This window comes from Paroedura picta, chromosome 17 (genome assembly GCF_049243985.1).
Source record: "Paroedura picta isolate Pp20150507F chromosome 17, Ppicta_v3.0, whole genome shotgun sequence".
Taxonomy (NCBI): domain Eukaryota; kingdom Metazoa; phylum Chordata; class Lepidosauria; order Squamata; family Gekkonidae; genus Paroedura; species Paroedura picta.
This window is the reverse complement of record NC_135385.1, coordinates 10660111-10728975: the sequence shown is the minus strand read 5'-3', so window position 1 is coordinate 10728975 and position 68865 is coordinate 10660111. Positions and strand designations below refer to the sequence as shown.

Genomic DNA, 68865 nt, shown 5'->3' with positions numbered 1-68865 from the left:
TCCTGATCTCTAGCCAATATCGTTGTACTTGTAGTTTAAGCCCATTACTGCGTGTCCTCTCCTCTGCAGCCAACAGAAACAGCCTCCTGCCCTCCTCCAAGTGACACCCTTTCAAATACTTAAAGAGGGCTATCATGTCCCCTCTCAACCTCCTTTTCTCCAGGCTGAACCTTCCCAAGTCCCTCAACCTATCTTCATAGGGCTTGGTCCCTTGGCCCAAGATCATCTTCGTCGCTCTCCTCTGTACACTTTCAATTTTATCCATGTCCTTCTTGAAGTGAGGCCTCCAGAACTGCACACAGTACTCCAGGTGTGGTCTGACCAGTGCCACATACAATGGGACTATGACATCTTGTGATTTTGATGTGATGCCCCTGTTGATACAGCCCAAAATGGCATTCGCCTTTTTTCCTCCCTGCCACAGCGTGAGACTGGCGTTCTGTAAAAAAAAAAGATGCCCAAACATGGGAGCCCCACCAACTTTTTAAATCTATCGGTCGCTGGAAAGGTGGCAGTTGGGTTTGTGGTGTCCACGGGACGCCATGTTGGGGACCTCTGATATAATGGCGGAACCAATTCCAAAGACTTCCATCTGATGTAGGGGTTGTGAGTGTCCTGCCTAGTGCAGGGGGTTGGATTAGATGACCCGTGAGGTCCCTTCCAGCTCTGTCATTCTACGATTCTATGAAAGAGTCCGCAGCTACGGAAATCTCTAGCTGCGGCCCTGTCTGTCTTCTCTTTCCCCGACACAGGATCACCCAGTCCTGACAAGAAAGACAGCCTTCGTCAGAGGAAGGATTAATTGTTGTTCGCAGGAGACTTAAAACTTGCCCGAGGGCAGATCAGTTTTTACATTATCTCTGCACCGGAGTGAAATTCGGGGCTCGGCCGCTAATAGCAAGAGACACCCATGACAGCAGATTGATCCCTTTAGCATTTCATGCATGCGCGGCCTGATGTACGTTTGGGGCGGAGGATGCACAGAAGGTAAACAGCTGTACAAATCCAGAAGAAGCGAACGTTGTCAAACCCAAATGTATTTTCTATCCCGTGAAGTGACAAGTTGATGGCCCGTAATACACCTTTTAAAAAAACCCAAAACGGCAGGTATGGACCATGGAGATAATGCTCTTTGTCATTTCGGAATGTTGCTTTCCATTAACCTTTGGGATCAAATTTGTCTTACAGGTGTTTGCTTTCATCCGAAAATGTTAACGTTTAGGGCGGGGTGTATTGGGGTGGGGGCATGTTTGCTTTGTGGCATTACCCCACCAGCATAGTTTTTTAGGTTCTCTTGGCAACTTTGTTGGGTATGCTTTTGTTAGAGTTCTTTTCACCCTGCAGCTTTCTGGACCCCCCTTTGCCTCGCAGGGGGTCTGCTGTGGGGAGAGGAAGGGAAGGCAATTGGAAGATGCTTTGAGTCTCCTTTGGACAGTGAAAAGCAGGGTATAAAAGTCTCCCGTTCAACTGGTTTGACCTAAAACAAAGTTTGAGTCCAGAATTAAACAAAGTTTATGTAAATTAAACAAAGTTTAATTCTAGGTATAAGCATTCACGTGCATGTGTCTCACAGACTGGCCAACCAGTTCCTGTGCAGCTCCAACAACAAGGCATAGAAGCCAGAATTTCATAAGAATATCAGAAGAGCCCTGCTAGATCAGACAAGGGTCCATCTAGTCCAGCATCCTGTCTCACACAGGGGCCAACCAGTTCTTCTGAAAGTCCTGCTGGGTGAGAGAGACCCATGGTCCATCTAGTCCAGCATCTTGTCACGCACAATGGCCAACCAGTTCTTCTGAAAGGCCATCAAACACAGCATGGAGGCCTCATGAGAACATCAGAACCGCCCTGCTGGTTGAGAGACCCATGGTCCATCTAGTCCAGCATCTTGTCGCACACACTGAGCAACCAATTCCTCTGCACATATAACAACCGGGCCTGGAGGCAGAGGCCATCATAAGACATGGAGTCCTGCTGTATCAGAGTTATGGTCCATCTAGCCAACCAGTGTCTTTAGAGGGACAACAACGAGGCACAGAGAGAGCCTGAGGCCTTACCCTGATGTTGCCTCCTAGCACTGGTATTCAGAGATTGACTGCCTCAATACGAATACGGAGGGCTCACTTTGGTCACAATGAACCTCTTCACCTTTTAATCATTCATGGTGGAAAGTACTTCCTTTTGTTTGTTTCCCAGGATCAGATGGTTATGGGTCCCTGTCTTCAAGAAGAGGGAGCTGCTAGAGAACAGCTGAGTCTTGGGCTCCAAACTTCCATGAAACCTGTCCTCAGTTAGGAACTGCAGTGATTTTCGAAGGTAGGCCATGAAGTTTTGCATCCCTGAAGGATACAGGTGATGTCCTTTGAGCCCCATCCAACAACCAACCATGGCATAGACTCAGACTCATACCTATTCCTTCCCACATCTGGACCGGAATACCATTTTTCTTAGAATGGAACAAAATTCAGTCTCCCAACTTAATGACAATTAGGCCATAAAAGGGGGGTGGGATTTGAGGACTTGTAGGACCCCGGCTGCCTGTGCTTTTTCCTCTGGACCTAGGACAATCATCGTGTGTTGCCTAGGCAACCCCAAAGGGCAGTGAGATCTCGGAGAGTAGCCTCATGAATTTTGGTTCACTCTCATGGTTGCCTAGGCAACCCCAAACGGCAGTGAGATCTCGGGAGATCTCGGTTCACTTCCGTGGTTGCCTAGGCAACCCCAAATGGCTGTGAGATCTCGGGAGATCTCGGTTCACTTCCGTGGTTGCCTAGGCAGGTGAGATCTCATGGGGTAGCTTCAGCTCACTTTCTCGGTTGCCTAGCAACCCGAAATAGCCACTCTGGGCCTTTTTCGTTGCAGAACTTCGATTTTATTTTACCCTTCTCATAACTGCGGGTTAGATTTGGGTTGCTCCCTGTTGTGGATTTTTGGTGGTTTTAAGAGCAGGTTTTTGGCTGCTAGAGATCCTCGTGGAAGGGAGGGGCGAAAGAATCGAGATGTTTAAAAACGAGGCCGGCTGTAGCGCAGCTCGCTTTGTGGGCTGTAGCTGCAGTTTTGTGCGTTTCATAAAACCCAGGAAGGGGAGATTAGATTTTAATTTGCCCAGAGCAGCAACAGACTTTGGCTTGGGATTTTTTGACGGAGCATCTCCGATTCTTTAGAAGGCTGACCTTTCCTCTTTGAAGGCGGTCTCACCCCGGGGACTTCCAGGCAGCGCTTCATCCAGGGCCTGTGGAGACCAGCCGGACGGTGGCTTGGACATGAAACCATCTGCAAGATGCTTGAACCTGATGGGCTTGCCTTGACACCCAATCTCCCAGCCGGTTTCCTTCTGTACATGGGAGAGAGACGGGCCTCATTTCGGAGGGGAGTTTAGGGATGCCAGCCTCCAGTTTAGGGATGCCAGCCTGCTCTAGGTTGAGAAATACCTGAAGATTTTGGGGTGGCGGCTGGGTGGAGCCTGAGCAGGGCGGGGTTTGGGGGGCTGGTTAAAAGGGTCCGCTGGTGGGGCAAACCAGTATGCTGGGGTCAGCCCAGTTATAAAGGTTTAAAGAATTTCTGCCCAATTATTCGGCAGTTCCCTGAGTTTTGAAGAAGAAGAAGAGTTGGTTCTTAGATGCCACTTTTCTCTACCTGAAGGAGTCTCAGAGTGGCTTACATTCGCCTTCCCTTCCTCTTCCCACAACAGACACCCTGTGAGGGAGGTGGGGCTGAGAGAGCTCTGACAGAACTGCTCTGTGAGAACAGCCCTAACAGGGCTGTGACTGGCCCAAGGTCACCTAGCTGGCTGCATGGGGAGGAAGAGCAGGGAATCAAACCCGGCTCGCCAGATTAGAAGTCGGCACTCCTAACCACCCCACCAAGCCAGATTTACAGAAAGCTGGTAGCTCAGGAAGGTGCAAATACCTTGTTCGCCTTCGTCTTTAGCAGCCTTCATATCCTCTGTCCCAGGGCAAAATCAGGGGGGAAAGTGTCCGTTGACACGGAAAACTTCCCCCTGTGTGTTTTCTACGAGGATTCTCTGTCATTCTGCCAGAGCTGCCCTGGCCTTAGACACCTTTATTTATTTATTTTTTAAATTTATTTTTATTTATTTATATTAATACACCTTGCTGCTTTTCCACTCGTGAACCCCCGTTCCCACCCCCTTCATCTCGCTCCGTGTTTGATTTCACCAGATCTGAAAACTGACACTTCGGACAGCCCTGGAAAATCAGGGGCTTGGCAACCCTCTGCAGGCGTCAGCTCTGAATCACGGTGAAAAAATGAACTTGCTTGGGGTTATAAATGTCCCTGCGCTCATGTGGGTGGCCAGGCTAACCTGATCTCATTAGATCTTGGAAGCGGGGCAAGGTCAGCCAAGGTGACGCGTTGACTGGGAGATCACCGAGGGAGTCAAAAGGTCACTGTATAGAGGTAGATCCCATTCAGGGGAGGCCAAACCGTGACTCTCCAGATGTCCATGGACTACAATTCTCATGAGCCCCTGCAAAGTGGCTCATGAGTGCCACAGTTTGTCCACCCCTGCATTAGACCTTGGAAGCTAAGCAGCGTTGACCTTGGCGTTTGTACCAAGGACGTCCAAGGTCACCATGCAGAGAAGGGCAATGCAAGCCAACTGGGGATGTCTTGCCAATTAAATAAAAGTCACGTCCCGTTTTGGACGCTGCAGTTCAGGAAGGAGACTGACAAAGCTGGAAGGTGGTCAGAGATGGGTGACGAGGACGGTTGAGTCGCTGGGATCTATTGGGCACGTGGACATCTTACAGGATCCAGGCCTTACGAGGAGAGGAGGAGAAAACTGGATCTTTGACACTTAGAGAAGAGGGAGGCAAGAGGTGATAGGATAGCCCTATATCCTATGGCTTTCCTCCTTGTGGGTCTTGTGACCCCCCCAACGTTGCCCCCTCACATTCTGGATTGGATCTAACCCTGGACAGAAAACAGACCCCTACCACTTCCGCAATGAGATCTGCTTTGCTAGAACCTGAGAGCAATGCAGTGTTTTGTTTGGGGACATTACGAAGCTTTGAATATCATTTGCTTGATAAATGGTACACAGGGAAGTCCATTGCCGGGTAGGGTTTCCACTTAATAGATAATTGTGTGTAAATACAGAGGAAAAAGTAAATTGCGGATCACTGTGAGGGAAGCATAATCAAGATCTCTGGTTTCAAGCCCTTTCAGTGAGTGGTTATGTAACGGACCTGGGTGTCCTTTTCCCCTTTCAAACCGTATTTATTACAACGGGGGAGCAAAACAAATAACAAAAACACCCCAAAAGGGAACAGCCACTCCCTGTTGGGAAATTCCTGGGGGTTACAGCTTGAGGAAGGTGCAGAAGAAGAAGAGTTGCTTTTCACCACCCAAATGCAGTTTATATTCGCCTCCCCTTCCTCTCCCCACAACAGACACCCTGTGAGGTAGGTGGGACTGAGAGAGCTCTCAAAGAACTGCTCTGTGAGAACAGCTCTAAATGGACTGTGGGAGGCCCAGAATCACCCTGCTGGCTGCATGAAGAGTGGAGAATTGAACCTGGCCCTCCAAATTAGAGGGCTCCGCTCTTAGTCACAACATGAAGCTGGGTTGCCAGATTTGTGTTGATTGATTGATTGCATTTCGTTCCTAAGGCTCAGGAACGAAAACAAGAACAGTGCATCAAACTCAGTGACTGTTATCGAATGAAAGGCCAATAAAAGTACTCTGTATTCTGTATTCCTCTCCCCAACAAACACCCTGGAATGCAAGAGAGGCTGAGAAATACCTGGACACGGCGGCTAAAGAAATTGGGGTTTAGGGAGGGGAGGGGCTTGAGTGGCATCGAGTCCATCTTGCAAAGTGGTCATTGTCTCCAGGTAAAATGATCTCTTGTCACCTGGGGATCAGGTGTCATCCCTGGGGATCTCCTGCCACCACCTGGAGGTTGGCAACACAAGGAGAGTGGGGTTTGGTAAGGGGGTAAGGACTTCGGCCGGGCTCAATGCCAACTCTGAATGCGTAATTTTGTGGGGTTCCAGGGGGAGTCAAACGACGGCCCTCCAGATGTCCATGGACTACAATTCCCATGAGCCCCTGCCATCTGGCAGGGGCACATGGGAATTGTAGTCCATGGACATCTGGAGGGCCGCCGTTTGACTCCCCCTCGACCATTAAACCCTCCCCAAAACCTTGGCGGAATGATTAAATCTATTGCTTCCTTGTTATAAGGCAGGCGTTCGATTCTCTCCGCCATCCTCTGCTCTGGCCTGGCTCGGCGCTCTCCCGACGCCGGAACCCGGAAGTGGCGCCGCTTCCGGTTCTCTGGCGGCCGCGGCCGAGCGGGGGGGTCTCCGTTGCCATGTCGACGGCGATGAACTTCGGGAGCAAGAGCTTCAAGCCGAGGCCGCCGGACAAGGGCTCCTTTCCCCTCGACCACTTCGGTGAGCCCCGCGGCCGACCGGGCCGGTCTTCGGGGCGAGCAAAGAAGCGGGGAGGGGGGGGTCGAGGACGAACTGAGTGCGCATGCGCGAGTGAGGAATGGCCGAGTGCGCATGCGCGAGCTCGGCGCTTGTGGTGCTCCTGTTTTTATTACACTAATAACTATTGACTATATTTAGACTATATTTAGAAATGCAATAAAGACATTGCAATAAGCGAAAGAGGTACTCATGCCCCTGCCCTGACGTCGTTGTTTAATTGCAATCAGCAAAAAAAAAACATCAAAAAAAACAGGTCATTGCTTTTATTACAATATCGAATTGCTATTATTATAATAATTGCTTTTATTACAACATCGAATTGTAATCGGCAGAAGAAATGCAGCCTACCAGTTTTATTGGTTTTTCATAGCGATATGAGAAAGGAATACTCGCTCTGCTGCTGTTGCTTCGGCGTTTGATTGCAATAAATTAAAAAAAAGACTGCTTTTATTTATATTTAATTTAATTGCAATAAGGAAAACCAAGACTTGCGTTACTGCTTTTGTTTCATTGGTCTGAGACGGCAATAAGCAAAAGGAATACATCTTACTTCTTTTATTTTACTGCTCTTTAATTGCTATAATTGCCGCTTTTCTCTACCCGAAGGAGTCTCTAAGCAGCTTCCAGTCACCTTCCCTTCCTCTCCCCACAACAGACACCCTGTGAGGGAGGGGAGGCTGAGAGAGCCCTGATATGACTGAAGAAGAAGAAGAAGAGTTGGTTCTTATATGCCGCTTTTCCCTACTTGAAGGAGTCTCAAAGCGGCTTCCAGTCACCTTCCCTTTCCTCTCCCCACAACAGACACCCTGTGAGGTGGGTGAGGCTGAGAGAGCCCTGAAATTACTGAAGAAGAAGAGTTGGTCCTTATAGGCCACTTTTCTCTACCCGAAGGATTCTCAAAGTGGCTTACATTCGTCTTCCCTTTCCTCTCCCCACAACAGACACCCTGTGAGGGAGGGGAGGCTGAGAGAGCCCGCAGCTCTCTCAGACCAGTTCTGCTTGGTCAGAACTGCTTTATCAGTGTTGTGACTGGCCCAAGGTCACCCAGCTGGCTGCATGTGGGAGAGGAGCGTGGAATCAAACCCGGCTGGCCAGATTACAAATCCGCTCCTAACCACCACACTGAACTGGCTCTCCAGTAGGGCTGCCAATCTCCAGGAGGAGAAGCACACAAAGGATGCAAATAAAGAAAAAAAAACCCCACATACTCATTCTTTTAAAATATACTGTGATATTGTGAATTAAGATGCCCAGGGTATAAACGGGCTAAGTTTCCTGACTTGCTGATTTAAAGTCTGCCGCAGAATGTCTCCCCACCCGTCGGCCTTACCCCGAGCACGGTCTGTTTTGTTCTGGAGGTGATCCTGTATCTAACCGTTCCCCTGCATGTCCCTGTTGCAGGTGAATGCAAAGCTTTCAAGGAGAAATACATGAAGTGTCTGCGGGAGAACGGCTCGGACAACAGCTTGTGCAGGCATGAATCAAAGGAATACTTAGAGTGCAGGATGGACAGGCGAGTGCATTCCCACTTTCCCCCAAAACCTCCTGTATGCTCATCTGTGCATGTCTGCTCTTGTGTTGTGGCTGCTGGATCAGCTTCCACTGGGATGTCATCTGTGCCTGGCACTGACCAGAGCCAAGTCATAGAATCATAGAGTTGGAAGGGGCCACACAGGCCATCTAGTCATAGAATCATAGAGTTGGAAGGGGCCATACAGGCCATCTAGTCCAACCCCCTGCTCAACACAGGATTGGCCATAAGCATCCTAAAGCATCCAAGAAAAGTCCCTTCTGAAGAAGAAGAATTCTTTTTTATCACCCGCTTTTCACTACCTGAAGGAGTCTTCAAGCAGCTTCCCTTTCCTCTCCCCGCAAGAGACACTCTGGGAGGTAGATTGGGCTGAAAGAGCTATGACAGTACAATCAAGACTGTGAGTAGCCCAAGGTCAGCCAGCTGACTGCATGTGGAGGAGCAGGGAATCAAACCCAGCTGGCCAGACTAGAAGCTGCTGCTCTTAACCATTACACCACGCTGCTCCACCTGCTGGCAGAGGGCACCACTAGAGGGAGGAAGCCAAATCTCCTTGGGGAAGGGTATCCAGAGTGCGTCTGTATTTTCTGATTATATTTTTGTTTGTTTATTACTCAGGCAGCTGATGGCTAGAGAACCACTGGAAAAACTAGGCTTTAAAGACCTCATGGAAGAGAAGGTGGAAAGCGAGAACCAGAAGGTATAATGAAAGAAAGACAATTCTTGACTGTAACATCTGCAGCGGATCCTATAGGGGGAAAATATTTTGGGGTGGGCCGTTACTTACAAACGAAAATCCCCAGCCACCACCCCGGTGGAGCGTTGCCTAAGAAGGAGGTGGAGCGCAAACCCCCAGATTTCTGCTTTGTGTTCCAGCACTCATTTCACAAATACGGTGCGGGGAGGTGCTGGGCCAGCAGTGCTGTATCCTCTTGCACTAGTTGAACATGGGAAGGTCAGGCTGCCGGCTTACAAGACCCCTCGCGATTGTGCCTTCGGTGGTAATACACAAAAATCAAAATCTGCCCGTCTTCTCAGTGGCGAAGCTTAGTCCCCAAAATGGCAACATGAATCTTAAGCATAGGGGCTTAGAACTTGACGCCCGGGAGAACTCCTGTTCAAATGGAAGCGTTTGGAGATGGTATTATATATAGCTGCCATGTGTGTTGTGTTTCGGGAAAAATAAACCCCTTTCTTTTCACTACTGAATCTTTGCTCTCTTCTCTTCTGTCTGTAGCCCTTCCAGATTTGTGGGGAGGGGAGTGTTTCTTGTTCGAAACAAGACTTTCGGGGCCGGCCCTTAATCCCAGCGATCTGTCCTTCACAAAACCGGCCTGTATCCAACACGATGCAATGGCACCGGGCATTCCACATTTCACACCGCGTCTGGCTATATCCCTTAGCTGGAGATGCTGTAGTTGTGAATGTAGTTATCACGACATGGTGTAGTTGTGAGTTTCCTGCATTCTGCAGGGGGTCGGGCCTGATGGCCTTGGAGGTCCCTTCAAACTCTGTGATTCTATGGTTTTGCAGTGTTCGCGTGGAGGGTTTTCTCCATGCAAGGCTGCTGCTAACACACCAGCTTGGTTTGAAACGGGCCATGATCTGGAACAGAGTTGGGCACGTGGGCTCAGCTCCCATGGCAGGGAAGGGGTTTGTTGATTTGTGAAGACCACTCTTGGTGGGGCTGGATTCTTGAGCAACCGGGCTGTCCTCGTGGGATTAATGGCGTCTGGACAAGCACACGTAGCTGCAAGGGAAGGGCCGGAGATATCTGCTTAGAGTATCTGCCTGGCGCCCAGAAGGTCCCAGGTTCAATCCCCGGGTTCCGTCCCGAGCCGTACGTGATGTGAAAGACCTCCGCCAGAGACCCCGGCGAGCCAGAGAACATGAGACCGACCTCCACGGGCCAAGTTTCGGATTCAGTAGAAGGCACCTGTTTCCCGTGACGTTAAACCAGAAAAGCCGGGTCCTTTCCCCCGAGCGGTGCGAAGCAAACGTGAGAAGAATGACATTTTTTTCCGGTGCTTCTGCGAGGGGAGGCTGCTGTGGAGCCTACTGCTCCTGGTAGGACAACCACGGCATTTTTTCGACAGGGCGCCTGGGAGATCTTATCCTGCATAATGAATGGAAAGGGGGGAGGATGCCGGCATTCCCCTCCCCAAAATGGCAAGTATCCATGATACTTATGGAATTTGTGTCATCTGAAGATCGTGCACGAGGACAAGCGTGTGAACCTCTGTGGATCGCAACTTAATGGGCCTTGCCTTGGCCTCTCGGGCTTTGTACTTATAAGGCGCTTCACCAGGAGTCGCCTGTCCGTAGCCTTTGTTAAGCTGCATTACGGCCACGTGCTTAACCCAGGGTTTTCGAGCCCTGTTGGAATTCTGACCCGGAGTGTTTGAGGCAGTCACAGAATGGTTGCCACAAAATCGCTGTCTCAGGAGGAAGAGCCAGCCACAGAATGGCGACAGCACGTTGCAGGACCTTCAGCCGCACAGTGAAGACGAAGAAGCAGCGTTGGTTTCGATGCCCTGCTTTTCAAGGGAGTCTCCCAAGTGGCTGACAATCTCCTTGCCTTCCTTTCCCCACAATAGACACCCTGTGAAGTAGGTGGGGCGGAGAGAGCTCCGAGAGAACTGCTCTGTGGGGAAAAACTCTTTAACAGGACTGTGACTAGCCAAAGGCAACCCAGCTCGCTGCGTGCGGAGAAGCGAAGAATCAAACCCGGATTGCCAGATTACAAGCCATTGCTCTTAACCATTGCACCAAGCTGGCTCCCAAAGCAACATTTTAAAAAACCTGCACAGCAACTGCCTGGCCTTAACCTCTGTTAAGAAGAAGAAGAAGGGTTGGTTCTTATATGGTGCTTTTCTCTAACTGAAGGAGGCTCAAAGCGGCTTACAGTCGCCTTCCCTTTCCTTTCCTCACAACAGACACCCTGTGGGGTGGGTGAGGCTGAGAGAGCCCTGATATCACTGCCCGGTCAGAACAGTTTTATCAGTGCTGTGACTAGCCCAAGGTCACCCAGCTGGCTGCATGTGGGGGAGCGCAGAATCGAACCCGGCATGCCAGATTAGAAGTCCGCACTCCTGACCACTCCACCAAAAGGATGGGTTGAGCCACTTTATTTATTGTTTAAAAATGAAGACGGCGTTAAGCTGGGTCTGAGGCCTGCTGGTGAGAAGAAAAGCCAGGAACAGAGAGATCTAGTTTCAATAAATCAAGCAGGGCGTAAACGGTGAGTTTGAATCTTGCGCAGAGAGGAGCAGGAGGTGGCCAGAAAGCACACCTCTGGAGCATTTCCCCAAACTGGTGTCTTTAACAGTAATTGAACTAGATTGTGCTGTACTACACAATTCGTGTTCTTTGTAAACTGCCCGGATCTGCAAGGCAGCATATAAATCTAAAGAAACAAACAAAGATGCGTTGCACGTTCATCGTCTATAAAACCAGTTAAAAACATTATTAAAACTCACGGTGCTCCATTACATCTGCTTGACTTATTGACCTGCCTCCTGGTCCCTGGATTTCATTGGGTGCCAGTTTGTTCTGGCCTCAGCCAAAGGCCTGGTGGGAGAGCGCCATTTTGCAGGCCCGGTCTCGCCAGCTTGGTGTGGTTAAGAGCGGCAGCTTCTAATCCCGAGAGTCAGGTTTGATTCCCCGCTCCTCCACATGCAGCCAGCTGGGCGACCTTGGGCTAGTCCCAGTCCTGTGATAGCGGTTCTCATAGAGCAGTTCTCTCAGAGCTCTGTCAGTCCCACCTACCTCTCTGGGAGAGGAGGGGAAGGCGATTTTGAGCTTTGCATCAGCAAACGTGAAATTCATGTGGTTCCTTCCCCAAGAAGCACAAATCCAGACTTTTGAACGAACCCCTCAGATCATCTTCAGTCAGGGCAGATTCCAAAGGGCCTTTGGTTTGTTTCTTTCCTGTCCTTTCCCTGTTGCACTGACTCCAGTTAGGAGACCAAATCAACTTCAAGGGTCTGGTTCATTTATTCGTTCATTCATTCGTTCATTCATTTGGTTCATGGTGGTTAACATCAAATTCTGAATACAAGTTTTAAAAAAACAAAACATAATACAATAAAGCAATCAAATTGAAAGCCCTAGGGGTCTGGGGCCCCTGTATCAGCAGGACTCAATTTCCCACTATATCCCCAAAAGATGATTAAGATAGAGCAACTAAAATCTTTAAAAAAAATTTTTTTTTATTAATACAGAAAAAAGTTACATAGAAATTACAGAACAAATCCAAATGAGAAAAACAGTAAGAGAAAAAAAGAAAAGAAAAATAAGTATAATATCATTTTAAAAAGACTTCCAACTGTACTTACAAAGAACAAATAATTCTTAACCCTTTTTGCCTGTATCCAAACTTTTGTTGTCTTACAATATCAAATACCTCAATGACTCTATGAAATACAGAGCCTTCCTTAATATTTTATAATCGTATCTTTGTTTTGAATTTGTCCGGTACTGTGTTCAATTGTCCGGTCCTGTGTTTTTATCTGAGGTGACCTGCTCTGAGTCTGCTGAGAAGGCTAAATGCATTATTTATGGCAAGGATACATTTCTTCTTCCTTTTCTCTCAAACTGCCCACCCCAATCTCTTCCTTGCTTTGCTAGAAACTGTGGACTCGTAAAAAAAAATGCAAGGCCTTTAAAAAGACTAAAAGAGAACAGTTCTCTTGGAAGAAGTGGTGCTAGACCAGAGTGAAAATTTTATATCTTAAAAACCAGCGTTGCTGATTCCATGTCTGGGGTTTCTTGAGCGTCCTAATGAAAAAACGGGCTTTGTCAACACAAGCAGGGAAAAGTTGGGCTAGAAGCTGCTTGCGTGGATGTCCCTTCGTTTCCGTGAACTGGTAGATGGCAGGTTTGTGGTTCTGGGGCAAGGATAGCACAGTCCTGTTCCATAGAATCGTGGCTAGAATCATCGAGTCAGAAGGGACCTCCAGGGTCATCTAGTCCAACCCCCTGCACAATGCAGGACACTCACAACCCGCAGTGCCCCCAATTTCATGCTTTCTTCTGGGTACAGCTCACTGGAGGCAGGGATTAGCTCAGGACAAGGCCTTCTTGACGGTGGCCTCTTGAATACGGAACACCGTCTCCCAAGAGCTATGCTTTGGACAACCTATCAGGCTGTGTTCTTTTTATTGTGCTGTGTTAAGGTTTGCTTGCTTACTCGTTGTGTTTCTTTTAAAGAAAACCACTGTTGCTGTTTCTTTTTTTTTTAACATGGATTTAGTACTGCGCTGCTAATTGTATGCATTGTGTTACAAAGTTGTGTATTATTTGTGAACTGAACTTTGGGGTGGTGGAGAGGTGTGATAGAAATCTCTATAAAGCCACCTTGCTAGCATGTATGCCTGGTTATAGAGATTTTGGTCGCATAGGTAAATTTGGGAGTCGTTTGTGGTTTTCCCCTATGAAGAGCTCTCTTTGCTTTTGGGAATCCCTGTCGCTGGTGAAAATCGTTTCGGAACACGAAGTTTATTATTATTTTTATTGTTATTATTATTTTTATATACTCCCCAATGGCTCGAGATGGTTCACATAAGACAGAAACAATACAGGTAACCTATTTTTTACAATAATAAACTGATAACAACACACACAACACAGAACAGTAGAAAAATATAGGGAACATTAAATGAGCACTTACTGATGGCACATGGGTGGCTTGTCTGATATTGTATCAGTGTATCAGGATTCATGTTTAAACACGCAGTATTGTTTGCTAAACAAAATCGCATTGTTCTGAAACACATCGTTATACGAAAAAATGGAAGCAAGTATCCAGTGTGTAACATAGGGTTAGGAAAGGTATACACCGTAGCTGCATTTTGCTTGTAATTCACTGCAGATGGCGAAATTGATTCTCAGCTGCGGCTGAGATTTTCTAGAAGGAAAATGTCTACCTGTTTGTCCCCGATTATAACGGGGAAACTTGCAAGGCCACGCCCCCTTCACGCTAACCTGCAGCAAAGCAAATGAAATCGCTAACCGGTATTGGTTAGAGCAGGGGTCCCCCCCGTGGCGCCCTCTGTCACTTTCTCCAGTGCCCTCCGAGTGGTTTTAGAAACTGTGTGGGGCCAGGTGCGGGTTTTGCCCAGTGAACTTTCTGATTGGCTGTCGGAGATTTGATTGGCGGTGCCGTTGCTTCCAGAGTGGAGTGCAAGGACCTCTCTGGTGTGACTGAAGGGAAGCTGCAGCAGCCATTCGACAATCAGTGGCCATTTTGTGGCTGCTGTTTCGTGGCTGTGCCCGTCAAGCCATGTCAAACTTCCAGAGGGGCCACAGGCTCCGAAACCCCTGGGTTAGGGTGTTGGGTAAGACTAACCTTTCTCAACTTTTTTACCGTTGACAAACCCCTGAAACTTCCTTCAGGCTTCAAGAAACCCCAGAAGTGGTGAGATGGTGCACAATTTGGTTGGGATGCCAGCTGTGGACACGCCCAGCCACGGCCCCACCCCAGACCCTCCAGACCCACCCTTGGCCATTTTGGGACGGGGGGGCAGGTTGACATGGCCTTATATGGTCTTATCACCCAATAAATGTTTTGAGACTAATTTTTTATAGGAAAACGGCATTTAAGAACCAACTCTTCTTCTTACGGGCCGAGCATTTGCACTGGCACACAGAACCGTCCGGAATTGTTCAGGCTGACGGGTCTCGCGTTCGGCTCCTTGGTGCGGTTTTCCTCTTCCAGGCTGCCGCCCGGTTTTCATGGGATTAACCTTCTCCTCCGAGAGACGTTCTCGTTGAAGGCGTGAGTCGGACAAGAGTGAAGGATGAACGTATCTTCCTGGCACGTCCCGCTCTCGTGGGCAAATGACATACCCAAGAGAGCCCAGTTGGCAGCTAGCCGGTCAGGCCAGGCTGCCTGGATTTCCAGGACATCTCTTCTTCTTGGGGAGGGGGGGCATGCCCCGTGACTTCTGCCACCCTGGCACGGACTTGGCCCCCCCGCCTGCTCCAGCTGCAACCAGCCAGTCAGAGGAGCTCAGATATGTCACGCACCCAGATGTCCCGCCTGTAAGAGGGGATGGAGTCTGCAATCAGCTCGGAAAGTTTGGCAGGCAGAACAGAGAGAGGGAGAGAGCAAGAGAGAGCCGTGTGGTAGCGGCATTCTGGGAAGGAGAAAGAGTGGGTAAAAAAGCCAGGAAAACCAGGAAGGAGAAGGGGAAAACTGCATAAATGACAGCCAAGGACTGAGGTCAGCATAAATCAGTATCTAGTCCCCTGGACACCTGTATCTGCCTTCCACTGAAGCAGACTCTGTTCCTCATTGGTAGAGCTCTTTCCCATCCCTTCCTGCCTGGTCCCTTGAACTGGAGATGGCCGGGATTGAACCGGGGGCCTTCTGCGTGCCAAGCAGTGGCTCTTTTACTGTGCCGTTGGCCCTCTCTGTAGCTCTCCAGGGTCTCAAGCAGAGCTCTTTTCCCTCCTCTCCTGCCTCGTCCTCTTAGCTGGAGATGCTGGTGGGGATCGAACCGGGGATCTTGCACAAGCCAAGCAGAGGCTCTGCCACTGAGCCACAGCCCCAACTGGGAGATAGATCTGGGAAGCGACAGGGAAGTGAGCAGAGGAGGTGCCACCGGACACGGACATCTTTCAGCTCAAAGTTGACTTTTCTGGCCAATCTGGCATTCTTTGCCACCTGCCAAGGAGCTGGTGGTTCTTTTGCACCCCTCCCCTGTTACGAGGCCCCCCCCCCCCATTGTGACCCTGCTCGGCCTGGTAACGGGGCGTTGGCTGGGGGGTTTTGGGGCATAGGCTGGCTGAGAACCTGCCCCAGAAAAACAGCACTGTAGGAAACTTGGAAAGGCTAAAAGCTGGGGTTGCCACCCTCCAGGCGTGACCTGGAAATCTTCTGGAATTAAAGCGGATCGCCAGGTGACAGCGATCAATTCCCCTGGAGAACATTTCTGCTTTGGAGACAGGGGATCATGGGTATTGTAGTCCGTGGCTGTCCAGTCAGCCACAGTTTGGCCGCCCCTCCCTGAATCCCAAAACCTCCAGGCATCTTGCAGCCCGAATGTGGCAACCTGATAAAGAACATAGACCCAGCTGATTTGGGAGCTGGGTTTCAGTCACCGAGTCCTGGCTTCTGTGAAAATTTCCAACGCCAGCCATGTTCTGTCCGGGCCGTTTTTTGCTCGAGAAAGGCACTGGGGATGGCTTGCCGGTAGTTGCCAACTTCTGGGCGGGACCTGGAGATCTGAAATGACGGCTGATTTCATCCTGCAGGGATCTACTCCCCAGGAAGAAAGGCTGCTTTGGAGGGGGGGGCGATAGGACATCCTGCCCCACTGAGGTCCCTTCTCGAGCCCCACCCCTAGACCTCCAGGAATCTCCCAGCCTGGAGTTGGCAAGCCATGCCACCTTCCCTTCCCATGCTGTATGGAGCATCACTCCAACCTCTCCCGGCTGCTCAAGGATCGTTGTTTTCAGTTTTTGGCTCAGCTCTCCGGAGACGCTGTGCAGGAGACATCGATTGGCTCCCATGTGCCCGGGAGCCGTTCCTGGAAGGAAGCGCCTTGGAGCAAGAAGAGATCAGGTTACTGGCAGGGAGCAGAAGGGAAGAAGCTGTTTCTACCACCAAGAGCTCTCTCTCTCTCTCTCTGGCGCTGGGCGCTTTTTGACGCTCGCCTCCTTGGGGAGACCACGACAGTAAAAACATTGCAAAGCAGGGAGGTGGGTTTTGCAATCCAGGTTTTGCGGGCGGACAGATCGGTGCTTCAGATCCAAGAAGCAAAGATCAGGACGTTTTCCAAAAATGCAGACGTGGAGGCAACAGGATCTAGATTTAAATAAAAATGGGTTTCCCCCCCATTTCAGCTCATGCCTGCTTCGTTTGAAACACCTTTAAGCAAGCTGGCATCTTCAAACTGGCTTACAAATTTAGGTGAAATTTCTCGGCACCTTTGCTGAGAGGGTGTGAAGATGGAATTTTCTGAAGTCGGGGGAAAACGGAGGAACTCTTTAAAAAAAAATTAAATGCCAGTACTTGGCTCTGGGTTTAAAATGTGCCGAGGCTTCGTTCTTGCAAACTGTGCATAACCTGTTTCTGGACTCAGATGGCAAATGATGGTGGAATACTCTGCCTGTAGAAAAGTAGTGTGGCAGGGAACCGGGCTCTTCTCCCTGAGCAGCTGGTTTTCTATGTTTGGGGATTTTATTTATTTATTCGCTTGCAGTATTTCTGGGCCACCTTTTCAGAGTCCTGCTCAAGGTGGATTCCAATTAAAAAGCAACAAAAGAAAACAGCAAACCATTTAAAACCAGCAGGAGCCTTCCTTGCCTCAACAAGGTGGGGCCACCGCAGAGAAGGCACTGAGACTCTCAGTTTTTCAGTTCCAGCAACAATGAAGACGCCCCAACAAGGTGCTAGTCCTCAAGGATGTTTCCAAACTTGGAGCACCCGCTAGTACAGTTCTGGGAAGCTGGGGAAAACTCACAAACCTCCGGCATGAAGCTGTACCCTGAGATGATTCGGGCCAGCTTCCAGCTCTTGCAAAGCAGGGTTGGATGTGTCTTATCTTCCCTCTTGGTCTGGAAGCTGCTATAGCCGTGGCCGGCGCTGCTAAGCCAGAAATTGCTCTATAAATCACGTTGTTCCCGATATCGGTAACAATCTTGGCTAATACGGACAGAGCCCTGCCCTTCCTGACGTCTCCGTTCAGAAGGTTGGAAACGCTCCCTGGTTTTATTTGATTTTATTGCAAGATATAAATTTCTCTTGGCAGCCCCTGCACCTTAGCAACGGAGAGGACAGGGAGCGAAAAACACACACACACACACAGAGAAAGGAAGAATCAATAAACTTCTGCAGAAAACTAAAAAGGGACTTTCGACCCTATTTTTTCCCCCAAAATGCCCACCCCTAGTAGATTAATTACTACGCTCACGTGACTCACTGCGGACTCCTCCCGAGATCTTTGTGTACAGTCCTAGGAGACGGAATCTCTTAAGGGCAGAGTGTATTTTGATAGTTCGTGACGTTTGGTGTTGATTAATTCTTTTTAAAAAACCATGTTCTTAAATCCTATTTCTGTTTTCGGACGTGTGGCTCGTTGCCTTGGAAATGTATAAACATGTAGCTATCGTTTTGGTGAATGTTAGTTAAACTTAATCAGTAGACTTAGAATCATAGAATCATAGAATCCTAGAGTTGGAAGGGACCTCCTGGGTCATCTAGTCCAACCCCCTGCACTATACAGGACAGTCACAACTCTGTTGCTCTTCCATTGTAACCTTCACAGAATCAGCCTCTCTGTGAGATGGCTCTCCAGCCTCTGTTTAAAAATCTCCAAAGATGGAGAACCCACCACCTCCCGAGGAAGCCTGTTCCACTCAGTGGCGGAGCCTCTACTTGGCAAGCAGAAGGTCCCAGGTTCAATCCCCAGCATCTCCAGCTGGAAAGGACCAGGGGGTAGAGGATGTGAACCACATCCACCTGAGACCCTGCAGAGCAGCTGCTGGCCTGAGCAGACTATGCTGATCTCGATGCGCCAGTGGTCTGAATCAGAATAAAGCACCTTCACATTTGTACCTTTCAGTAGATAAAATCAGAAGGCCCCACGGAAGAGCATCGGGGAGAAAGGGGGGGGGGACGCCTCTACTAGAATGGCTACCAAGAATGGCTCTGGAAGAACTTCCTGATAGGGGTTTTTCAGTGGAACAGGCTTCCTCGGGAGGTGGTGGGTTCTCCATCTTTGGAAATTTTTAAGCAGAGGCTGGAGAGCCATCTGACGGAGAGGCTGATTCTGTGAAGGCTCAAGGGGGTGGCAGGTGACAGTGGATGAGCGAGAGGGTTGTGAGTGTCCTGCACAGTGCAGGGGGTTGGACTAGATGACCCAGAAGGTCCCTTGCAACTCTTAAGATTCTATGATTCGGCATTTTGCAAACGTCTTCCCCTTGCACTCTGTTCTTGATTTGTGATTGGGATGTGAGTGTCCTGCACAGTGCAGGGGGTTGGACTAGATGACCCAGAAGGTCCCTTCCAACTCTAGGATTCTATGACTGCCGTTGCGTAGGCAGAAAGGTTACGGAAAGGGAACCCACAACCGCGCCGGATCGAGTAGCCCCGATCCCGCTCTGGAGCCAGACCTTCCACCGAAGGCGGTTGCCAACCTCCAGTGGGCCCCCCCCCAAAACCAAAAAAACCAAATCAGCAGGCAAGCGAGAGGAGAGCAGGGCTGCGAGGGCGGGCGTCGGCCGCCAGGGGTCGCCGTCGGGGCGGAGGCGGAGGCTGGGCTGGGAATGCGGAACCGGCCTCGGCGCGGCGGCAGCGGCGGCGGCAGGAGGCAGCGGAGGCGGGAGCCCGCCGGGAGGGAGGGAGTGATGATGCTGCGCCGAGGAGGCTCCGCCGCCGTGCCCTGCTAGGCGAGCTGCATGGGGGGTCCTCAGTCCCTCCCGGCCGCCCTCCCGCCGATCCCGCCCCACTGAAAGGCAGCCGCCCCCCCCTCCCGCCCCGAGCAGCCCCATGGCCAAGGAGAAGGGCCACAAGGCGCTGCTGGCGCTGCTCCCCAAAGATGGCAACGGCGCGTGTGCGGACTGCGCGGCTCCAGGTAAGGGGGAAGGGGGGGTGGGGTGGGGTGGGGGGGTCTGTGCTCCTTTTTGGCCAACGCCCCCTCCGCCCTGCGCCGCTTTCTCTCTCCCCCCCCAACTTTCCCTTGCGCCCCCCCCACCCCTGGTCAAGATCAAAGGGATGCCCGGGCTCAGCGGAAGCCCCCCCCCCCTCTTGGGTGCCTCCATCCCCCCTTCGCCTCCTCTGTTGCCAAATTGCAAGGGAGAAAGAGGAACCCGGGCGAGGGTGAGACAGGGAACCCCCCCCCCCTTTCCCACCCTGCCCTCAAGTGCTCAGGGAAGGAGAGACCCTCCCTCTAAAGCAATCCGAGGGGGTCTGCTCTGTCTGATGGGAATTATGTCTGGGGGGTGGGGGGTGGGCTTCCATCCACCTTCATGCAAGCACTGAACGGGCGGCGTGGGAAGGGACTCCGTTTTCCTTGCTTTGGAGCCCTGCTGGGTGGGACTGGCCAGTGTCCGAGACGTCCTCCACCCAGGCGACCCAGGATCTCTGAGATAGGGTTCCTGGCACCCCCCAGGACGCAGACCCTCCTCCCCCACCCCCACCCCCACCTTTCCTGAAATGAGAAATCACCTGGCCGTCAGTCCTGCCAAGGGCAAGGTGCAAGGGAGAGTCTGAAGAGGCCAAAGTCAAGTTGGCCTTCTGGGTGAAAGGGAGCAAGAGCCGGTTCTGCCAGGAAGGGGGCTGGGGGGGGGGATGGCGTCACTCCTGCCCTTCCCGGCCTTTCCCCGGCTGAGTTGTAGCGGCTGATGTCATAGGCAAGCTGCTTTGGAGCCGGTAGACCGCAGTGCCCGTGGCCAGATTTCGGAGGGGCGGACCAGGGAACGGGGATGCCAGCTGGACGGCCCGTAAAGGTGGCCGTGGGGGGCAGCACAGAGGCCGAGGGGGAGACGCAGGATCGACTGGGCCAGGGTCTGCTCCATTTGGCAGAGGGTCTCTGAGACAGGTGTTTCCCAGCCAGAACAAGGGACCTCTGGACCGCTAACATCGCCCGGCCTTATAAAAGGGGCGTAGGGGTCGTTTTCTGCCTTCTCTTCCGAGTACCCTCTCCATAGCATGCTCGCAAAAGAGGGGGGAATCCCACCCCCCCCCAAAAAAAACACACACACTTTTTCATCTTTTGCTTGGCTTCATTGCTTGCTTTCCCCTCCTCCCCTTGCACCACCAGCTGTCCCTCCCCCTCTGCCTACTTCCTTGCAGTTTTTAAAATGGGATATCTGGACAAGCTCAAATATCATGATTACTTCGTAGAGGGGGGGGGGGAACGGTGATCCCCAGTCTCTCTCTTTGAGAACTTTTCCGGTTTTACTACTAATAGAAGTGTACACTGTCGCTTCGGGTAGCCCCCCATCTAGATTTTGTGACCCATTTAGGAGGGCTGTCTATCGTCATCACTGAGTAGAGGATAGATTATTTTTTAAAATTTAGAAATTTGGTTTGCGCGGGCTAAACAGAAATTGCAGAGAGATGTTTCCTCTGAAACCTCTTGGCTGTTTAGACATAAAAACGTAAGAGAAGCCATGCTGGATCAGGCCGGGGGCCCGTCCAGCCCAGTGCTGGGTGCCACACAGAGGCCAAGACCCAGGTTTCAGCAGGAGGTCCACCAGTGGGGCCAGAACTCCAGAAACTCCTCCCACTGCTGCCCCCCAAGCATCAAGAGCATCATGGCTCTCCAGATGTCCACAGACCACAATTACCATGAGCCCCTGCCAGCATGGCCAATTGGCAGTGGCTCATGGCAATTATAAGCTCTGGCTAAAACCCACCTGGAAGCCTTCCCCTTCCTCTCACATGGCCCTTCTGCTCCATCCTGTGCATTTTCCTGCCTGCTGGCTGATATTGTGGGTTAATCGTAATAACTTGCTTTGTGAGGCTTTATTCTGGCTACCTTGCTTTGCCCATGGTCTTTCTAACATGTGCCAGGGCACTCAGTGGGGGACCTAAGACTAGCTGTTTTATTGCAAATTCTAAAACACAATGGGAGAATGCTATTACAGCACTCGGGACAATGGAGCCCCCTGGACTTAACAGAAATATCAGCTTCTTATCTCACTACACATGCTAAGTCACTCAGTTCTCACATACTCCCAAACTAAATTTTGCTGATCTTCAAGGAGTCACTGGACTCAAATTTTATTCTTGTATTCTCAGTAGATCAGTAATTTACTATGCTAATTTACTGCCTTCATGTGTCTTATCTGCCTTAATCCTATCTCAGCTATAATCACCCAGTTTCTTATGCAACAACTAGCACTTCCTGGCAACTTTAATTATAATAATATTTTTTTATTTTTAACTTGCTCTTCCCTGGTCAGCTCAGGGTAGGTAACAACTGATTTTAAAAACATACAGATAAAAAAAAACATTAAAACCAATAAAACTGCCCCCTCCAGCTAATAATTCATTTTTGGGGGAGGTTTGTCGGCACTCTCTCTATATGTAATGGTAGAAGAAATTTTGTTTCATTGTAGAGGAAGAAAAGTTGGCTTTCATACCCTGCTTTTCTCTACCCGAAGGAGCCTCAAAGGGGCTTCCCTTTCCTCTCCCCACCTTCCCCTTCGTCACCTTCCCTTTCCTCTCCCCACAACAGACACCCTGTGAGGCGGGTGAGGCTGAGAGAGCTTTGACAGCTCTGCTCGATCAGAACAGCACCATCAGGACTGTGACTAGCCCAAGGGCACCCAGCTGGCCGCCTGTGGAGGAGCAGAAAATCAAACCCAGCTCACCAGATTAGATGCTGCCGCTCTTAACTGGTGTACCTGAAGAAGTGTGCATGCACGCGGAAACTTATACCTTGAATAAAACCCAGTTGGTCTTAAAGGGGCCCCTGGCCCCAAACTTTATTCTGCTGCTTCAGACCAACACCGGAGAGGTGAAATCGCCCTTCTGAAAGGCGCAGAGGGTTGTTGCGTGCTGTCAAGCTCCGACTGGCCCTCAACAGTGACATCTGGATACGGTAGCAAGCACCTTCTTTGCTCCTGGGCTGAGATCTACGGAAGTCCCACCCTCGGCCCCATCTAGTCTGAACGCGCATGGACGCATTAAGCCACAGTTTGGCCACTCCTGATATACACAAATATTACTCAGATGCTCAGCTGGCCTCAACCGTAGACCTGGCGGAAGAGCTCCATCTTGCAGGCCCAGCAGAACTGGACAAGGTCCGCCAGGGCCCTGATCACCGCGGTGGAAGCTCATTCCACCGGGCAGGAGCCAAGGCCGAGAAGATTCCAGCTTTGGTTGAGGCCAGGCGTGTCTCTTTAGATCCAGGGGTCCTTAGCTGGTTGGTGTTACTAGAATGGAGAACGGCTGCAGAGAGGCGGTCCCTTTGGGGCTTTCCCCTCCCAAGAGCAGACGTCCAAACATTCAGCTGCCAAGGGGCCTGGCGAGAATTGTACACAACCATTGTCCCAAACTGGCTTTCAGGATCTGCTGAATCCAGGATCACTGCTTTTCCAGGGTATTTCCGAGGAAGGGCAGGATTTGTGACAATCCACCCGGTTTAGGGGTGCCTGCTGCTTTAATCACCTCTTTGGTGATCTCTCCCACATTGTCTTTTCGGTGTTTCCTTGAGAGCGTACTTGAGTTGTATCAAGCGCGTCTTAATTATCTTCTCTGTTCTGAGCAGTGTGCAAATTCTGCTGGCAGGAAGGCAAGGGTTTTCATTAACCGGCCCCATTTCTTAATCAGCCACTGCGGAATTGGGGTCACGAACCTGGGAAAACATCGAAGGTGGTCAGGTTTGCGTTTATCTGACCGTCTTTGGCAGGAAAGTCCCAGGAAAAAACCTCAGAACGGCATGCATATGTGGTCGGGGCCAGCAAAATTTTATATAAATCACAGACTCCTTGGAAACGAAACGGCGCATTTACAAGGTTCATTTTATTCCACCATTAAAGAAAGACCCTTTTCCTTTGGCTATGGAAATGCTGTTGTTTTCTTACATGCCGTCCCCTTTGCTCCGAGTCTTACGTTGTGAAACTGCATTTCTGGACAAATTCTCTGTGGTTTGCCTCTGCAGATCCAGATTGGGCGTCTTACACGCTGGGCGTGTTTATCTGCTTGAACTGTTCGGGGATCCATCGCAACATCCCGCAAGTCAGTAAAATCAAGTCCGTGCGCCTGGACGAATGGGACAATGGACAGATCGAGGTACGTTCTCCGTACGCAGCATACGCAGCTGCCGAGCTCATAATGCACCCATCCGAGAATCTCTCTCTGCCCTTCGCTGTGCCAGCTCTGCCTTTCTCGCCGTCAGCTTGCTGTGACATCAGCGGATGCTCAAGCTGACCTCAGGGCGAGAGATTTAATTCTGCCTTCCCTCGCAGCCTTCCAAATTTCCCCCGGGGTCCAGGCACGAGGACGGGACGGGTTGATGAGCCTTCTCTGCGGACAAAGATGTAATAACCGCTGAATGTCTTTGGCTGCCTTTGACTTTTCTTGCCATCTGTGCAAGTGGAGAAGTCTGGTGACTCCACGGGACCCAAAGATGTGAGAATATCAGCTCCCCGGACACCTTTCACATGTATTTACACCAGGGGTTCTCAACCAGGGTTCCGTGAAACTTACGGGGTTTCGGAACGGCCTGGAAGGGTTTCCCGAATGAGTGAGAGTTAATTATTTTTAAAGATATTTTTAAAAAATGGTTACCGATTTATTGGGCGATATTCAGAGGAGGGCTGCAGGGCGAGGAGGTGGGGCAGATGTCCATGTGGAAGCATCCAGTTTAGAAGACAGAGCAGATATCTAAAAAAGAAACTGGAGGTTTCCCTTTCCTCTCTCAGCTCTGGATGCAGGTTATACCAGCCTAGGTCACACTGGAAGGAGGCAGGCCAAGAATCCGATGGGTTTAGAGTAGACTTTCTCAACATTTTACCGTTGGGAAACCCTTGAGACATTCTTCAGGCTTCCAGAAACCCCAGAAGTTGCATGCTCGTGCAGAATATGGTGGGGAGGCAGAGATGTTTACACTCCCGCCTCCCCTTCCCACCCCCTCCCGGCCCATCACTGGCCATTTTGGGAGTGGGGAGGGTTGCAGTCCTCCATGGACATCTGGAGAGCCACAGTTTGCCTGCCCCTGCCGTACAGTTGACTGTCCAAAGTGCCTCTTTTCTCCAGGAGAACTGGCCTCTTGTTGACTAGGCATCGGTTGTAATTCGAGGTGTGTGTGTGTGGCCAGGCCATACCTGGCGGTTGGCAACTGTAGGTGGCTACACCATTTCTACCTGTGGTAGGAATGGCGAATCACGTAGTTCCACGGAAGGGCATAGAAAAATCCCAGTGGTCTATAAGTATAGCCCATCAGGGACTGCTGTGTAATTCGCCTTGTTTTCCCCGCAAGGAAAAAGTGTGGTATAAGTAAATAAATTGATGAAATAGCTTACAAATTCTCCTCGGCGTTTGCGTGCAGCGCTAGCTTTTCTCTTTGGCCGCCTCAGCGCTTTACTACCTCGTTACTGCCCGCTTCCTTTGCGCCACGCCTCAGAAGGGCGCCTCGGAGGGAAATGTTGATCATTTCTACCGGGGACGGCCTGAAAGGAGGCCAAGAGCACGAATACCTGTTAACGTGTTAACGTTTCGGAGCAGGCCCAAAGGAAGGGGGCTGCGGGCGGCCGCTTCCCCATACACGTGTGAGAAATCCTGCACATTTGCTGCCTTATTCCTTTTTAATCTATTCATTTTTGGGATGTGTAGACCGCCCCTCTCGGTTGCCCGTCCCAGGGCGGTTTGCATAGTCAGGGGTAGTCAAACTGCGTCTTTCCAGATGCCCATGGACTACAATTCCCATGAGCCCCTGCCAGCGTTTGCTGGCAGGGGCTCATGGGAATTGTAGTCCATGGACATCTGGAGGGCCGCAGTTTGACTACCCTTGGTCTAGAACTTGATAAATCACGTTAGCAGGGGAGATGGCGGAGGGGCGGGTGAATGGGTGAACGGGTTCTCGAGTCGCCAACCTCCAGGTGGGGCCTGGAGATCTCCTGGAATTGCAACCAACGTCCAGATAGCGGAGATCAGTTTCCCTGTAGAAAAAAGGCTGCTTTGGAGGTTAGATTCAGTTGATGTCCTTCTCCTCCCCAAACCTTTCCTTTTGAGGTTTCCCCCCCACCACCAAATTTCCAGCTTAGGGCTGATCCTGCGTTGAGCAGGGGGTTGGACTAGATGGCCTGTATGGCCCCTTCCAACTCTATGATTCTATGATTTCCCAAACAAGTTGGCCACCCTAGCAAGTCCTGCTGTGTCGTCGCCCCCCTTCTTAGCAGACCTTGTGATTGTTCAAGTAGCTTGGATAGAGCTGCATTACCGTAGCTGCTCTGGGAGCTAATTTTTGTGATGAATAAATAAAACAGGGTGAACGCAAGACTCTCTCTTTTCTTCTTTGCAGTTTATGGCTTCCACCGGTAACAACGCCGCGAAAGCAAAATACGAAGCGGAAATCCCCCCGTTTTATTACAAGCCGACGGCTTCCGACTGTCAGTGAGTATTTTAAATAATGATTTAAAAATATATGTACCCGTGATGGACAGCTTGTGTGTGGCCGCAGCGTTCGTAATGTTTTCTGTGCAGTCGTGTTGGATTTATAATTTCTCCACGGAGCTTGGCTTACCCAAAAAGGCCCGGAGAACTTTGTTTTTCTGGGGTGCTTCAAGATTGTGGGCACCCCTTGGGCCAGAGGGCGATTGCTTCTGGGCCTTGAAATCTGGCAGGAGAAGCAAGTTTTAAACGTGCTCACGTTTATCTTTTATTCTGCGTTTTCAGAGTGCTCATTCTCAGCTTCAGTTGTCTCTTAAGGGAGTTGTTCTCTCTTGCCCTGGAGGGACAGACCAGAAGCAATGGGATGAAATTAATTCAAAAGAAATTCCGTCTAAACCTCCAGAAGAAGTTCCTAACAGTCAGAGCGGTTCCTCAGTGGAACAGGCTTCCTCGGGAGGTGGTGGGTTCTCCTTCTTTGGAGATTTTTAAGCAGAGGCTGGAGAGCCATCTGACGGAGAGGCTGATTCTGTGAAGGCTCAAGGGGGTGGCAGGTGACAGTGGATGAGCGAGAGGGATGTGAGTGTCCTGCATAGTGAAGGGGGTTGGACTAGATGACCCAGGAGGTCCCTTCCAATTCCATGATTCTATGATTTCTTTATTGGGTTGCAGTGGAAACCGTAATAACAGCATTTGGCTTTTATGGAGTGGTTTCAGGCAGTGTTAAAGAGATTCTCAACGTGGCTCTCCTGTGCACCACAGCGTCATCCAATGTGTTTCCTGGCACCCACGTTCTGCCCAAACTTAAGCGTCATTCGTGGCTTTTGTCCACTTCAGAGGAACGGGAAGTATTTCTGAAGAATTTAGGAGGCATCACCGTAGTGTCTGCAGGGAACGCGTGTCCCGAAATCGCTGGCCTCCGTCACAGGAAGCTTGGGTGCTTTAACCTGTGTTAGTTTTAAACTCATGTAACCATTTATTGTTTTAACCACTGTATTTAACACTACTTTATACACCACTTTGAGCTGGCTTGCCAGGCGGGCGGTCTAAAAATCTATCTAATCTAATAAATAAATAAGTGTTCAGAGCAATAAATAGATAAGGGTTCAGGTAAGATACCCCATTCTTCCGTGTAAGTTGTAACGCCTGGTGCGACCCTGAGGCTGATCATCTTGGGGGGCTTCCTAAAGCTCTAGGCCTCGCCGTCCCGATGGCTTCGGCTCTCTTTATTTCTGTCGTCTCCGAGTGGAAAGCGCTGCAAACATTCCTGCCTCCGTGTTGGCCTGGAACCAGTAGGCTATTTGCGGCTTCTGGGAAGCCTCCGGACAGAACGTAATTCATGTCCTTCTTACCCTACGTAGCGTTTCTTCATCCGCTGGCTGGCTCCCTCTGTGGCACCAAGCTAGTCCTTTGCAAAGGGGTTTCTTGACCTTCCGTTGCAGCGTGATGCACGGTGCTGGGTGATGCACTATTCGAGCGATTTGGGCTGCAGGGGTGGGAAGGGGGTGGGAAGCTAATTCTGCTATCGGTCGCACCAGAAATTCATTTCTTAAACACCTCCTATGTCGTCACGGTGTCTGTGGTCATTTTCTCTCTCTGATGTCCATTTTAGACATCATGGGGATCAGCAGTTCAGGGAGCCAGAGATCTGAGAAGTCTTTTTACCTGGCCGCACCCAAATCCTTGATGTTTTCTACGTCTGCTCCCTTTGCGTTTCGGCCTGCTTTCTTCCGTGCAAGCCAAGGTGTGGCTATTAGCTTCTCCCCCTCCTTCTCTTCCGTTTTAGTCTCTCCGGAGAACCTCAGGCTGATCCCCCCAAAGTAACTGGCTACTCAGTCCAATTTGCCTTATAGGTGGCATTAATTTTTGGAACTCCCTGCTGCAAGATATTTCAGTGGCATTTCAAGCTTTGCTTCCAGGTTTTACCTGTCACGATCCACCTGTCAAGTACCTCCAATTAACTTTCCCCCTCTCCAAAACAGAAACAGAAGAATCTCTCATCCGTTCACTGATTTCTTAAAATTAATATTAGTAAATAACCAGATTATGCAATGACTATTGTTTCATAGTCATTCTGCAGATTTAAATATTTTAAAAATTAACTCCCACTCAATCAGTGAAATTCTTCTGGGACCATTGCGAAACCCCAGGATTTCACAAAACCCTGGTTGAGAAAGCCTAGAATAAAGGAAGCCGTGGCCTTCCGTTTGCAAGTTCTGAGCAAGACTTTTAAGAATAGCGTGTTTCGGAGGTCGATAATTCATCAGATCACTGTAAGTTCAAAGCAAGTCGATGGCCCAAAACACACCGTGGTTAAATTATTAGGCTAGGAGGTCCAGGTTCAAATCCCTGCTCTGCCAAGGAAGTTTGCTGGGTGACCTTCGGCGGGTCACACACTCTCAGCCTAACCAACCTCGCAGGGTTGTTGTGAGGATAAAATGGAGGAAAGGAAAATGATGAGTAAACTGCTTTGGGTCCCTGTGTTGGAAACCGAATTCTTGACAGTTCTCGGTTTCATATTGCCTCATATTTTGCTTGAACACCCCGTGGCTGCTGTTGAGTCAGTTGCAGCTGGATCGCACCTTAAATTAGAAGTAGCCAAAGGACAAAGTACACAGAATGTAGTAAGTAAACACCAAATGAATCTGTGCAGGCTCAGTACACATTTAGTGAGGGAACCTCCCAACAGGAGCATGCCAATTTCCAACGGAATAGCCAACCAAGTCCTGGTGAATTACCCCTGTTTCAATGAACTTCATCAGTGTATAATGGAACAATCTGCATCAGAACAAATTAGGATAATGAATATTACACCACTTTTGCTTGTGAATCCAAATTACAGTGAATTGGGTTCACAAACTGAACTCCTTTAATAGATGTCAAGACTCAGCTCTTGCAAAACGAAGCATTTCCCATACACAAACTGCAGACAATACCGCCCTCAGGTTTAAATTCAGACTAAGACATTGGATGTTTCCTATGAATGGTTATCTTGTACTGACTGGTTTATCACTTCATAATTTTTTTTTAGTAATTTCTTTCAGTAATTGTGAATATCCTATACTGTACGTCATGGTGCACTGGGTGAGAGCAGCTCCTTCTAAACTGGCAAGCCGTTGGATTCCCTGCTCCTCCACATGCAGGCAGCTGGGTGACCTTGGGCTATTCACAGCCCTGATAATGCTGTTCTGACCAAGCAGTGCTGTCAGAGCTCTCTCAGCTTTACCTACCTCACTGGGTGTCTGTTGTGGGGAGAAGATGGGAAGGCAATTGTAAGCCACTTTGAGACTCTTTTAGGCAATGAAAAGTGGGGTATAAAACCCAACTCTTCTGAGATCTTCCTGCACAGTATGCACATGACTGCCTGTTTACTTCGTATTTAAACTTTAAATGGTGATTGTAGTTTGAACGGCATGAGCATTTGCTACCGCACGTTCTGGGAGACAGAGAGGACACCCAGTGTTTGCCAATTCCATCTCATTTTGGCCATTGGCAAGGATTGCAACCTCTTTTGAAGAGGAATTTCGTGTCATTAGTAATAGCTACTTTCCCACTATTACTGTAGACCTCTTGTAAGTGGTGCAATAAATAAGCCGCCCGGAGCAATGAATAAATAAGTATTCTTTATCCTAATTTGTTCTGATGCAGATTGTTCCATTATACACCGATGAAGTTTACTGAAACAGGGGTAATTCACCAGGGCTTGTTTGTTATTCCGTTGGAAATTGGCACTAGGCGGTTTCCCTCATTAAACGGCTTATTGAGCATGCACGGATTCATTCGGCGTCTACTTAAATTAAAAGACATTTTTTTCTTCCTGAATTAGACACCTCTGCCGGAGATTCTTCCATCACCTGCAAAGCAGATGGTTCGATTATTACTGTAGAAATACAGGCGCATCCTCCCCATCTCTTATGCATGCAAACTCAGCCACGCATACCTTCATAGGTTGCGATGGCGCCAGCTGTTTTTGGCCCCGGGTCCTGTCCCAAGGCTGCTAGCCGCTAGTCATTGCCAAATTATGTCTGTGAGAATCATTGGAACCTCTTGGTTGTGCAGGTGGGCGAAAGATCTGTTGAAACGGTGCTTAGCCCCATGGATCTCTCTCTCTCTTTTTGTGTGCACATCCTTCTTATGGCACCCTCGCTGAGTTTCCAAGGCCAGAGAAGTTCAGTGGTGTTCTGCCGTTGCCAGCCTCTTCGTCATGCCTCTAGACTTCCTTGGTGGTCTCCCATCCAAGAGCAACGCTGCCCAGCCCTGCTTAGCTTCTAAGCTCTGACGGGGCCAGGGCTCGAAATCAAGAGATTTGCCAGCCCTCCGATTCCCCCAGCAAGGGGCTCCTAGGCCGACGCGTGTGAGAGACCGCCGTCTCCCTGCCTACCCAGGAGGGCCTATTTCGGCTCTGATCGCAGCCCAGATCAGAGGCCCACCCGCCCGGGCGTCTGTGGCGCGCTTTCCGCCTTGCTCTGCCTCCCGCTTTGGCTCACCACAGCTTCCTGAAAAAGCCCTTTTGATGAGGGCTCCACCAGGCCCGCACGGCAAAATACGTGAACGCATATAAATTTAACTCCCCGGCTTCCTTTCGTGCACCCTTTGAGCACGGCATGTATTTATTTAATCTCGCGTGCTTGCGCTCAACTGGAGAAGCGGCCCCTTAAAAGATTTTGGTAGATCCGTGCTCTCCCTAGGGATGCCAGTTCCCAAGGGGAATTGTAGCTCATCTCCAGACTGCAGAGATCAGTCCCCCTGGAGAGAACGGCTGCTTGAGGGGGGGGGGGCTCTGTAGCATTAGGAGGGCAGGACGCTGTTTCTGCTGGCTGCAGAGGAGAGGACACACAGTAATGGGTTTAAACTTCAAGTACAACGATATAGGCTAGATATCAGGAAAAAGTTTTTCACAGTCAGAGTAGTTCAGCAGTGGAATAGGCTGCCTAAGGAGGTGGTGAGCTCCCCCTCACTGGCAGTCTTCAAGCAAAGGCTGGATACTCACTTTTCCTGGATGCTTTAGGATGCTTAGGGCTAATCCTGCGTTGAGCAGGGGGTTGGACTAGATGGCCTGTATGGCCCCTTCCAACTCTATGATTCTATGATTCTATGACTCCACTGAGGTCCCTCCCTGCCCCAAATCCCACCCCCTCTCGTCTCTGCCCCCATATTTTCCAGCTGGCAACTCTAGTTTCTCCACCTTAATAGCTTGGTCTTGTTTTATCTCGGAGGATAATCAGATTAGGCCTTGATCAGTGTTCCCATGGGAGATCTCCTAGAAGTCTAGGGTCTCTGCGATCCAACTTTGGGTTGGATCTGGGAGTAGGCAGGATTTGGGGCGGGAGAGACCTCAGTGTGGTATAATGCTGTGGAGTCGAACCAATCTTTATTTACGGTCATTTAAACCAGGGGTAGTCAACCTGTGGCCCTCCAGATGTCCATGGACTACAATTCCCATGAGCCCCTGCCAGCAAACGCTGTGGGGTGGATGGCACCAACCCAAGGCCAAGCTGCTCCCCCTGCTGCTCCCCCTGTGAAAGGGTCATTCGACCCCAAATACATTTCTCCGCGTCCTAATCTGGGGCAAATATTTCCTTCCCAATCAGGTTGCAATCTCTAAGCAACCTGATGGTCATCAAGGGATATCTGGCATAATTTACAGACCAGTTATTTTCCTATTCCTGTATTTTCTGTATTTAAAAATAAAACTCTTCTGATTGGGCGTCCAAGGGCAGCCTCTGCCTCGATTTTAGTCCAGGCTGCTAAGAAAGGAAGCAGAAGCCAAACCGGGATTCCAGTCTGGCCCTCACTTATTTTGAGAGGACTAATAATAACTCTCGTAATTCTTGGCTTATTCTGGATCGTACGCATAATTCCTCTCCCGCTTTCTCTAATTTTTGCAGGCTGCTGCGAGAACAATGGATCCGAGCAAAATACGAAAGGAAAGAGTTTATTTACATTGAGAAGCAGGAGCCTTACTCTGCAGGTACTTGGATGATGATGATGAATTTTCTCCGCGTATGAAAGTTTTGTCTTCACGGTTGGAAGCTCTTGCTTAGCTGGATGGTGAGACTCAGCTTGGTGTCATGGTTAAAAGCGGCGGCACCTAAGCTGGGGAACCCGGGTTTGATTCCCCATTCCTCCACATTAAGCCAGCTAGGTGACCTTGGGCTAGTCACAGTCTTGTGAGAGCTGTTCTCCCCGAGCAGTTCTCTCAGAGCTCTCTCAGCTCCACCTCCCTCACAGGGTGCCTGTCGTGGGGAGAGGAAGGGAAGGCGATCGCACGCAGCTTTGAAACACTTTAGTGTAATGAAAAGCGGGGTATTAAAACTACCTCTTCTTTAAATTTAGATTAGGGTCGCCAACCTCCAGTTGGGACCTGCCGATCTCCCAGAAATCTGACTACCCTCCAGACTACAGCTTAGGAGTTGAGGCCACTGCCTGCAGGTGTATAAGCATTTTCCCCGTTTCATTTGCCTTCTCAAAGTGAATTTTTTCCTCTGTGCTCCCCTTCCTCGGTACATTTTGGCTGCTTTTGGGAGGGTGGATTGCCAGTGTCTTCGCGTGTGGAGTGTTTTCTCCATCTAATCGTTTCCAGCTGCTTGTCAGGAAGTTTAATTCCATTGTCCTGATCCTGCTGGTCTTATGATCTTCATTAAGCAGCTGCCTAAAAGAGAGCAAGGGGGGAAAGAAGAAAAGAATATGCTCTGCTCTCCAGTCCTGGCCAAGGTTCGTTTTTCCAGGCCGCTTGAGAAGTTCTTATTTATTTGGCAGAACTCTTCCCCCACCCCCCAACTCCCTTCTTTTGTTTTGTGGCTGTCGAGCCTTTGGGGAAAGGCTGTCAAGCGTTTGCAAACGCCAAGGGAAATCCGTGCTCTCTCGGTGGACGTCGAGACCTCAGCGGGCGGACGGCGAGACCTCAGCGGGAGCCGTGGGACTGAAAGATCTCTGGGCAGGAGGGAGGGGCCAAAGCGGAGACGCCTGAGGAGGTCCGAGGGGAGAACCTGATAGGAGACCACGGGCCGATCGTCAGGAGGGGAGCAAGAGGCAGCGCGTATCTCGGGACCACGTCAAAAACGTCTGGACAGCTGTCACAAGTTCTCCTCTCCAGTTCAGCCTGTCAGGAATAGCAGCATCCCCCAGGGCGACCCCCCCATCTGGTGTTTTCTTTTGGGGATGGGGGTCGAGGACACCGTATTTCCAAAGATTGAGATTAAGTTGGCCAGCGAGAGCACCCAGACTCTTAAGTTTGCTTCTGTCACGTGAGAGGAAACCTGGTGGAAGGCTTAGATAGATAATGTCAGAATTTCTGATAACTTCTGAGCCAGGAAGCTGTTTCTTGCAGCCTAAGAAGAGAGGGGTGGGGGGAGAACGTGTTTGTGACTTGGGAGGGATGGAGGCATGGTAGGGCCTAGTGGTGTCCGAACCGTGGCCCTCAGGATATCCATGAACTACAATTCCCATGAGCCCCTTTCACAGAAAGTAAACCTGAAAGTGACCAAGGGCGTGAAGATCCGTAGTTCATGATTGTATATAAATTGGCTTTTTTCCCCGGGGTTTCTCAGTTCAGCTCTGCCACTTGTCCCACCATGCCGATCTCACTCTTTTCCGCTGCTCCGGACAGACGAATGCTCTATTTCGATCTACCTCGCAAGGCTGTTCTGTGGATGGCGCCCCACACCCCTGGCCAAGCTGCTTGCCCTGCTGAGACCCCTGGGAAAGGGTCGTTCGACCCCCAAAGGGTCCCGGAGTCCAGGTTGAGAACCACTGTCCTACAGGCATTTTCACAAGAGGAGACCCATTTGAGCACACCGGCAGCCCCTTCAGAGCTTGTCCTGCAGGGTTGCTTTCACTAGTTGGTCGTCCTAATTTATAAAGCTGTTTGCTTGCGCCGTTTACTTTTTTGCTGTTTGTTGCCGTTTTGTGTCTGCGGTGTCCTTTCCTAATTGCTGAGTGCGTCTTAAAAAATACCCGTTGAAATTAGCTGAGCCCGAAGTTATCCATGGTTTTATAATGACTCAGGGAAAACACACCTTTTCAGGAAAGCGTCTTTCTTGCGTTTTTTCTTTTTCTCTTTTAATTCTGATGGTGGCAGAAATTTTAACAGTTGGGTAGGTCTTCTTGCTGGGCTCAGCTGGAAAACAGCACAGTGGCCTGGGGTTCCTTCTCCCTCCAGGCTGCCCCCCCCCCCTGGCCTTTAAATGTGGTGGACACAGCAGATACGTACAGGCAGGACATACTCAATGCTTTATCAGAGGACAGGAGAACAGCTGGACTGAGGGAATAAGGACAGCGATGGGGTTGTGCCGAAGGTGAGAGCTATGAGGAAATTGGTCCGAGCGAGAGAACCTCGTTCTTTCTCTGCCTCTCTTGTGCTTATTATTTTGTTTTTGTTCACAGTTATACCTGCTGGTGCTCTCACTTCCTGTCTCAGTGCTGATTGGCTGAGGCTGGTGCTCTCACTTCCTGTCTCAGTGCTGATTGGCTGAGGCTGGTGCTCTCACTTCCTGACTCAGTGCTGATTGGTTGAGGCTGGTGCTCTCACTTCCTGTCTCAGTGCTGATTGGTTGAGGCTGGTGCTCTCACTTCCTGACTCAGTGCTGATTGGCTGAGGCTGGTGCTCTCACTTCCTGACTCAGTGCTGATTGGTTGAGGCTGGTGCTCTCACTTCCTGACTCAGTGCTGATTGGCTGAGGCAGGTGCTCTCACTTCCTGTCTCAGTGCTGATTGGCTGAGGCTGGTGCTCTCACTTCCTGACTCAGTGCTGATTGGTTGAGGCTGGTGCTCTCACTTCCTGTCTCAGTGCTGATTGGCTGAGGCAGGTGCTCTCACTTCCTGACTCAGTGCTGATTGGCTGAGGCAGGTGCTCTCACTTCCTGACTCAGTGCTGATTGGCTGAGGCTGGTGCTCTCACTTCCTGACTCAGTGCTGATTGGTTGAGGCTGGTGCTCTCACTTCCTGACTCAGTGCTGATTGGCTGAGGCAGGTGCTCTCACTTCCTGTCTCAGTGCTGATTGGCTGAGGCTGGTGCTCTCACTTCCTGACTCAGTGCTGATTGGCTGAGGCTGGTGCTCTCACTTCCTGACTCAGTGCTGATTGGTTGAGGCTGGTGCTCTCACTTCCTGTCTCAGTGCTGATTGGCTGAGGCAGGTGCTCTCACTTCCTGTCTCAGTGCTGATTGGCTGAGGCTGGTGCTCTCACTTCCTGACTCAGTGCTGATTGGTTGAGGCTGGTGCTCTCACTTCCTGACTCAGTGCTGATTGGCTGAGGCAGGTGCTCTCACTTCCTGACTCAGTGCTGATTGGCTGAGGCTGGTGCTCTCACTTCCTGACTCAGTGCTGATTGGTTGAGGCTGGTGCTCTCACTTCCTGACTCAGTGCTGATTGGCTGAGGCAGGTGCTCTCACTTCCTGTCTCAGTGCTGATTGGCTGAGGCTGGTGCTCTCACTTCCTGACTCAGTGCTGATTGGTTGAGGCTGGTGCTCTCACTTCCTGACTCAGTCCTGATTGGCTGAGGCTGGTGCTCTCACTTCCTGTCTCAGTGCTGATTGGCTGAGGCAGGTGCTCTCACTTCCTGACTCAGTGCTGATTGGCTGAGGCAGGTGCTCTCACTTCCTGTCTCAATCCTGATTGGCTGAGGCTGGTGCTCTCACTTCCTGTCTCAGTGCTGATTGGTGCTCTCACTTCCTGTCTCAGTGCTGATTGGCTGAGGCTGGTGCTCTCACTTCCTGACTCTGTGCTGATTGGCTGAGGCTGGTGCTCTCACTTCCTGTCTCAGTCCTGATTGGCTGAGGCTGGTGCTCTCACTTCCTGTCTCAGTGCTGATTGGCTGAGGCTGGTGCTCTCACTTCCTGTCTCAGTGCTGATTGGCTGAGGCTGGTGGTCTCACTTCCTGTCTCAGTGCTGATTGGCTGAGGCTGGTGCTCTCACTTCCTGTCTCAGTGCTGATTGGCTGAGGCTGGTGGTCTCACTTCCTGTCTCAGTGCTGATTGGCTGAGGCTGGTGCTCTCACTTCCTGTCTCAGTCCTGATTGGCTGAGGCTGGTGCTCTCACTTCCTGTTTCAGTCCTGATTGGCTGAGGCTGGTGAGGCGATTCAGCAAGGGAGGGGCCACTGTTGAAAAGCCCCTGCTCTTTGTATCCTTCCCTCTTGAAAAAAGGAGAAGAATCTCTCCTAATGATTCCAAAGTTCACAGGGGAATGCACATGAATAGGTGTTTCTTTTGATAAATGAACTTTGTGTAAGTTAACTGTTCATCAATGTTTTCCAGCCCTAGTGTATTGTCACCTGAAATAGCTCTTGCAAATAATAATAATAATAATAAATAATAATTATAATTTTATATCCTGCACTTCCCTGGTTGGCTTAGGGCAGGTAAGAGACTTAAAAACAAGGTTATGTGGGGCTGAGCACCATTCTGAATTTGTTTTTAGTGTGTCAGTATCACTGCATGCGCTTGTATGGAGGCTGTATCTTTCTGACGCTCTGTGTCTGCCAAACAAATAGAGCAGGACCTAAAAGCAATTTAAAAAAAAAACACTCTCCAGTACAGTTGCCGACTCCAGGTTGTAGATTCTTGGAGATGTGGGGGCGGAGCCAAGGGAGAGCAGGGAGTGGGCGGGACCCTCACAGAGTATGATGCCATAGACTCCGCCCCCTGGAGCAGAGGTCCCCGGCCTTTTTTAGTGCAGAAGTTGGAATTCCGACACAACGTGATGAGCGCAATCGCAGAATAACTGGGAGACCTTAAAAGCAGAATTAAAAAGCAGCCTGGTTATGTCCAGGAGAAGGTGCTCCCGTCTTCTGCGAGCTACTTAGGGCACCTGGTGGCTTTTGCCACTGCCCCAGTGTTTATCAAGCACTTTAGATAAGGGAGCCGTTTCCGCCAAGTTTAATTGCGGTGTTTTTTTTGCCTAGGGGAGCGATAAGCATAGAAAAGGCAAGCTGGCGTTCCAGCCTGTACCTGCCACAAGTTTCCTGGGCATTCCGCTTTTCCGACTCCCTTAGCAAACAAACCTCGAGAGGCGTGGCCCTGAACCGGCCCTGCTTTTTGCTGTGTTGACCCCGCCTCATCTGGGACCGTGCTCCGAAGAACCTTGGTGTGGGTTTTCTTCCTACAGCAACCTTGTGGGGGGTGAGATTGGCCAAGAGCTCAAGACCCTTGTGAACAGGACCCTGAGTTCCCCATGTGCAAACCCCGGCTGTCCCTAGCCATTGGGCTGCACCGCCATCTTGGTTTTCTCCCTTTTGTATGCTTACGGAACCATAGAGTTGGAAGGGGCCATACAGGCCATCTAGTCCAACCCCCTGCTCAACGCAGGATCATAGAATCACAGAATCATAGAGTTGGAAGGGGCCATACAGGCCATCTAGTCCAACCCCCTGCTCAACGCAGGATCATAGAATCATAGAATCATAGAGTTGGAAGGGGCCATACAGGCCATCTAGTCCAACCCCCTGCTCAACGCAGGATCATAGAATCACAGAATCATAGAGTTGGAAGGGGCCATACAGGCCATCTAGTCCAACCCCCTGCTCAACGCAGGATCATAGAATCACAGAATCATAGAGTTGGAAGGGGCCATACAGGCCATCTAGTCCAACCCCCTGCTCAACGCAGGATCATAGAATCACAGAATCATAGAGTTGGAAGGGGCCATACAGGCCATCTAGCCCAACCCCTGGCCAATTCTGGATCTCCCAGTGTAGAGCGGCCAACGCTAGATTTGTGCCTTCAAAAGAGGGGAATAGTCCTTCTGCCGTTTCGTGGTGATTTCGTTTTCAATCTGAAAACGAAAAGGCAGCTCCTGCTGTCTGACCTGACCTTGACTGCATGACCTACGTAGCTCGCAGGAAACATTTCTGGATTTCTTTTTTAAAAATAAAGAAGTATTTTGAGTGTTATTTCACTGCCGGGAGACATGGCCGTTATGCTATTTTAAGAAAAAGGAAAAGAAATGACATGACAGTGAGTAGCTTTTTTGGGGGGGGGGGGAGGTTTAAGGGCAAGAGGGGCAGGGCATCCGGCAACGGGGCAGGAAAGAGGCTCAACCAAGCGTGGGAGAAACACCGTGGGAAAGCGGGATGGGCTTGCCACCAAAACGAAGCTGTTGGGGATCTTGCAAGCCCCCCACCCCCCACCCAGTTTGGGTTGGGGCCAAAACAGAGCAAGAAGTCTGTGCGGGAGAGATCTAATTTTCGCTCTGTGCCGGCAAAGCCGCCAGAGGAGATTGTGTAGAAGGGGAAAAGCCGGCCAGCTCCCCCCTCGTCCTTCCTGCACATCTTCTGGCGGGGAGGTGGGGGGCTGTCTGCAGACGGCGAGCAGCTTGTGTCTTCCTTCCAGGCTTTGGAGCCTGGAGAGAGATGGGAGACGTTGTGTTTTATTTATTTATTTTATTATATTTATATATCGCCCTCCCTTGTGGCTTGGGGCGGCTTACATGGGAATAAGTATAAGGCAACACAGCGGCGTACAAGTCAATACAACAATAGCCACAGTACAATATTCTCTTGTGGCGCAGAGTGGTAAGGCAGCCGTCTGAAAGCTTTGCCCATAAGGCTGGGAGTTCGATCCCAGCAGCCGGCTCCAGGTGGACTCAGCCTTCCCTCCTTCCGAGGTCGGTAAAATGAGTACCCAGCTTGCTGGGGAGTAAACGGTCATGACTGGGGAAGGCCCTGGCAAACCACCCCGCATTGAGTCTGCCATGAAAATGCTGGAGGGCGTCACCCCAAGGGTCAGACATGACTCGGTGCTTGCACAGGGGATACCTTTACCTTTTTTTATAGAACATTTTCATACGGTTCCGTAGGTTGGTCCAGTCGGGTTTCATTCATGGGGAGGGGATTTCTGGGGGGCTCAGCAGAAGATGGTGGTTCAAGCTCAGCCCAAAGAGCTCCATTTTGCAGGCCCAGCGGAACTGCCATAGCCGAGGCAGGGAACTGAGATCTTGCAGAGAATGGAGGTTTCCTGGCGCTCTCGCCTGTAGTCAATCAGTTTATCTGATAGGGCTTCCGAAATCCGCATGAACATACTGACTCAAGCTATTGGCTTGCCTAGCTCAGTACCGTCTGCTCTGATTGGTGGCCGCTCTCCAGGGCTCTGGTGGATTGTCTCGTCAGCTTTCAAGAGGGTCCAGGAGATATCCTGGATTTCCATCTGCTCTTTAGAAGACAGTTCCCCCAGAGCATCCTTTCCCAATCTTTTTACCATTGAGAAACCCCTGAAACCTTCTTCAGACTTTGAGAAACCCCAGAAGGGGCGTGCGTGAGGGTGCAGAATATGGTTGGGAATCAAAGCTGTGGACACGCCCACCCAGGGCCCCTCCCCGTCCCACCCCCTCCAGGCCCATCATTGGCCGTTTTGGGAGGGGTGGACAGGTTGGTATGACCAGATATGGTCACATCACCTGATAGGTGTCTTAACAGATTTTTAAAAATATATTAAAATTAATTCCCACGTAATTCCCAGAAGCACCAGGGTTTTGTGAAAGGCTGACCAAGAGAAAACAGTACTTTGGGTATAGCACCGGTAATTGTAGACAATTTTATATTCTTGGGATCCAGAACAGACCAAGATGGACAGTCTGCTGGAAAAGTGAAGAGAAGGAAGGCTTCCACAAACTTGGGAAGGCTTCCACAAACCTTAGAAAGAAAGGCTTCCACAAACTTGGGAAAGATTTCAAAGGATAAAGTTATTCCACTGGCAAGAAGGGCCAAGATTGCCAAAGCCATAGCATTTTTGGTGGACCCGGAGGAAGGGAGAGAGAAAGAAGATAGATGCCTTTGAATTATGGTGAAGACACCATGAACAAATCGACCTGTTCTGGACCAAATGAAACCCAACTGCTCTCTTGGGGCAACGACCTGCAAACCGAAAACTCTCCGACTTTGGTCACATCGGGCGTGCCAATGATGGATTAGAAAAAACTATTAGGTTGGGTAAGATTGAAGGAAGCCGAAGAAGAGGTAGACAGAGAACAAAGTGGATGTATAGAATCAAAGCTATAAGTGCATTGACCTTGCAAAGACTTCAGGGAATGACTCCAGACCGAGTGTGTTTGTTCAGAAAGGCCCCATGAGTTGGAAACTCAAAGAACAAACTGGAGGTAGACTCACTGACCACCCTCCTCTTCTTAATCCCTGCTCTCCCCAGGCTCCGCCCTCCAAAACTCCGAAAATTTCCCTCCACAGATCTGGCAATCCTACAGGCAGAACAAATCTTACCCAATACCTGCAGTCATGTTTAAACTGGAGATGCCACGAGGTTTGAACCTTGTGTTTCGAGAACCCGTGGATACAAAAGATCCGTCTCACTTTCATTCCTGGGTTTTGATTTTCCACTCCCAGGACGGCTTGAACAAATAATACGTCTGCTGACAAAGAGACAGTTGTTGAACCGGAGCCGGCACAGCTGGACAGATGTTGGTGGACCTCTGCTGTCCACATTGCTGGACCCGGGAAAGAATCTCTGGCATTTACGGGCTTCTCACAGCCTTCCTTTGACTTTGTGTACGGAGCCCTTGTTCTGCTTCTCGGCCGTCCAGAGCTGGGCGCAGGCTGGGATGATCTGTCGCTCCTTTGTTGTGCAGGACAACAAAACGAACAAGGGGGTCTTGTGAGGGGAGATGGCAGGCAGGGTCAACGGTGGGCGTAGCTGAGGCTGCCCGGAGGAGGAGGAGGAGGGAGCAGAAATCTAAATTCTGCAGCGAGAAACAGCGCAAAGGAAACAATGTGCATTTTCACCAGGACCGTTGCAGCAGAGATGGGAACGAAACTTACGGGTGATAGGTCAATAACCGTAGCTCACCCTCGCACAGCTGTCATGACCATGTCATCGGCGGGAATGGTTGAAGAGACTGGAAAGTCACTGTAGATGCATGTTGGCTGAATACACATGGCTCTAGAGATAATTCTCCACGGCAGGCCCCTCATCTGCTTGTGAAGCCAGTCCCACGTAGATTCACAGAGTTGGAAGGGGCCATCTCGTCCAATTTCAGTGGAGATAGGCTGGAGTAATGTGGCATAGCAATTTGGACTAATCTGGGCTGTGAATAAATCATAGAATGGGAAGGGTTCTACAGGCCATCTAGTCCAGCCCCCTGGTCAGTGCAGGATCAGCCTCAAGCACCCAGGAGAAGGATCTGTCCAGCCTCTGCTTGAAGACCGCCAGTGATGGGGGGGAGCTCACTTAGAGTGGGAAGGGGCCATGCAGGCCATCTAGTCTAACCCCCTGTTCAATGCATCTGCCCATCTGCTGCTTGAAGACCCCCAGTGAGGGGGAGCTCCCCACCTCCTTAGGCAGCCATGGCTGAATTACTCTGACCGTAACCCCCCCCCCATATCTAGTCAGTATTGCTCTACACATTCTCTAAACCAGGGGCAGTCAAACTGCAGCCCTCCAGATGTCCATGGACTACAATTCCGAGGAGCCCCTGCCAGCTTTCGCTGGCAGGGGCTCCTGGGAATTGTAGTCCATGGACATCTGGAGGGCCGCAGTTTGACTACCCCTGGTTTAAAGCCATGACTAAGGGTCATGCACCCAGCTGAGACCCCTCCCCTCTTCAACCCCACCCTCTCTAGGTCCACCCCCCCCCCAAAAAAAAAACCACCAGGTATTTCCTCGCTTAGAGCTGCGGAAGAAAGACTTCTGGCAGAGAGGCTGATGAGGGGGGATGGTGCGGAGCACCCGAAAGTGAGGCCAGGCTCTTCCCGGACGCCTCTTCTTCCCCGTGCCCCCCCCACCACCACCCTTGTGCGAGCGCACCGTGGGTGACGTCTGCCCCAGTTTTTCACCTTGAAATCCCGGCTTTGGCCGAGAACGCCTACCCCAGCAGTTTCCCCCCCAGGCCTGCGGAGAGAGAGCCAGAGCGAGAGAAAATTTACATTACTTAACAAGTCAGATTCAGATCGGGGAGAGGAAGAACTCTTTGGCCCGTCAGCAGTTTTTGACTTCTCCGTTTAAGAACAGGAGAGGTTTTGTTTTGCAGCTCCAAGTTGCCGTTGCAGCGTTAGGACAAAAGCTGAGTCCAGGGGCACCTTGAAGGCCAGCAAAGTGTGATTCCGGACATCATTCCGCCAGCTCGGTCCTGATAGAACTGTTCTCACAGTTCTGACAGAGCTCTCTCAACCCCGACTCCCTCGCAGGGTGCCATTTGTAGGGAGAGGAAGGGGATCAGAAGCTGCTTTGAGACTCCTGACAGTGAAAAGCAAGGTATAAAATCCGACTCTTCTTCTTCTGAATTTTGTCCATTGCTTCAAACCAGCATGGCTGCCATCTTGAATCAAAAAAACAGAAATATTTCTGGATAAGTCCTATCCAGCAGAGTATTTGTGTGGTCCTGGCTAACCTTCCTGTACCCAAAGGGCCCACCCGTTCCCCAAGAGCCAATCAGATGGCTGGCATGTCGTCAGGAGTACCCATCATATTTTATGATGTATAGATTTATTCCTGACCTTTGCTGGGACTCCGGGCAGATTTCAGAAAGCGGGTCAATGGATGGGTGAGTGATTGAAGGGTGAAACAGGATTTGGACCGTCGAAGCGGCTGGAAATCTAAAAATAGAACTGAGATGAAGTTTAAGTATTAGCACCTGGGAATGATGAAGAATTACACAGCGGCACAAGGAGAGCTGGTTTCTCTGCCCCGCTTTTCACCACCCGAAGGAGGCTCCAAGCAGCTTCCTTTCGCCTTCCCTTCCTCTCCCCACAACAGGCACCCTGGGGCTGAAAGAGCTCTGACAGCAATCCCTCTGTGAGAACAGCACTATCGGGACTGTGACAAGCCCAAGGTCGCCCAGCCGGCTGCACGTGGAGGAGCGGGGAATCAAACCAGGCTCGGCAGATTAGAAGTCCGCACTCCTAACCACGACGCCAAGCTGGCTCAGTTCTACAAAGTTTGCAGGAAGCCAGGAGAATTTGCTCCTGGGAGAGAACTAAGTGTGAGAGTTAAGCAACCTGACGTCGCTCGTGTTCGACTGGATCGGGCCCTTCCTCCCCCCCCCCCCCCAGGACCTGCTGCTCACCCGCGGACCGTCTGAGCATAGCGGTTCTCCGTTGCCTGCTCCGGCGTCCTCGCTGCTTGAATGCAGGTTGCCTGCGGGGCACGTGGGGCTAATTGGGTCTTCATGAGCGGTCGATTTAATGAGCGACTCTCCTCTCCACCTCGACCGGCGTGCTTCTGCACGCCAGGGAAGTAATGGGGTCCTGCAGGGGCCGCTGGACGGTCTCTGTGCGGCAAAAGAGGGTCTTCTCTTCAGTGGGATTCATTTGCACATTAAGCAAGGCAGGGGGCTGTTGAGATGAATCCTAGAATCCTAGAGTTGGAAGGGACCTCGTGGGTCATCTAGTCCAACCCCCTGCAGATGAGATTGGCTCCAATTAGAATGCTAACTGGTCCTGGAGTGTGCTTCCGATCGATATTTCTTGCGACGGAAGACTCTCCTCGCCACCTCCAAGCAGGGCCTGGAGATCCCTTGGGCTCACAGCTGATCTCAAACGACAGAGGTCTGCTCCCCTGCATCTTTCTCCCCAAACCTTGGCCTCCCCAGGAGTCACCCCCTCCTCTACAGGAATTTCCAGACCTGGATTTGGGAGGCTAGCCTTGCTGCGTGACCGCGCCCATCGTGGCTTTTGATAAGGACGGGGCTGTAAAATTACGTCGTGGGGTTCACTGCCCAAGAGCTAACGGCAGGAACTTCAAAAGGGGGGTGCGACACAATCTCCAAATTTATCGATCCACCTCGGGCTTCGGTGCTCGCTGAAGCCAACCCTACTCTGTACCCTCCAGTGGCCCTGCAGGCCAAGGGCCACCCCTGGCCCCACCCACTCGGGCTTCAGCAAAGATGGTGGGAGGTGCCATATGGCGCCCATGGGTGCTCTGTTGGGGACCCCTGCTCTAAAACAACAATGCAGTCCTAGAGAATCCGGAAGAGGTTCCTTGTTCTGCCGTGCCCCTGATCGCCCCCCTGTTTCCTCTCCCTTGGAGGAGCCCTTTGCCTGCTGTTGCTTTCCGAACCTGTCACACCTCCTCGTCTGGTTGCAAAACGCCGCTTAATTCCACGCCGCCCGGGACATGGGAGATCACAAGGAGGCTAATCCCTCTCTCCTTTTGAAGAGCTGACAGGAGACAGACAAGGACACCGGGGAACCGTCCCTGGCGAATCCGGTTGACGGGGAAAAGTGAAAAGAGAGACACGCACAAGGACGGCGTTTGCTTCAGAGCAGCAGACAGCCGGGCTTCCTGGGTTCTGGCTCCCTGGAATAAGAAAAATGCTCGCCCATTAAGGGCTGTGCTGGCTCTCCTGGTGTGTGGGTGGAGGGGTGGCAAACCTCAGCCCCTGGCATTGACTTTGGAGGTCCTTGAAGGAAAGGGCGGGGAGGTGGGTGCTGCCAGCTTGGTCTAGTGGTTAGGAGCGCGGACTTCTAATCTGGCAAGCCGGGTTTGATTCCCCGCTCCTTCTCCACGTGCAGCCAGCTGGGTGACCTTGGGCTCGCCACAGCACTGAGAAAGCTGTTCTGACCGAGCAGTGATATCAGAGCTCTGTCAGCCTCACCCACCCCACAGGGTGTCTGTTGTGGGGAGAGGAAGGGAAGGCTTTGAGACTCTCTCCCTCTTTCACATCAAACCTTTCAGCCGGCGGTTGAACCTTATGCCCTGCCGGGGAGAAACTCTGCCTCCAAGACGCACCCCGTCCCCAAAGGGCAGTTTGCTTTTTTCATTTCTGTCTTGGCGTTCCGGCTGTTATTAGAAGATGCTTCTTTGTTTCTCCGCAGGGTACCGGGAAGGGTTCCTTTGGAAGAGGGGCCGTGACAACGGGCAGTTCCTGACCCGGAAGTTCGTCCTCTCCGAACGGGAAGGAGCCCTGAAGTATTACAACAAGAACGACGTAAGTGTTTCCACGAGGACGGAAGACCGCCTTTCTGTCGGTCGGGGCAGGTGGCTACGCTGGTTTGCATCCGTCTGACGTTCCGTCGATGAATCAGAGCAGGGGTAGTCAAACTGCGGCCCTCCAGATGTCCATGGACTACAATCCCCATGAGCCCCTGCCAGCTGGCGGGGGCTCATGGGGATTGTAGTCCATGGACATCTGGAGGGCCGCAGTTTGACTACCCCTGAATCAGAGTGATCGGTTTTGTCGGGTTTACCGGTTGGCAGGTGCCAGCTTATCAGAGGAGGGAATGCCTCTTCTAAGAAGCATCCCTCCTTGCTTGTCCTTTTGCTGCCGATGTCACTGCTTTTGAGGAAGTGAGAGTCTGCCGTTTCCCAGTCTTGAGTCGCTACCTTCCAGCCTCCCCGTTCTTGCCGGCCATTTCAAAACCTTTGCCACAACGCTGGCGTCAGCCCCACGTCCCCGGAGGGACCGCCGCGTTGGGGCACTGGCGTTTCTGCATTCGCCTCAAAGTGCTTGCTTCCGCCGTGCGTCGGTTCCTGGAATTAAGTCCGCCTGAAGACTCTGGGAAGGTGCCTTCTCCCTCCGTCCTCCCCGTGTCAGAGAGGGAGGGATCGAAATCAGACAACGGGGGTGTCAGACCCACGTGGCAAAGGCCTGACCCAGGAATGGGAGAATCCTTGGTCATGACGGCACCGAACGGCATCTCTGCTTGATGTATTGTTGTAAACCACCTGAGATGACTTGCTGGGAGGGGCAGCTATAAACCTTTCAAGAAAAATTAATTTAAAATAAGCGGAGCCTTGTTCAGGGCAAGGATCTGTGAGAAAGGGAGATGAGAGATGAGGGCCGGCGAGCCCCGAAAAAGGGTCAGCAGGTGCCCCTGGTTTAAGGTAATGCAAGAACGTGCCTTGGTCCAAATCTGTAGGAAGACCTTTTGACCATGGGGAAGCCCCGGATATAATTTCTCAGGCTTCGAGGAGCACCGGAAGTGATGTCAGCTGGCCACGCCTCCTGGAAGTGACATCACCACCTGTGTTAACAGGCAGGTTCATGGAGGATTGAGGGGGGAAATACAGGAGTCAGTTTGAGGCAGGACAAGGCATGAAGGCTGCACCCCCTCCCAGGCGCAGGGACCACAAGAGAACCCACATTCTGGGGAGAGCAACGGAAGCGGCCAGCGGTAGAGAAAAGCGGCATATAAGAACCAACTCTTCTTCTTCTTCTCCTCCTCCTTCTCCACTCCTTCTTCTTCTTCTTCTTCTTCTTCTTCTTCTTCTCCTCCTCCTTCTCCACTCCTTCTTCTTCTTCTTCTTCTTCTTCTTCTCCTTCTCCTCCTCCTTCTCCACTCCTTCTTCTTCTTCTTCTTCTGCTTCTTCTTCTCCTTCTCCTCCTCCTTCTCCACTTCTTCTTCTTCTTCTTCTTCTTCTTCTTCTTCTTCTTCTTCTTCTTCTTCTTCTTCTTCTTCAGGGCCTTCAGGATCAGGGCCTGCCGCCTGGCGGGCAAAGTCCTTTCTGTTCTGCCAGCCTGCCTGTCTCTGCTGCCTGCCCCCTGGGGCTCCTTCTCATTGTTCTGTTTTGCTCCCCCCCCCTCCCCGACAGGCCAAGGAGCCCAAAGCAATTATGAAGATAGAGCACTTGAACGCCACCTTCCAGCCGGCGAAAATCGGGAACCCGCACGGCTTGCAGATCACGTACTTGAAGGACAACAGCACGAGGAACATCTTCGTCTACCATGAAGATGGCAAGGTGGGCGCCCAGAAGTAAGGAAGGAGAAAGGCGGGTCAAGGGGAAATGGAGCGCGTGCAGAGGACTCACCCCTCCCCTTGCCTGTTTTTGTGCAAAAACTAACGCATTTCTACCAGTTCCTTCCAGAAGAGAACCTGTAGGATACCCAGCTACCTTGGGGGAGATGCAGGAGGGGGAAGGAGGGCTTGTCTGGACTTGTGGTCACCTGACACCAAGGAATGGGTATCTGCCAAGGGATACCTTGGCCCCATAGGTCCATGGACTACAAGTACCATGAGCCCCTGCCAGCAGGCAGGGGCTCATGGTACTTGTGATCCATGGACTTCTGGAGAGCCACAATTTAGCCACCCCTGCTCTCAAGGGCCCTGTAGGGCAAATGTGGGGCAAACATTCTGACCCCCTACTGGGTCTTCTAAGGTCTTATGCCAAGGGGCGCCCCCTGCTGGAATTGCTGGCTCTGGGCATTCTCAAAGGGTCCTTCCCGCCGTGTTTTGACAAACAGAGCTGACCGGAAATGAATTCCGGGTGGTCAAGGCAGGAGAATCGATCGGAGCGGTGGACTTCCGTAATCTATGCAGCGCGGAAGGACAATGCGTGTCCTTTAACCTTAAAGGAGAATTTCTGATGAAAATGAAGAAAAGGAGCAAAGAGATTACTCCTCTGTCCCCATTCCGCACAGGCTCCAGTGCGCCGTCCCGCCCGGGAAAACCCAGCTTTGAAACCTCCTCTGAAAGCGCATCGTGTGACGGGCGCAGAACCCACCAGGCTGCCGGCTACGACCTTCTCTCCTGGCCCACTGCCCTGTCGCCCACTATCGCGCTTGAGCATCATGAGGGGAAAAGAAAAATTCAAACAGCGTTGTCTTGGACACCACTTCCTGTTAAAACCAGCAAGTGACCCAGGGCAGCTCTGGGAATTACCAGAAACTCTGTGGCTTTACGCGGCCTGACGTTTCCAGAGTTCCCCTTTGTCATTTCTCGGTTTTACCCAGAAGGGATGGACCCAGAACTGTGCAGGCAGCATCCCTCCCCCTTCCCCCATGTGCCTGCCCACAGCTCTTGTGCCAATCGCCCGGATCGGCTTGCAGACTGCACAACCTTTTCTGCAAAAAGGGGGGGAAATTCGGGCCATGAACAGCTTTGAGAACCACCTCCTCCCATGCTGACTAGCTCCCAGTTGAGTTTTGGAAGGCTTTGTTATCTGTGAAGCAGATACTGATTACAATCAGGGCTTTTTCAGGGTTGGCCCCACATGTTGGAAAGGACCTCTCCCTTGCGGCTTGCCTTGTGCCTGCGTTTAGCTGTCCTTTATGTGCCCAATGAAAACCTGCCTTGTGGCCCAAGCTTATAATTTGGGGAGCTTCTCTTCCCGGCTGCTTCTAGCCTGGTTCTCCTTTATGGGCTGTGTGTAGTCTCTCCTTATGTCCCTGGGCTGATTTGAACAGCTTGTTGGTTGTCGTTATGTTCGAAGTCGTGTCCGACCCATCGCGGCCCCCTGGACAATGATCCCCCAGGCCTTCCTGTCCTCTCCCATTCCCCAGAGTCCATTTAAGTTTGCCCCGACTGCTTCAGTGACTCCATCTAGGCATTATATATTGATCATGTATCAATTCAATTTGCAGCCACTTTGAGTGGGATCCTGGGGAGGCAGCTCAGAAATCTTGATACGTCTTTATGAGCTGGGGGCCTGTTCGACAGATCTCCCTCCCTCCTTCCCTCTCTCACGCAAACACGAGCGTGTACCCACTTCCCCATGCCCTCAAGTCATAGGTAGGAACCTTGTGTGCGCATGATGTCCAGGGCAGCGTAGATTAGAAAGCCTCAAGACGACCGGATGCTTTTCTTCCGATGCAGATCACGACGAGAGCCCTTCCTCACGGGAAACAGGCCTTCCCCAAGCAGTGTGGCCCTGTAAATCTGCTCTTATCGTGAGGTTGAAGTGGCCATGATGGGCAAACATGCTGAGTGGAAGAGCTCTCCGGTCCCTGATCTGGACTCTTACAGCCCTCTTGAACTACCAAGTCCTTGTAAACCCCCTGAGTACAATCCCTTGGTTATGAAAGACACAGGGAGGCAAGAGGGTTTTTAAAAAAGATAATGATTATTTCATGCATATTTGGGGCACGTGGCATTTCCTCTCCTGGCAGCGCCTATGAAGATAGGTTGAGGGACTTGGGAAGGTTCAGCCTGGAGAAAAGGAGGCTGAGAGGGGACATGATAGCCCTCTTTAAGTATTTGAAAGGTTGTCACTTGGAGGAGGGCAGGATGCTGTTTCTGCTGGCTGCAGAGGAGAGGACACGCAGTAATGGGTTTAAACTTCAAGGACAACGATATAGGCTAGATATCAGGAAAAAGCTTTTCACAGTCAGAGTAGTTCAGCAGTGGAATAGGCTGCCTAAGGAGGTGGTGAGCTCCCCCTCCCTGGCAGTCTTCAAGCAAAGGTTGGAGACACACTTTCCTTGGATGCTTTAGGATGCTCTGGGCTGATCCTGCGTTGAGCAGGGGGTTGGACTAGATGGCCTGTGTGGCCCCTTCCAACTCCCCACAGCGGCCATGTTCTCCATGGGAACTGGTCTCCGTAGACAAGTGGGGTGTTCAGAAAAGAGCATCGGGGATGGCCGAGGGGTTGGGATCCTTCGGAGGAGAGGTGCAGAGAGAGTTGGGTCTGTGTCGCTTGGAGAAGAGGAGGCTTCAGGGGGTTAGCATTGCTGGGTTGAACTACATCAAAGGTAGCCACGCTGGCCAACTTGTTTCTTGCAGATTTAGAGACCAGGAGTAGGAGCCGTGGGTTCAAATGATGGGAGAGGAGGTTCTGCTTAAATATTAGGAATTGTTTTCTGACTGGGAGGGCTGTTCATGGATGGAATATTCTGCCTCAGGAGGTTGGTGGGGTCTCCTTCATCGGATGTTTTTAGGGGGAGATTAGATGAACACTTGTCAGGGGTGGGTGGTTTTAGGGGGAGGTTGGATGAGCTGTAAATCTGGGGGGTCTCAAGACTTCTCTTAGAGGGGGGCAGCCCCAGCCAGCACCAGGTCCAAGATGTGCTGTTTTGTCAGAGGGCGTTCGCAGAAGGCGTTTCTGTGCAGGGACTGGATACCAGTTGGGTTTTGGCTGGTAGTTCAGGCTGCAAACCAGTAAGGTAAACGAGGAGGTGGAAAATGAGTTAAGACTCACCCCCCCTTTTTTTTTTGTTACACCAGAAACCCAGGTTGGGGCCATGCGGCAGTGTGATTCCACCCCCGAAATGAGACAAGCTTCATTTCCCAGATTTTCCCATCCGCAGTTTCGTTTTCTCCCAAGTCTGCCTGTGGCTGGATCGCCCTCTGCTGGCCGTCTCGTGGTACTGCCACGTTCTCTTCTCCCATTTGGGAGAATCCTCGGAGCACTTTGAAGACGCATAAGTTTTATTTGAGCCTCGGCTTTTGTGGGCTGCAGGTCCCCCTTTCAGGTGCCCCAAGGCTTCTTTCGTTCGTGGTTAATAGCGGCAGCTTCTAATCTAGACTCCCCGCTCTTCCACACGCAGCCAACCGGGTGACCTTGGGCCAGTAAGTCCTATTAGAGCTGTTCTCACAGAGCAGTTCTGTCAGAGCTCTCCCAGCCCTACCTCCCTCACAAGGTGTCTGTTGCGGGGAGAGGGAGGGAAGGCGGTTGTGAGCTGCTTGGAGACTCCTTGGAGCAGTGAAAAGCGAGTTATACAAACCAGCTCTTCTTCTTCTCTTCCTTTTTTTTGCTGCGCTGGACTAATGCTGCAAGGTTGCCGATTCTGGGTTTGGGCATTGCTGGGGGTTGGGGGAGAGGAGGGTATAATGCCCTGGAGGCCTGCCTCCCAAGCAGCCGGAGCTGATCTCTTGTCCTCAGTGACCTCTGGCATACTCAGATCAACAGGGGCTTTGGTTTATTCGGTGGAAACTGCGAATAGTATAATTTTTTCTCTCTCTCTCTCCTTCCGTCCTTAATGTCGGTTTTCATGGTTTTCTCCCCCATCAGGAGACAGTGGACTGGTTCAATGCCATCCGTGCTGCTCGGTTCCACTACTTGCAAGTGGCGTTTCCTGGAGCCAGCAACATTGACGTGAGTTCCCATTCTTAAATTGTTTTTCCCCCACACACACACGTGCACATCCCTCCCCCACCACCGTTTTGGCCCCTTTGTTCCTCCGCTGAGAGCCCAAATGACAGCCGTGCCCATCGGCCGACTGCCTCTTTCTGCATTTGTTGAGTCGGGTATAAAGCAGCTGGGAAGACCTTCGAAGAGCAGCCAATTGGTATGCAGATGTTGAAAGTTTCATGGCCGAATGCGGCCAGGTTCCTGCGTACCAGGGAGTCTGCTCACCTCTACTCCCTGAAGAGCGACACGCTGTGTCCATTCCAGTGATCTGGCGATGCCTGTCATAGGGCAGAAAGACTCAGTTGTCTGAATCTGGTCCCCTCCACTCCCACCCCTTCCCGCGCTCGGCTGCTTTGCGTCTGTACTAACTCGGCATCATTCCCCTCTCTTCCCCCCCTGTGTTTTCTCCCCTGTAGCTGGTGCCGAAACTTTCCAGGAATTACCTGAAGGAGGGTTACATGGAAAAAACTGGACCCAAGGTGAGGAGCAAGGATTTGGTTTCTGTTGTGTTACCCGGAGACTTTTGGTTGGAAAACGAAATATGGTTTGGGATAACTTCCGGGGACTCTGCCTAGGGTCGTAGTGCAGGGGAGGTCAATTTGATTTGCAGGTTTCAAGTCCGGTAGCACCTTGAAGACCAGCGGTTTTCCTGGGTGGCCTAGCTGTGGCTCTCCCAATGTCCATGGACTACAATTCCCATGCGCCCCAGCCTGCTGGGAATTGTAGTCCATGGACATCTGGAAAGCCACAGTTTGGCTACTCCTTGATAAGCTTTAGGATCAAAACTCCCTTTGTCAGATATAAAAACAGAGAACTGACAAAGGGAATTTTCCCTCTCCTACCCAGGAAATCTCCTTGGCCCTTAAGGTGATGATAGACTAGGACCTTTGCTGTTCTGAAGGTCCAACATGGCCACCCACCTGCAGAAAAACTTGGTTGGATAATGTTGATTGTCCGTCTGTGTTTTCCGTAGAACGTTAACAGTAGATTAGACGGCTAATGGCTTCCTTTTAAAGTTCCGTGCGCCGCTTGGAGTGCTTTTCAAGAAGGCGGAATATAAAAACATTAAACAAACCAACACTTTTGTGAGCCGCTTTTAACGAACGCTTGTGCCGCTGAGTCTCTGGCTCCGATCCGCAGCTGAACTGGACTGCGGGATTGTCTAGTTCTGCTGTAGGGCTTCCAGTTCAGCCGATCCCTCTTTCCCCCCCTTCAGCAAACGGAAGGCTTCAAGAAGCGCTGGTTCACCATGGACGACCGAAGATTAATGTATTTCAAAGATCCTTTGGTAAGGCCAGCCTTTGCTTTCACGTTGGGTGGGTTTGGGGACCAGACTGGAGGGGGGGGGGCACCTTGTTCAGTAAAGAGACAGGAAAAAATCCCTGGTTGGAAAAGGAATTTTCCTTTTCCCATCAATCTCCCGTTGATTTGTGGTCTTCACCAAAGCGCCATCTGGTAGCACCCACTTTCAAAGTGTTTTCCTCGGTGGCAAAGACCTCACAAGGATTCTGATGGACCCCGGAGGACGCTCCAAGCAGTAGACGCAGGTTTCTCAACATTAGTTTCAGGGGAGAGACCCTACAAAGCATTCATTGCGGTTCTGCAAAGTTCTGCTCCCCAGGGGGACCCACCTCCGGCATGGCAGAAAGCCCAGGTTGGAACCTGCAGTCCTCGGAAGACGTCTCGCCCCTCGGAAAGACTCAGCAGGCGGTTTCCTTTGTCGCCTTGCAGGATGCCTTTGCCAGGGGGGAGGTCTTCATCGGCAGCAAAGAGAACAGCTACACGGTCCTGGAGGGCCTCCCGCCGTCCATCCAGGGGAATCACTGGCCGCACGGGATAACCATCGTCACCCCGGACCGGAAGTTCCTCTTCGCCTGCGAGACAGAAAGCGATCAGCTGGAGTGGATTGCCGCTTTCCAGAAAGTGATCAGCAGGCCCATGTTGCCGCAGGAATACGCAGGTGAGGCGGGCGGCAGGGGCGGGATTTGGAAGCCATGGGCGGGAATACTGGCTTTTCCCATCAGGTTTTGGGAGAAATGCAGGGAAAGCGGAAAGATGTGCAGTCAGGACCAACATTAATACACCCTGCTTTTACCCCTGTCCCTAACTGCCCGGAAACATTAAGGAGTGAAGTGTGTATGGGGCAGCTGGCCAATGGATCCCCCTGCTGCTGACCTTCACTCACACATCTCCGGTGTCTTCCGTCTTTGTCCCTAAGACTTCTGTTGCCTCCTGTATGTACCCCTACCCCTAAGTGCCCGGAAAGAGTGAGGCACATATGTTTGGGGCAGCTGTCTAGAGGCTCCCATTGCTGTTGACCCTCATTCACATGCCTCCTGCCTGTACCCCTACCCCTAACTGCCCGGAAACATTGAGGAGAGGTGTGTGTGTGTGTGGTATGCAGTGACGCAAACACCTCTTGGGAAGGGCAGCCGCACCCCACCCAACTAGCATGGTCCTTGAAAGAGCATGTGGGTGATGCAGGTGTGGACTGAGCAGGGGTGTTGGGAGAGCTTGCAGGGGGGTCCAGTTGGGGGGCATGCACAGGTGGGGGGAAAGAAGGGGGCCCTGGGACTGGGCCCAAGGCGGGCTGGGGGAATTGCCATTCCAGAGTCACCTGAAACGAGCCCCGTATGCAGGACTCACTAGACAGACTGCAACAGTGCTCAGCTACTGCAGAGCAATGTAATGAAGTATTACATTCCAGCATGAATAGACTGAGGGTTTGAAGAAACAAAGCATGCGTTCCTCCTTCTTTGATGCGCAACGCCCGAGGAGAGGCAGGCAATGCTATGAGACTCCTTCAGGGAGTAAAAGGTAGGGGGACGAAACCCAGCGCTCTTCCTCTCAGCCTTCTAGAAGTCCTGAAGCTTTAAAAATTGTAGCACCAGATAAAGACGGGCTGTTCAGTCAGTCGGATCGATTGACCAGCTCAACTGAAGGCCGTGTTTCCTTTTCCTCTTCCCGACAGTGGAAGCACATTTCAAGCATAAACCATAATGGCTCCGGGCCGGAGGGGACCCTTCTGTGTGGATCTGTTTACAGCCCAATGATGTTGTTTGTCCTTTGCCATGTTCGTGAGGAGGCGGTGCTCACGAGGTGGGAGATGCCCGCAGCTGTGGGGGCCGCACCAGGAAAGCAAGCACAGCTGCTCCCGGAGCGGACCATGCAGGGACACGATGCTCGCAAGACCAGGTTTACAACGTGGCTCTTCCATCACGGGCTCTCCACGGCTTGGCCAGAGGTGACCCGGAACACCACGGGACCTTTGGAAGAACTCTCGCTCCCACGTTTGGGCCTCCTCGATCGTGAGAAAAAAAGGACCACAATCCAAGACCCTCTCTCCGTCATCTTCAGAGAAAGGGCTGCCCGTTTTGGAGAAGGGCAGTTGTGAATTCAAGAGGACGTCTCCTGCATTGGTACTTAGGCCAAAACCCTTCTGTCACTTCCTAGGAAGGACCGATACAGGAGTCCAGCCGGTCTTGTGCATGATCCTGACCCAGGCGGGCGTCATGGGATGCTAGCTTTTAAATAGCCACGGATGCTCATTTTGAGGGAGGGTTCTTATTGCTGCTTATCACCTTGGGATGCTTCAGCAGATGGCTAATATTTATTTTTGGCGTTTGTTCCAAGCTTCTTCAGGCCATGCTGCCTGGGGCCATCTGGTTGGAGGACCTAAGCTCAGCACAACCTATCAGGGGTCGCACAACCTAAGCTTGGTGCAATCGGGGAGGGGTTGGCACAACCAGTCAGCGTTTGGCACCACTTAAGATTGGCGCAACCTGTCAGGGGGTTGGCATAACCTATCAGGGCTTCCTAAAAGTAGCATGGAAAAAGCAGGTATCAGGTATGGCAAAACAGGTGGCTGGTAGATTGCATGTCTGAATCCTGAAGGGATGATATCAGGTATTGTTTCTCTTTTCCAGAAGCTCAAGGGGCAGGGCAAACTGTTGTGCTCCTTAGAACTGTGGTGTTATTGAAGTGGTTGGGGAGCCTGCTTGGTGTAATGGGTCAAACCAGGATGTAGGAGACCCACGTTTAGATCCCTGCTCTACCCTGGGAGCTTGCTGGTTGATCTTGGGCTGGTCAAACACACACCACTCTGTGTTAGATTTCTAAAGGCGCCCACGGGCTCAGAGAGGGTGGGGACTCCGAATGTACGCACACCCCCTTAAACAAAACCAGGAAGAAATCCGGAGGCTCACCTGCACTTTATGCACCTGTGGGACGGTGATAGTGCATCCCTTTCCTTAAGCTGCTCCCCTGATACAATTGACCACCCCACCTCCACCTGTGTATATTGACCTGAAGAATCCCAGTGCACACTTTTTGGAGGGCACATCCCCTTGGGAACAGTTTTGGCCCCCACCTCTTGGGAAACGGCATAAGATTGGACTGCACATCTTGTTGAAAATGGGCGGGAGACAGTGAAGCACATGTTATGGTCTCACGGCCGGACTCTGCACCCCAATGGCGTTAAAGTGAAGAAAACCAAAGACGAAGGGAGGGAGGCTTGTAGTGATTGATACTCCACCAACCGTCCAGGGTCTCAGGGGAGAGTTTTTCTCATCCCCTCCTTTTAATTGGAGGTGCCGGGGATTGGGCCCGGGACCATCCGCATGCCAAGCAGATGCTCTGCCACTGAGCTGCAGCCCCTCTCCGAAATGAAGCTGCTTTCTATTGAATCTTGGTCTATCGGGGTCAGTTTTGTCTACTCAGGCTGAGGTCTTTCACAGGCCCCTCCCCACCCATGATCTAGATCAGAGGTAGTCACAACCTGTGGTCCTCCAGATGTCCGTGGACTACAATTCCCATGAGCCCCTGTCAGCAAACGCTGGCAGGGGCTCATGGGAATTGTAGTCTACGGACATCTGGAGGACCACAGGTTGTGACTACCCCTGATCTAGAGCATCTGGTTTCCACAACATGGTCTGTAGGGGGCATCTACGTTATAGGAAAATTAGTAACTCAGGAAGCTGCTAGTGGGCCTTTCGGTCAGGTCCCAGAGAGGGGGTCGAGCAAACCATACCAAAATGACTCCCCAAATGGAAGTGAGACCATATGCACAATGCCCTGTTCGTTTGAAGGATTTGAGACAGAAGGGTTAGATGCGGAAATTACATGCCAACTAGAAGAAAAGCCCGTTGTAGCTGATACAACGGGCGCTAAAATGAGGGGGAGGGGGTGGCTTCCTGGACCCCTTGGCCCAGGAAGGGCACCAGCTGCCTTGCTGCAAGGTGGCTGGCAGGCCTCCTGGAGGAAGGGAAAGTCCTGCCCCCTGGGGGAGGGCAGCCTTTCCCCTCCCCACCCCCAGCACTTATTTGTGGCGTTAGTGCCCAGGGGCAGCCCCTGGTTGCCGCCAGGTTGCCCCTGGGTGGGCGAGCCACTTCAGGACTTTGGGCCAATCAGGAGGCGCACAGGCCAAAGTCCTGGGTGGGCAGGGCTGTCCAAAGCATGGCCCCGCCCACCTAGCCATTACCCTTTTATTTATACAGCAAAGAATAGGAATCTTACAAAAAGGGACATGGACAAACATAGCTCCGACTAAACCAGTGGGGACCACAGGGGAAGAAGTTTGCCCTTTCCCTCTGACCCTCGGAATAGATCCTTTTTCCTCAAGGCCCTGGCCACCCCTAATACCCTCACGCAACTGTTTTTGAGCCAGCCATGGTACTAAACATCACCCGACCCTGCTTTCGACAAAAGCACACAATCGGCCACAATGTTTACACACCCCTCTTGGGGGGAAACGTGGGAGAGGCGGAGCTCGACTTAGCATTGTTTTGTACAGGTTTTCTTCTGTGACGTGTGTGAATGTCGCCAGCGATTTTGTTCTAATAGCAACGATGTGACTTCTGAATAGTTTAATTCGACGTCGGTGAAAAGTCATTACCCACAAACGGAATGTCGGCTAGGATGAAACGAGATGTAATGAAAATCGTCGGCCTGTGCGGAAGGACCCAAAAAGGGTTCGTCAGGAAGGACGCAACAATAAAGATGCCTTCAGACCAGGGGTAGCCAAAGGGTGGCTCTCCAGATGTCCACGGACTACAATTCCCTTGAGACCCTGCCATCTGGCAGGGTCTCAAGGGAATTGTAGTCCGTGGACATCTGGAGAGCCACAGTCTGGCCACCCCTGCTATAGGCCCGATATGTTTGCATGCAGTTTGCAGAAGTACCCCCCAGTTTGTCATGTGAACAGGCTAGTAAAAGAATGAACACGGGAGCATCAAATAGATTTCTGCTGCAGGTCTAGCCCAAGGGGCTTTTTTGGGGGAGGGGAGGGGGTTTAAATGAACAACACCAAAAGCTACTAATTGAATCAATGAATGTTATGGAAGAGAACAATAATGGGCACAGTAAAAAATTAAAAAGTGAGAAAGGACCTCAGGTTTCCCAAAAGTTCTGGGAAGTATTGTAACCCCTCCCCTTTAAAACTCCTGTGCGTAGGCCTGGTCTAACCAAATGCACCCCCCACTCCGGATGCACCAATGCCGTAGAAGTGGCCCACAGCCCCTCAGCTTGTGGGAAAGAGCCGCAGAAACCGGTGGGCAGGAATGTCAGGGTTGGGTCATGGCCTTTTCTGGGGCCTAGCGTTGTTTTTAGTCCCCGGCCAATCTGTCTCAAGAGGCCACCCCACCCCGCCTCATACAGGAGTTGGCAAGGCTCCTTTGGTGCATTTGAGCGTACCCACTTTTAATGGGTATTATTGGGGGGGGGGCAATTTTCTCTCTTGCACTTATATCAACACTGACAAGAGTGGAAGCATGACCTTTCCCCACCATTTGCTTGTTCCGCCAGGCGGATGTTCTATTAAGTGGGGAAGCTCTTGAAGTCCCCCTGTGGGAAAAACTGGGGATCAAAACTCATAGGGTGATGCTCTATATATTTAAGCCATTGGTTAACACCCCCTCTGAAACAAACCAACAGTGATACTAAATGTCTTCGAGGCCAATAAATTATTACTACATCCAACAAATGGAGAGGAAGACTCGTTTTTGCGGGGAGGGGCAACAGATGGAGTTGTCAACTCCAGGCTAGGAAATTCCTGGATATTTGGGGTGGGGAGGGGGAGGGTTTGGGAAGACTTGGTCTCCAAATCTCTCGACGTCGTCGCCCTCTGAACACGCTCCAGTTTGTCTACATCCTTCTTCAGTTGTGGCTGCCAAAACTGAACATGTTATTCTGTGAGGTCTAACTACAGCAGAGGAAAGCAGTTACCATACGTAACATACGTACATATCTTTATTATGGTCATAGACCAGCAAAATCAAAACTATTTCAGTTACAGAAATAATACGGCTAATAGCATCATGTTAAATACTTAGACTATAAGTCTGCTAAAATACAATTTAAAACTAAAAGGAAATGGAAATATAGGTATATTTTTCTAATTGCTCTTAGGGTCTTTTTAAGTTGTAGTCAACTTCCGCCGCCTATTTACGGCTGCAGCACAAAACCTGGCTCACTATATGTGATGGAGCAGCTTGTGTCTGTGGATAGCAGGGAGATACACGATTGTCCTGAACGCCCTGGGACTCTACGTCACCACGGTGTGATAAATATGGGATGAATGTCATTATAAAACTGACAGTGTAAAATGTTTCTATTGGGCCAGAGCCATCACCCCACGCAACCTGGACACGATAATTTGGATGCAGCCCAAAATCCCACTTGCCTTTTTAGCCACCGGGTCCCACTGAAGACTCATGTTCGGTGCATGGCCCACGCAGACCCCGGGATCCTTTTCACACATGCTATTTATTTTATTATTTATGACATTTCTTACCCGCGGCGGGTGGCAGAGCGTGCTTAAACGCACTCCTTGAGAAAGGGGCCGCTTGATGCTGTGAGCGCGGGCGGAACGGCCGAGGGGGAGGCCCCGTTTCCGCCCGGGCCTTTTATGCGGGGCGCAGCCAAAGAGGCAAGGAAACCCGCACTTCCGGCATCCCCTCAGCGCGGCCCTTGGAACTTTGCCGCTTCCGGGGCGGAGTTCTCGGGGTCCTTCCGCGCCAGGCCCTTTCAGACCCGGGGGCGGGGTTTTTCCTCCGGCGCATGCGCTCTTCCACGCACGGGAGCTCTCCAGACCCTCCCTCCGGGAGCTTGGCAACTCCCTTTCGGCGCGGGCGGCGGTACTCACGCTCGGGAGGGGGGGGAGGCGCACAGGGCTCCTCGCTGACTGTCGGTGGCGCTGCTGCTTTTCTAGCTGCGGGGAGTCCCTGAGGGGCGGCGAGGGCATTCGCAGCCACGCCGAAGAGGCCGAGTCTGCTTTCCGCTTCCGGTGAATGGCGAGGTTCCGGTTCCGGTGGACGGCGGATTTCCGCCCCTTCTCCTTTTTCCGCGCTGGGATTGGCGGCGGCGGCAGCTGAAGGACAGCTGTCCACTTGCCCCGCCCCCAGAGCCTTCGCGCCTCATCAAAGCCAAGGGGCGGAGCGAGGCGACGGGCCCCCTCTGACGTGGGCCTATGGGAAGGGAGCCTGCGGAGCGGCGGCAGGCGATTGGCTGGGACGCGGGTCGCATGGAACGCTGGGCCCACGGGAGGCTCCTGCGGCTGCTGCCGCTGCCCGGGCTGGCTCTCGAGGGGTCCGGGAAGGGGGTTGGAAGGCGATGGGGGACCCCTTTGCACTGTTATCATTACCTCTGCTACAGTTTATTATTTATTTGGATTTTTATACCGCTTGTTCTTTACAGCTCTGGGCGTTTATTAATGTTAACATGATTATTGTTGTGGTCACCTGTACGTTAAGGAAAAACCAAGTTCCTTGCATTGTTCTACGTTCTTTGTAAACCGCCCCGAGCCTCCGGGGAGGGGGCTATATAAATATAAATAAATAAAGTGGCCGGATGGGGGCAAGCCAGCTGTACCTGCTTGCCAGTGTGTGCATCCAATAAAGATCAACCTTTGCTTTCAACCGTGGCAACTTGCAAAACCTGCCCAATGGATGGCCCGCAGGTCTCAAGGGACTAATGGGGAACAGCCCTTCTCTCCCTTGGAGTCCCGCCAGAACGATCGGTCTGTGTCCTCAGTGGCTAGGACCCGCAAAAGAAAATGTGAATGCGCTTCCCAATTCTCTTAAGTAAGGAGAAACCTCCTCCCTCTCCCTGAGGGCCAGCCTTCCGGTGCTTCTGGACTTGCCTCCCCCCCAAAAAAAATTCTGCATCGTGCGGCTGGGACTGGAGACTGATTCCCACTGGGCTGTCTCCTGGTGCGTCCCGGCTCACATTCAAACGGATTCTCCCATGCTGAGTCCACTGAGCAAGCTGTCAGGGGCTCATGGGGATTGTAGTCTGTGTAGAGCTGCAGTCGCAGCTTGGCCACTTCAGCATGGACAAGGCACGCCCAGCATCTCAACGACATTCTGCAAAGGGCTTCTTACTGCGCCCAACCATTGGCAGGAAGCCTTTCCCAACCGCAGGCTCTGCTGTGGTGGAAGCTCTGTGGCAATTCTTGCTACCGAGTCCCAAGGAAGACAGCCGTGGTTCTAGCAGCATGACCATTGCCCCGTTCAAGAGGGTAGAGCAACAGGTTCCGGTGGCCAGCCCATCTGGAGCAGCCCAAGAGCAGCTGGCTAGTTCTGGGCCTTCCCCTTTCAAGCAGGAAGAAATATCTGGGAAGCTGCAGCCCCAGAGATTTCAACACAGACTGCAAGATGGGAGAAAGAGCGGGAAATCACGGGGCGTATTTGCAGCTTGGAGAAAGGAGGCTTACCCAGAGAAGAGAGGTGGTTGGCAGTGTGGAAGCTACTGAGAGAACTGGGGTAGAACAGGTATTCAAGCCTTGGATAAAGCAGGCCCTGATTTTAAGGCAGGCCCCCTCTTCTTCAAAAGACATGAAATCAAGGGAGTCTTTCTGGGCAGCTTTCCTTCTTGCCAAATTTAGTCCTGCGAACCGCACAGCTGCCGTTAAATTAAGCAACATCGATTAAAATCTAAACCGGGATATTCAGACAGAATATTCAGCTGTGAGGTCCCCCACTAAGGGGGGGGGATCAGAACGGCTTGTTGATGGCCGGCACTTGCTGGGGAGCACAGGTGAGGGAGGGGCAGCTGGTTGCCTACAAAACAGTTCTTTAGTTCCTGAAAGCTATTAGCCAAGAATTTGAACAAAAATTGCCTTCTCTGCTATCTAGTTGGGTGGGGCGGAATACAACAGAGACACAAGACAGCTCCCCATCCAAGTACAGTGGATTTTGTTCGGCTGTAGGCGGCCCTGCCAGATGTGGAGGGCTTTTATAAATACATCTGTACTGCAAGCTGCTAACTCTCAGCCGGGAGAGGGGAGAGAGAAAAACAAATTTCAATCATGGCTAGAATGCTCAAATAGGGTCAGGATTGCTGTTTCAATATAGCCTGTGAAGAAGAAAAAGGCTCCCTCCAAGGTTCCCCCACAAAGGATCCAGGAGCCCTGGACCTAAGAGACCGCCTCTTCCGCTAAGTCCCCAAAAGGTCGTCGGTGGTGGTTTTTGGAGTGGTTATATTTATTCGTTTTATATTGTGCAAGATGGTACTAATCCAAATCAATCAATATAAATAAGTGAAGCAGTCAAGATCTGCTTACAGCCCCTGGCCCCAAAGTGGCAAGCGGAAAAAGCAGTTAAATTGTCTATATAAGTCTAGAATTCTGACGCAAACAGATTAAAACAAATTAGTCGGAGCAAGACCACAGACGCCACCCTTGTGTCTACTTAAAAGCACTTCTGGTGGGATGGGGAGATCAAGGCTCACACCTGAGTTCAGTGTCCGCGCATGAATTTGTCCCCACAAGTTGTTGACCAGAGAAAGCTTCCGTGTGGCCCCTATAAGCCTAGCGCAGGCGTCCAAGAAGTTGGAAAGGGAAGGTATATATGTGTCTGGGAGAGCGGCAGTGGGCATGAAGGGTTAACGATTCAAATAAATGTGCCGCTCGACAAAGGAAAGCTTTTGGGTTTCAACGACTGCCGGAAACGGAGCAAAATTAGCACAGCGGTCCCTTCTGTTAAATAACAGATTTGCAGAGTCTGCGGAAGAGTAAGACGCGGAAGACTAAAGAGCAAAGGGGCAAGCTCTGAATTGCTGGGGGGCTGGACCCATCAGTCAAGGAAAGGGCTCACCGCCCTGGAAAAGAAGGATCCTGTGCCCCACCCAATGAAAACCGCAGACCCCCAAGCCAAATAGATGCCTGTGGAACTGTAAGCACGCAACCAAAAGGCAAGAGGCTCCCCCGAAAAAAATCCCAGTATAAAGTATTTATTTAATACTCAACAATTAACACAAATCCATTCTTTTTGTTTTGTTTTTTTGCTTTTTACAGTAAATAAAAATGCGCTATTCCCCCTCATGCATGATCGCCGTTATTAATCTAAGCCTTTTCATCTTAAATGTGAAAAAATAAAGTGTGTCCCCCTCCCCCGCCCCGTTTCATCTTGACGCCGTTCCTCCGGCAGCTGGGGCCGGGCGCCCAATGAGACGAGATGCAGACTGACACCCAAGCGTGTGATTTGCAGTGGCTGGCGCGAGTTCGCCCTTTCCGTCCTTTGCTTGCGCGTGAAGTGTTAAAACGAGTCGAGAAATCATCTAATAAAAAATAAATAGCCAACGAGACAGAGCCCAGAGGTCCACGGCGTCCCCTTGCGTTCGAGGAGCCCCCGGTTCCAAAATCTTTGCATGCTGTGTTTCCGGCTGAAGCAGAGCGTTTTGGCTAGGCAGTGCAGGCAGGAACGACCAAGCCCTCACGGAAATGAAAGCCGCCTGCCTAGGGAACGAGGCGTTTTCGCCTCCGGATTCCGAAACAGGAGTCCCGCGACACAAACAGACCTTCTGCTTCAAGCCCTGGGTGTCGGAGAGAGATTCTGACTGCGGAGAAAGAGATCCGGGGGAGGCTAGAATTGGTTGGCAGGTCAAGGGCTACGTGAAATCGTTCAGGGCTCCACAATGGATCTTTCCTCGATTTGTTCTTTGTTGTGCCCACTTTCCCAGGGTCTGGCTCTCATCTGGCTCCTCTCCAGAAGTTCTAATCCTGCCTTTCCCGGTGATCCGAGCACTTCATCCGATCAGCGAACCCAAAAGGCAGGGCTTCAATGTATGCGTATATATATAAAGCCACACATTCCACATTCTGCTTTTGTTTAGTGTGTTGGTGAAAGAGGGAGCGCTGAACGCCGCTTAAGGAGACGACGGGAGGCAGCTGATATCTCCGCCTGTCACCGGCCGGCGTTTCAAAGGTCCGCCAACCGTCACACCAGATCGGCTCTCGGCTGCCCCGCTGCCGTTTTTATATAAATAATATAGACCAAAACGTTATGAACATCTCAGCAACCTCTTTTTAAAAAAAAAAAAAGAAAAGAAAAAAACCCCAACAAAACGGAGGAGCCCTTGGACCTGTGGAGAAGCGATCTCGGGATCTGTCCCCAAAGTGTCTTTTCCGAGCGGCCGAGCGAACGGACGCGCTTGTCAAAGATTCCCGACGGCTCTGGCGGGCGTCAGTCGAGCTCGATGGGACTGCTGTCCTCCTGCCTGTCTTCGGCGTCCTCCTCCTCCCCGGCCACCATCAGGCTGTTTAAAAGATTGCCTGGGGTGGAAGTCCAGGGACAGGGTCAAGGGTCAATCGGTTACATGTGGAGGGGAGGGCTTTGGGCGTTTTGCAGTTTTTAATTAATTTAATTTTTCGTGCCGCCTTGAGCAGGGCACAGGGCAAAAATGCAAGGAAACACAAACACAGAGATTCCGTCTCCCACCTGCCCCCGCCAGCTGCTACAAACAAGAGAGGCGTTCGTCCGCAGAGATGCAGACAGACCTCAAGGGCATCTGTGGGCGGGAGATCTAAAACCAAGATTCTCCGATCTTTTTGAGCTCGTGTGCAGCGTTAGACTCCTGGCACACATATTGGCTGCTGCAGGAGGCAGAGTTGCAGAGAGAAAGCCCAAGCGTTAGGGAGAAGAGGGCTAATTTTAAATATTCTGCTGAGAAAGAGGAGTGGAAGAGAACAAAGCCAACCCTGTAGGGGCAGCTGCCACTGAACAAGCATTGTTTTAATATGCCAAGTCAATTGGACGTTCAGTGGTCAATCTGAGCAGCCCCCCACACCCGCTGGGCAGGCAGCAGGGTGCCCACAGCCACCCCTGCTGCGAGCTGAACAAAAGCAAGTTTACTGTGGGCCCTTCCCGAGACTGGACGCGTTACGGCTTCTGGCGAAAACTCACCTAGTAATCCTCCGTAGGACGACGTTTGTTTTGGGGGAACGCCGAAGAAAAGCTGTCCTATCCTGTCTAGGTACTGGAGGGGCAGGGGGGGAAACGAGAAGGGGGGTTAAAAGGTAAAGGTAAAGGTATCCCCTGTGCAAGCACCGAGTCATGTCTGACCCTTGGGGTGACGCCCTCCAGCGTTTTCATGGCAGACTCAATACGGGGTGGTTTGCCAGTGCCTTCCCCAGTCATTACCGTTTACCCCCCAGCAAGCTGGGTACTCATTTTACCGACCTCGGAAGGATGGAAGGCTGAGTCAACCTTGAGCCGGCTGCTGGGATTGAACTCCCAGCCCCATGGGCAAAGCTGTCAGACGGCTGCCTTACCACTCTGCGCCACAAGAGGCTCAAGGGGGGTTATGACTCCCAATTCATCCCCAAAATGGGACACACGCACACCCACACTCCATGTACACACACTATCTAATTGATTTCTGGCAAGAGAATTAAATGCAGACTCTAGGCTTGGACACAACCGCCCTGCTCTGACAGATCTTTTAAGAAAAGCCATGAAAGAACAAAGAATCACGCGACATTAGGGTACCTGCTGCACCCATTCTCCGTTATATTATGGGGTTTCAAGGAGGAGGTTTAGGGGCAGCTACAACTGGCATTTCCACTTATGGGGTGGCCAAATTGTAGCTCGGGGCTGGCAGGGGCTCATGGGAATTGTAGTCCATGGACATCTGGCGAGCCAGAGTTTGCCCACCCCATGTAAACAATCTCAGTTGTGCTAGGTAAAAGCCAAGCGCCCCCCACCTCTTTTAAATCAAAAGACCTCCACACAAACATGCACGTTCAAAGACCACGAAAGGGCAGGTTTCCACACTGTGCTTTTAAGGTGGTCCTACGGAAAGGGACCAATGGTGCAGACTGAAAATGACTTACTTCATTATACATGGGGTCCCTCTTCAGTGAAGGCTGATACTGTTCACATAATACTGTGAAAACCGTTAGCTTGCCTCTGAAACAGAAGAGACACACACACACACACACACACACATGAATGCCAGTGTAAAAAACCAAGGCGAGGAGGCAAAAAGGTCATAATCGAGCGACCCGGTTACGAAAACGAACCTTACCCGTCCACGGCCAGCAGCAGAAACCAGATGAAGTTCAGCAAGGGCTGGACGAAAGGGGGTCCCCTTTCTATGGAGGGGTGTTTCTGCGTGTAGGTCGTAAACACCACTAACGCGCTGGTCTTGTTTTTCAAGCAGAGGAATCTGGGGGGAGAGGAAGCCGAGCTTTGAGTCCTCAAAGGCTTCATTTCAAGGCCAGCTCCCGGACAAGCCCCTGCTCCCTGAGCGGCTGGGATTGACAAAGCTTCCTCGAGGACAATCGTGGGACCTGCCCTCGCTGTCTACTGGGGGATGGGTCAACAGCTCTCATTCCCCTTTCTAAGAGCACATTCCCTACTGCTCAGCCATGTCGGCGTCTGAAAAAACGAAGCTTCATGTACCGCTATTGAGGTCAATATTATTTTCTCAAATGGGCAGTGGGGTCTCCAGTGGAGGTCTTCCACACCACTCACGACCTTGTTCTTCCACTGGCAATACCCAAAATCGAACCTGGGCCTTCTGTGTGCGATGCAGATGTTCTACTGCAAAACAACAGCCCCACCAAAGGACTATTCCCTTACTCTTGTATCTGCGCTGCAGGGAATAACACTGGCCAATCTTAAAGAGTCGCTGCAGGGATTATCGAGATAATGAACACGGAAAGCGTTTAAGCTTCCAAAGAAATGCCAGAGCTAAGCGTTCTTGGCAGGGATTTGGACCCAGCTTGGTGTCTACCTACTGAGGCATGCTAATCCAGCTTTCCTAAGTCTTTTTATTTTAAAGACAAATCTGAAGAATGCTCAGCGCATTTGAAAACAGACGGAAGCCCGCGCCGTTTCCCTCTCCTCCTTTCCCAGTGACCTGGGGGGGGGGGGGGACATTAACGCTGAAAGTAAAAGGCTCTTACTGCAAGACCGCCTGAGCGACGAACATGTCCACCTCGCTGCGGTAACCCCTGGAAGAGGAATACTCCACCAGCATGTTCGCGCACCCTTCCCCGTCCGTGGAGTGCAGGAAGTGGTACCGGGATTCGCAGTAGTTTTGTTCTGGAGAGAAACGGAAGCAAAGCAAGCGGTGAGAACGAAAGACAGTGGCCCGTTTGTGGCACGTCCCCCCCCCCTCAAGCATGGTCCTTTGTGGAGTAGCCTTTATGGAGGACAGAAGGCTTGAAAATCTCTGGAAATGACGGGTTAGGCAAGGTTAGGAACCTGAAGGATCAATTAGACTGGGGCGGACAAACGGTGGCTTCCCCAGGTTTATATGGACTACAATTCCCATGCTGGCAGGGGCTCATGGGAATTGTAGTTCATAGACACCTGGGGAGCCACATTCTGCCCACCCCAGCTCTAGACCCTCTCCCCCCCTACTCACTCCACTATGTCCCTTGGCCCCTCTCCTCTCCACATCATGGCTTGTTACAGAAATGTGAAATTCTGAAATTGTAGAGAGAGCTAAGCATATCACGACTGTTCCAGAGGGAAGCCGTGTTGGTCTGAAGTAGAACTGCTAGATCTGAGTCTAGAGGCACTGCAGGAACTAACAAGGTCTTTGGGGGGGGGACTTGTAGAAAATATCTGGAGGATTACAATGAAGTGGACGCTGGGGGGGGGTGGGGGAAGATTTTCTTCCTGTTCTACAGTTGCTAGTCTACAATGATTTTCAATATCAATGATTCACTTTTTAGGCAGTTAATTCTGACACCTGACAACGGGAGGGCTGGCTCGTGAACCCCTGAAATATTTTGTTGGGTCTCTATGGTGCTACTAGATTTGGAAGGGAGCACATGGGTGCTAAAACTGCTGTGAGCACATCTTAAACGTCAAAAGGTGCAAACCTCCTTGTAGCCGAGAACCTCAGAAGCCAAGACAGGTCTGAGCTATGCCACGGGAATTACAGAGAAATATACAGTGAAGTAAACAGGGCAATAACCCAACTAGAGGGAACTAGGACAGCTTAATGGTAACACAAGATCGCTAAATCCAGCTTAGTAGGGAGACATTCAAGGAGTTTCGCTAAACAGCGCTTTATTGAGGGATTCCAAAGTGTGATGTGTATTAGTCATCAAGGTAGAATATTTCCACAATCAAACGAAGGCTTAGGAGAACCATTCCACCAGCCTGCTGGCATTCCAGACGCCTTGGCAAGTCTTGGGGGCAGGGTGAATAAGGGAACGGATCGCCCACAATAAGTCTGCCCTGAAGTCCTGCCAAATTTCTAATCCAGCACGTTCGTCCTGGATTTAAACCCAAGGAGAGTCGGAGCCAAGATTCTTTGGATCTCCCTCCTCCGATACGCCTGCCCAAGACTGAGCAGAGTCATAAGTGGTTTAGGAGACGCAGGGCGGAATTCAAGGAACTATTTTAGTCACCCCCCAAGCAACCGGCGGGATTATTTCAGTATTCCTGGAAGCACGCAGGATCTCCCTGCTTCCAACCTCAGAGGACAAACAGCTTGGAAAGTTGTGCTTCACTTCCAGAAGTGGTTTCCTAGAATCATAGAGTTGGAAGGGTCCTCCTGGATCATCTAGTCCAACCCCCTGCACTATGCAGGACACTCACAACCCTCTCGCTCCTCCACTGTCCCCTGCCACCCCCTTGAGCCTTCACAGAATCAACCTCTCCGTCAGATGGCTCTCCAGCCTCTGCTTAAAAATCTCCAAAGATGGAGAACCCACCACCTCCCGAGGAAGCCTGTTCCCCTGAGGAACCGCTCTGACTGTCAGGAACTTCTTCCGGATGTTTAGACAGAATTTCTTTTGAATTAATTTCATCCCATTGGTCCCTCTGGGGCAAGAGAGAACAACTCTGCTCCATCCTCTGTAGCAGGGGTACTCAACCTGTGGTCCTCCAGATGTCCATGGACTACAATTCCCACGAGCCCCCACCAGCATTTGCTGAAGAATACACCTGAATACACGCTGAAGAATACACCTTCAATCCACTTTAGTGATGATTTGTGAGTGGGTCAAGTGCACGGAAAGGTGCGCGATCTACGTTTTCGCTGGACCTACCTTTCCACAAGGTGATGGCGAGGAACTGGTGCAGTTTGGGGTGCCCGAGTTTCCCTGACCCTCCGCTGGACCACTTCAGGGCCCTGGACACGAAAGCGACTCTTTCGGGTGAATTTGGATCCATCAGGCTGAAGACTTTCGCCAGGTTTTCTAAGGAAGGAATATGAACAAAACAACCCTGTGAGGCATTTTCTACGGCGGCGGCAGCAGCCCGAAAGAGAAATGACCAGGCAGCGTAGCTCTGAAAGCACGCTCAGAAATGCGGTCTGGAGCCGAATGTTCAGGAGAGGCGAGCCACAACATGTGTTCTAGCGTGACTCTGATGCCCTGGAGGACGCCCCGCCTGCAGGCTGTCAGAGGTACGTTCGCAAAAACGGTCCTCGGAGTCTGCCGGCTCATTCCACAGGGCCCCACGAGAACAGGGAAGCCCTCAGCGGGTGATGCTCCCAAGGCCAAGGACGGTTCAATCGGGAAATCTCTCACCTAAGAGCTCATCGGTCACTTTAGCATCCGATTTCTCCAGCGACTCTAAAACAAGCATGGACAGGTCAGCGGCACTGTTTTGCTAGGAGACACAGAAGGGGAAGGGGGGAGTTGGGAACGCAGCTAAGTATCGGGTTCGAGCCTCGGTGATGTACGCTGGCTGTCACTACATCCGCCCTCAAGCACTTGCCGGCTTGGATCCATTCCCCCAGTCTTACCCCCTCTTGACTTCGGCCCCCAATCTCATGTGCCGTGTGCCCCTTGGTCTCTCAAAGGAGACTTCCCCCTTCTCCCTTTTTCACAGCATTCCC

The 68865-nt window shown here is 51.3% G+C and overlaps 3 protein-coding genes and 2 long non-coding RNA genes across 7 annotated transcripts in view; 3 read left to right on the top strand and 2 right to left on the bottom strand.

Moving 5' to 3' along the window:
• LOC143827312 (uncharacterized) overlaps positions 1–2315 on the top strand; it is a 38946-nt gene extending 36631 nt beyond the window's left edge. The window contains exons 2-3 of one of the 2 annotated variants that reach the window (XR_013227255.1): positions 753–987; positions 2197–2315. This is a non-coding gene — a long non-coding RNA (uncharacterized LOC143827312). Of the gene's footprint in view, positions 1–752; positions 1058–2196 lie in introns of those variants that run through there. The other variant, XR_013227254.1, reaches the window with a different exon arrangement.
• Positions 2316–6253: 3938 nt separating this feature from the next.
• COX19 (cytochrome c oxidase assembly factor COX19) lies at positions 6254–9193 on the top strand. Of its 2 annotated transcripts, none has more exons than XM_077316776.1 (3): positions 6254–6422; positions 7863–7974; positions 8611–9193. In XM_077316776.1, the coding sequence occupies exons 1-3, from the start codon at positions 6341–6343 to the stop codon at positions 8696–8698; spliced, it is 282 nt and encodes a 93-aa protein (XP_077172891.1). In that variant the 5' UTR covers positions 6254–6340; the 3' UTR covers positions 8699–9193. The 2 variants fall into 2 exon arrangements, with proteins under 2 accessions (XP_077172891.1, XP_077172892.1); XM_077316777.1 differs by having other exon boundaries at positions 7863–7978; positions 8615–9193.
• A 10077-nt stretch (positions 9194–19270) lies between these two features.
• Positions 19271–57763, top strand: ADAP1 (ArfGAP with dual PH domains 1). The gene is made up of 11 exons (XM_077316774.1): positions 19271–19574; positions 23613–23743; positions 25974–26065; positions 31948–32030; positions 44814–44926; positions 46531–46677; positions 50665–50748; positions 51201–51263; positions 52001–52072; positions 52516–52744; positions 53756–57763. The coding sequence occupies exons 1-11, from the start codon at positions 19490–19492 to the stop codon at positions 53782–53784; spliced, it is 1128 nt and encodes a 375-aa protein (XP_077172889.1). The 5' UTR covers positions 19271–19489; the 3' UTR covers positions 53785–57763.
• Positions 48757–52521, bottom strand: LOC143827313 (uncharacterized). Its single transcript, XR_013227256.1, has 2 exons — positions 51705–52521; positions 48757–51062 (listed from the first exon to the last, which is right to left on the bottom strand). It is a non-coding gene; the product is annotated as an uncharacterized LOC143827313 (long non-coding RNA).
• Positions 57764–61994: 4231 nt separating the features above from the next.
• The window catches only part of GET4 (guided entry of tail-anchored proteins factor 4), a 16537-nt gene continuing 9666 nt past the window's right edge, over positions 61995–68865 (bottom strand). Inside the window, exons 3-9 of the mRNA XM_077316388.1 lie at positions 68555–68636; positions 68072–68221; positions 65969–66107; positions 65086–65226; positions 64892–64967; positions 63963–64035; positions 61995–63331 (exon numbers count right to left, since the gene is read on the bottom strand). Coding sequence (XP_077172503.1) covers positions 63243–63331; positions 63963–64035; positions 64892–64967; positions 65086–65226; positions 65969–66107; positions 68072–68221; positions 68555–68636 — 750 coding nt within the window. The 3' untranslated portion in view covers positions 61995–63242. The remainder of the gene's footprint in view (positions 63332–63962; positions 64036–64891; positions 64968–65085; positions 65227–65968; positions 66108–68071; positions 68222–68554; positions 68637–68865) is intronic.

Coding starts and splice junctions, on each gene's coding strand:
- COX19 (XM_077316776.1), top strand. CDS start 6,341: ATGTCGACGGCGATGAACTTCGGGAGCAAGAGCTTCAAGCCGAGGCCG. Junction 6,423..7,862: donor CTTTCCCCTCGACCACTTCG/GTGAGCCCCGCG, acceptor TCCCTGTTGCAG/GTGAATGCAAAGCTTTCAAG. Junction 7,975..8,610: donor TTAGAGTGCAGGATGGACAG/GCGAGTGCATTC, acceptor TTTATTACTCAG/GCAGCTGATGGCTAGAGAAC.
- ADAP1 (XM_077316774.1), top strand. CDS start 19,490: ATGGCCAAGGAGAAGGGCCACAAGGCGCTGCTGGCGCTGCTCCCCAAA. Junction 19,575..23,612: donor TGCGGACTGCGCGGCTCCAG/GTAAGGGGGAAG, acceptor TTGCCTCTGCAG/ATCCAGATTGGGCGTCTTAC. Junction 46,678..50,664: donor TCTACCATGAAGATGGCAAG/GTGGGCGCCCAG, acceptor CTCCCCCATCAG/GAGACAGTGGACTGGTTCAA.